Source organism: Ceratotherium simum, chromosome 6, assembly GCF_057802395.1.
Source record: "Ceratotherium simum simum isolate JZ-2026a chromosome 6, ASM5780239v1, whole genome shotgun sequence".
Lineage (NCBI taxonomy): Eukaryota > Metazoa > Chordata > Mammalia > Perissodactyla > Rhinocerotidae > Ceratotherium > Ceratotherium simum.
Window position 1 is genome coordinate 56,238,568 of NC_141905.1, and position 72,089 is coordinate 56,310,656.

At 37.1% G+C, this 72,089-nt stretch overlaps 1 protein-coding gene across 3 annotated transcripts; it reads right to left on the bottom strand.

The window, feature by feature from the left end:
- Positions 1-14,708: 14,708 nt before the first annotated feature.
- Positions 14,709-57,222, bottom strand: LOC101405669 (cytochrome P450 2C21-like). Of its 3 annotated transcripts, none has more exons than XM_087432311.1 (9): positions 57,040-57,222; positions 46,939-47,101; positions 45,593-45,742; positions 42,821-42,981; positions 41,141-41,317; positions 40,042-40,183; positions 37,578-37,765; positions 17,368-17,509; positions 14,709-15,209 (listed from the first exon to the last, which is right to left on the bottom strand). In XM_087432311.1, the coding sequence occupies exons 1-9, from the start codon at positions 57,205-57,207 to the stop codon at positions 15,028-15,030; spliced, it is 1,473 nt and encodes a 490-aa protein (XP_087288437.1). In that variant the 5' UTR covers positions 57,208-57,222; the 3' UTR covers positions 14,709-15,027. The 3 variants fall into 3 exon arrangements, with proteins under 3 accessions (XP_087288437.1, XP_087288435.1, XP_087288438.1); XM_087432309.1 differs by having other exon boundaries at positions 57,031-57,207; XM_087432312.1 differs by lacking the exons at positions 41,141-41,317; positions 57,040-57,222 and having other exon boundaries at positions 46,939-47,074.
- Positions 57,223-72,089: the final 14,867 nt, after the last annotated feature.

Here is a 72,089-nt window from a genome sequence, read left to right on the forward strand (position 1 = left end):
GTGCACTGTGGCTTACACCACAGCTGCCTCAAGAACAATTTTTGAAAAACAAAACAAAACCTCCAAATAGTAATCACTCTGAATTTATACCTCATTGACCCTGTTCACAAAATAACAGGCTTCACATTAAATAAATGTCACCTATTTGACTCTAAGGATAAAACGGCCAAAGATTCTCCATCTGTTACTCTCTCTGTCACTGTAGAGAAGTATCTTGCTCAGTGTAACTAAGGGAAGAGTCAATCTCAGAGAATTTAGGGGGCCTATCTTGAGAAACTATGGCTTCCCCTGCCTCCCAATTGCTTTCTAGACACAGCTGCTTCTCTTGCTTTTTGGCCTGTCATTGTCAGAAATAATGAAATGAGGTACTGTATGTATTTGGAGATTCTAGACAGAACAACAGGTGTGGATTCAGTGGAGGATGGGAGGCAGGAACTTCATCAAACAGACCCACAGCACAGAACCACCACAACATGTAGACAGGAGACAACATACAGCGAGCGGTCATGAGGATATAAATATCACTGGAATGATATACATTAGCAGATAAGAATGGCAATGCTTGTACAAAGGCATGTTCTGTAAAGATATCATCATATTTGTTCCACATTGCTTAGTGCAATTATTTCTAAGCCCATTTAGGAAGGGAAAAATTAAGATTTGTCAAGACCCTAGTTACAAAATGTTTTAGTTGTCATGTTTACAGGGAGACTTAGAATTAGAGAATTTTCACACCCATCATAACCCTTTTGGTTCTCTAAATTGTCTTTACCTAACGTAAAATCACTCCCATTTTAATGATGAGGAAGCTGGCCTTGGGGTTTCAGCACCTTGGCCAAGGACACACAGACTGCAGGTGGTAGAGCTCACCCCCCCCCCCACGGAGCCCTGCATGCTGCCTCCAAGCAAACCGTTGAGTTCAAGCAAGTTCCCCACATTTACTGAGTGTGCACTATGATTCAGTATTGCATAATACACTCTAAAAAGTGATGTTAAAAATAAATATTTATTTAGTTAATAATCACAGCGACTGTTGATTAAAACAGAGTTCAAAAAGCTTAGTTTTGTAACCTTTGGAACTCGCGTGAGTCTAGGTCTCAGTGAACCTTTTATCTAGAACAAAGAGAAGCTGTAATTTGCTGCTTGACTCACATAGCCTTAAACTCTACGAGATATTCACTAACATATTTTAGGTATAAAAAGCTCAGTTGCTCTCTTAAGAGTAATGTTTTTATTCCCGGAGAGACACATATCTCTGCCCTGGTCCTCCTTCCCCCTACTGAGGGGATACCCTGGTCCTTTCTTTAATAGAATGAAAGAATCATACATAATTAGGAGATAGAAGATATCTCTGAAACCAGTGAGTCTAATCTTTATTTTTAGGAATGGGCAATTTGTAACTCAGTGAAGTGAAGTGTCACCAAAGCAAGACCTTGTCTTAGAATCCAGGTTTCCCCACTCCAAGTTCAGTGACTTCTCACATTGAAGAGACTTCCCATTGCTGACCAAATGGATGGACAGGAGACCATCAGTGTGAAGCCCTCTACAGTCAGAGTAACGCAAACTTTGGCTTGGCTTGAGTTGTGGCTTAGAGCTGTTATATTTTTTTAATTAATAGACATTACTTTTTAGAGCAGTTTTAGATTCATAGAAAAATTAAGCAAAAAGTACAGAAAGTTCCCACATACTCCTTCCCACACTCACACATAGTTTCTCCCACCATCGACATCCCACACCAGAGTGGAACATTTGTTACGAGTGATAAAACCATCATCAATACATGATTATTAATGAAAGTCCACAGTTTATATTAGGGTTCACTTTTTGTGTTCTACATTCTATAGGTTTTGAAAAATGTACATGGACATGTATACACCCTTATAGTATTATACAGAATAATTTCAGTGCCTTATAAATCACATCCTGTGTGTTCCACGTATTTATTCCTCCCTCCTTCAAGTGCTTGGCAACTGCTGATCCTTTTACTATCTCCATAGTTTTTCCTCTTCCTAAACGTCGTATAGTTGGAAGCACACAATAAATAGTCTTCTCAGATTGCCTTCTTTCACTTAGTAATATGCATTAAAGGTGCCTCCATGTCATTTCATGACTACAAAGCTCATTTCTTTTGGCACAATACAATATTCCATTGTATAGTTGTACCATGGTTTACTTATTCACTCACCTACTGAAGGATATCTTGGTTCCTTCCAAGCTTTGTCCATTATGGATGAAGCTGCAACAAAAATTCATGTGCAAGTTTTTGTGTTTTCAACTCATTTGGTAAATACCAAGGAGTGTGATTGCTGGATCATATGGTAAAACTATCTTTAGTTTTGTAAGAAACTTCCAAAGTGTTTTTCACACTGACTTTACCATTTTCCATTCCCACCAGCAATTCATGACAATTCTTGTTGTTACACATCTTGTCAACATGTGGTGTTGTCAGGGTTTTGAATTTTAGCCATTCTAGAGTTGTGTATCAATATCTCATTGTTGACTAATTTTGAATTCACTGATGATATATGATGAATGTCTTTTCACCTGCGTATTTTCCATCAGCATATCTTCTTTGATAAAGTGTCTGTCAGATTTTTTGACCATTTTTCAATTAGGTTGTTCATTACCTTATTGTTGAGTTTAAATGTTCTTTTATATTTTGTATAACAGTCCATTGTTTTTGTAAATATTTCACCCTGTCTTCTCATTCTCTTCACAGTGTCTCTCACAGAGCAACAATTATTTACTTTTAATGAAGTCCAGTTTATCAATTTTATTTTCTTCATGTATTGTGCCTTTTGCATTTTATTTAAAAAGGTATCACCACACATCATCAAGATGCTAGGATACAAGATTTCCCATTCATATCCTTGCAGGGAAACAATAATTTGTCAGAAATCCATGCACAAAACTGCCTTTGTAGGGGCATTAGGATCCAGGAACGAGGTTGCACAACCCCATGGGAGTCTAAGACCGAAGAGGGCCATTTTGAGAAGGCAGGCCTTCAGGAGGCAGGCTTGCCAACCACGGTCCTGACAACAGCTCCATCCCCCTGTAGACTCAGCTGCAGCCCCATTAGCATTGATCCTGCAATCAGCACAGTCCACCAGGGAGCACAGAAGGATCCCTGCCACATATACTTTGGTATCAGGCCATCTAACAGGGGCCCCAGCTGCGGACCTTGAAGCAGGCTGTGATGCATCTCCAGCCCCTTTTAGTCACTGTCTGGAGCTATCCTACCTATCTAAGGTCTAGCAAGAGACACACCCATCTGTGACCCCAGACGTTGGCCCACCAAACTCAGTCCAATGGCAAAGCCAGAAGTGGCCCTGTAACTCGGTTCCAGTCACTCTCAGCTACAGTTTGGGGAATAGTCCTGCCAATGAAGGACCCACCCAATAACTCAGTGAGAGCCCTTCCAAGGAACCAACAGGAGCCACACCTGTCCAAAAACGTGGTAAAAGGCACAGCATCTGCAGACTCAACTGTGAACTCTGAAGCAGACTTTTGTCCCAACATCAGCCCTACAGATCAAGGTCTTGGAGGCATATCAAATGCCCAGGATGCACATCCCTCTAAGCACCTGGTAACAAGCTTGACAATCACAGACTTTAGTGCCGACCCAGCAGCAACCATGATATCTCGCTCCAACCCCACTCACCTGAGACCACAGAGGCAATCCCACCACCCTGGGACCAAACAGGAGAAGATCTTGACCTGTCAAAACCAGTGTGTGAAGACTAGAATAGATGTTTGTTACTTCAAATGCATAGACACAAACACAAGGCTACACAGTCCCTAAAGAATCAGTCACCTTTAACACCATCAAAAAAAACTAACAAATAACCAATAACAACAAATAGAGATCTATGAATTGTCTGAAAAGGATTCAAAATAATCATCTTAATTAATCTCAATGAAGTGCAAGAGAACACAGATAACTAAACAAAATCAGGAAAACAATACACAAACAAAATGAAAAGTTTAATAAAGAAATAGAATTCATAAAAAAGAACCAAACAAAAATCCTTGAACAGAAGAATACAATTACTGAACTGAAAATTTCAACTGAGAGATTCAAGGCACACTCTATCATGCATAAAAAATAATTAGGAAACTGGAATGAGACACTGGAAATTAGCCAGTTAGAGGAACAAAGAGAAAAAAGAATGATGCACCTAACATAGGAGCACCTAAATATATAAAGCAAATATTAATAAATCTAAAGGGAGAAATATATAGCAACACAATAATAGTAGGGGTCTTCAATACCCCATTTTCATCAAAGGATGATTATCCAGACGAAAAATCAATAAAGAAACTTTGGGCTTAAATGATATTTTAGACCAGATGGAATTAAAAGACATTTACAAAACATTCTACTAAAGGCAGCAGAATACATATTCTTTTCAAGCACACATGGAACATTCTCCAGACTAGATCATATATTAGACTACAAAGCAAGTCTTAATATATTTCAGAAGATTGAAATCAAATCAAGACAAATGGTATGAAACTAGCAATCAATTATAAGAAAACTGGAAAATTCAAAAGTATGTGGAGATGAAATAATATGCTACTGAACAGCCAATGGGTAAGAGAAGAAATTAAAAGAGAAATCCAAAAACATCTTGAGACAAATGAAAGTGGAAATACAACATAAATTTTTTGTTTTGTTTTAGTTTGCTAATAGTTTTATAACCACAACAAATTAGTAGAGAGAATGCCCTCTAAAAGACAACATGATAAAGGTTCAAAGATCAAGGTGTTTCCTTAGCCAAGACTGAAAATTTCAGTCTCTGGTATTCAAATTTTGGCTGCAGTCATTGTTTTTGGATATATCTTTGGATGTGAGGCACAAAACTTATGGGATGCACAAAAAGTATTTCTAATAGGGCGGCCCACAGTGTTAAATGCTAATTTAAGAAATAGGTATTTCAAATAAAGAAAATAAATTTAAACCGCAAGGAACTAGGAAAAGAAGAAGAAACTACACCCAAAGATAGTAAAGGAAGGAAATAACAAAGATCAGAGTGAAAACAAATAAAATAGAGAGTAAAAGACAATAGAAATAATAATGCAGCTAAGAGATGATTTTTTGAAAAGATAAACGAAATAGGCAAATCTTCAGATAGACTCCCCAGAAAAAGAAGAGAGGACTCAAATAAACAAATTCAAAAATGGAAGAGGAAATATTACAAATGATACCACAGAAATACAACAGATCATAAGAGACTACTATGACCAATTATACACCAACAAATTGCCCAATCTAGAATAAATGGATAAATTCCTAGAAATATAAAACCTACTAAGACTGAATCATGAAGAAATACAAAATCTGAACAGACTGATTACTAGTAAGGAAATTGAATCAGTAATCAAAAACCTCCCAACATACAGCATGGTAACCATAGTTAATAATACTATGTTGCATACTGGAAAGTTGCTAAGAGAGTAGACCTTAAGAGTTCTAGTCAGAAGAAAAAAAATATTGTAACTATGTATAGTGACAGTTGTTAACAAGACTTATTGTGGTGATCATTTTGCAATATATACAAATATCAAATCATTATTTTGTACACCTGAAACTAATATAATATGATATGCCAACTATATCTCAATAAAAAAATAAAAATTAAAAAATAAAATAAATGAGCTCACATAACAAGTTGGTATTGAATTTTTATAAGAATTTTATAAAAATTGGTACACACAACCATTGAGAAGACTCATTTTTCCTTTCATTCTTTCTGCTCTGAGATCACTGATTTCTGTGTACTGTTTGAGCTAGGTAGAACTTAAACTCATTTTTTACAGCGTATTTTCTCAGAATTCACCCAAAGATTAAAGCTAATCTCAACATATGTATACATCTGTAAAGCAAAAATAAACATAATCAATATTGAAACATTTTTATGTGGGATTATCCAAATGACTTAAACCTAGCATGTAACTAGTTTCTTGTTTTTTCTATAATGTGAACAGAGACTTTTTGATGATTCTTGGTTAACAAAAAATTCTCAGTTCCACAAGCTAGTCCATCCCACTATTTCTATTTTTTTAAATTGAGGTATAAAAAAATGAAGGGCATAAATTGTATAACTCAGTATGATATATGGATCCATTGTGCCCCTTCCCTGTCGCAGGTCCCAGAGAAAACCACTATCTCCGACTTCTATCACTATAGATTAGTTTAATCTCTTTAATTTCTTATAAATGGAATCATACAGATGCAATCTTTGTGTCGGCTTCTTTTATTCATCATTGCGACTGTGGGTTTCCTCCATATTCGCGTGGAGCAGCATTTGCTTTTTTCTCTTGGTGCATAATCAATTGTATGAACATCCCAAAATTAATATATCCATTCTACTGTCGATGGGCAATTGTGTTGTTTTCAATCTGTACTATGAGGAATAAAGCTGCCGTCAGAATCCTTGGACATATCTATTAGTAGATATGTGCATTCAACTATCTCGAGTATATAACTAAGAGTGGAATTACTGAGTCATACGACAGAAACGTATTTTTAGAATCTGTTGTCAAAAAATTATCCAAACTGGTTGTAATTTCTTTCTGTTTTTAAAATGAGGTAGTTTCCCAGGATGAGTGTCTCTAAAAGAAGGGGGAAAAAAAAACCTCCCAGCATACAAAAGTCTCCAGGTCCAAATGGCTTCACTGGTAAATTCTACCAAACATTTAATGAAGAATTAATACCAATCCTTCTCAAACATTTCCAAAAAATAGAAGAAGAGGGAACATTTCCAACTCATTTTGCAAGGTCAGCATTTTCCTGATACAAAAACCAGACAAGGACATTACAAGAAAAGAAAGTTCCAGGCCAATATCCCTGATGAACATAGATCTAAAAATCCTCAACAAAATATTATCCGACTGATTTAAATATATTAAAAGGATCATGTACCATGATCAAGCCAGATTTACTCCAGGGATGCAAGGATGGTTCAACACCTGCAAATCAATCAAAATATGTTCCTTTCAACAGATACAGAAAAAGCATTTGACAAAATTCAAATTTTCACTCATGATAAAAATTCTCAACAAAGTGAATACATAAAGAATGTACCTGAACATAATAAAGGCTGTACATGGCAAGCCCACCTCTAACATCATGCTCAACATTAAAACACTAAATCTTTTCCTCTAATGTCAGGAATAAGACAACGGTGCCACTCTCTCGCTTTTATTCAACAGAGTACTTCAAGTTCTAGTGAGAACAATTTGGCAAGAAAAAGAAATAAAAGGCATCCAAATAGGAAAGGAAGAAGTAAAATTGTCTCTATTTGCAGATGACATGACATGACATTATATAGAGAACATCCTAAAGATTCCACCAAAGAACTGTCAGAACAAATAAATGATTCAGGAAAGTTGCAGGATACAGAATGAGTACACAAAAATTAGTTGTGTTTCTACATGCTATTAATGAGTTATCAGTAAGAGAACAATCCAATTTGCAATTTGATCAAAAAGAATAAAATACCTATGAATAAATTTAACCAAGGTGGTAAAAGACCTGTACCCTGAAAACTATGGGACATTGAAGAAGACATAAATAAATGAAAAGATATTTCATGTTCATGGACTGGAAGAATTAATACTGTTAAAACGTCCATAGGACCCAAAGAAATGTACAGATTCAATGCAATCCCTATCAAAATTCCAATGGCATTTTTCACAGAAATAGAACAGACAGTCCTAAAATTTGTACGGAACCACAAATGAGCCCAAATAGCCAAAGTAATTGAGAAAGAAGAACAAAGCTGGCGGCATCACAGTTCTATATTTCAAACTCTATTACAAAGCCATTTAATCAAAACATTATGGTATTGGCATAAAAACAGACATAAATCAATGGAAGAGAACAGAGAGCCCAACAATAAACTTACACATATATAGTCAATAATTTATGATGAGGGAGCCAAGAATATACAAGGGTGAAAAAGTAGTCTCTTCAGTAAATGGTGTTGGGAAAACTGGACAGCCACATGCAAAAGAATGAAACTGGGCCACTACCTTAGACCACACAAAAATATCAACTCAAAATTGACTAACTACTTGAAGGTAAGAGCTAGAAGATAGGGGATATTGTCCTTGACATTGGTCTTGGCAATAATTTTTTGGATTTGACACCAAAATAAAAGGCAACAAAAGGCCATATAAACAAGTGGAACTACATCAAACTAGAAAGCCTCTAGCTTTCTAGAGACCAAAGGAAACCATTATCAAAACGAAACAGCAACCTACAGAATAGGAGAAAATATTTTCAAATCATATATGAGATTAAGGTTAATATCCCAAATATATAGAGAACTTGTACAACTAATAGGGGAAAAAATCCAATTAAAAAAATGGGCAGAGAATCTGAATAGACATTTTTCCAAAGAAGACATCCAAATGGCCAACAGGTACATGAAGAGGTGCTCAACATCACTAATCACCATGGAAATGCAAATCAAAACCACAGTTAGATATCATCTAACATCAGTTTGATGACTGTTATCAAAAAGTCAGAAAATAAGTGCTGGCAAGAGAGTAGAGGAAAGGAGACATACACGGTTTGTGGGAATGTAAATTGTTACAGTTATTATGGAATAGAGTATGGAGATTCCTCAAAAAATTAAAAATAGAGCTATCATATAATCCACAAATCCCACCTCTGAGTATATATCCAAAGAAAATGAAATCCGTGTCTCAAACAGATATCTGCATTCCTGTGTTCACCGCAGTATTATTCACAATAGCCAAGATATAGAAACAACCTAAGTCTGCTGATGAATGAATGGATAAAGAAAATATAATATAATATATAGTGGAATATTATTTAGCCATAAAAAAGGAAATCTTGCCATTTGCAATGATGTAGATAAAACTGTAGGGGTTATACTGAATGAAATAAACCAGACAGGGAAATAGAAATAGTATATGGTATCACTTCTATGTAGAATATTTTTTAAAAAGGCAAAATCACAGATACGGGGAATAGAATGGTGATTGCTGGGAGATGAGGGTGGGGGAAATGGGGAGATATTAGACAAAGTGGACAAATTTTGCATTATAACATGAATAAGTTCTAGAGATCTAGATGTACAGCATGGTAATATTGTTAATAATACTTTACTGTATACTTGAAATTTCCAGAGAGTAGACCTTAAGTGTCCTCAACACACCAAAAAAAAAAAGGTCACTCTGAGGTGATGGATGTGTTAATTAACTTGACTGTGGTAATCATTCACAATGTATATCAAACCATCAGATTGTACCTTAAACATATGCTAGTTTGATTTGTGAATTATACTTCAATAACCTGGAAATTAAAATGAAATTTCTATTTAATATTTTTTAATATTTTCTGATTTTATGCTGGCATTCTTTATCTTTCTGTTTATATTTCTATAAACATTTCCGTCATACTTGCTATATTGCCACTTTCAGATAATTCTAGTACTTAGATTTAACAGCTTTTTCTTTCTATGGTCTTCTCTTTATTCTCATAATTTTGTAAGTATCTTGTTTTCTGTAAGTGTGCTTATTTGATTTAGCTTTTGCTCTGTTGAAATATAAAATACATCCAGTAAAGTGCGTTAATTTTAAATAGACTTTTTGTCTATTTAAAATTAACGCACTTTACTGGATGTATTTTATATTTATACTACTCAGCCATAAGAAACGACGAAATCCAGCCATTTGTGACAACATGGATGGACATTGAGGGTATAATGCAAAGTGAAATAAGTCAGAGGGAGAAGGCCAAATACCGTATGATTTCCTTCATTAAGTAGTAGATAATAACAACAATAAACAAACACATAGGGACAGAGATTGGATTGGTGGTTACCAGAGGGGAAGGGGGGAGGGTGGAGGGTGAAAGGGATAATTCGGTACATGTGTGTGGTGATGGGTTGTAATTAGTATTTTGGTGGTGAACATGATGTAGTCCATTCAGAAATAGAAGTACAATGATGTACACCTGAAATTTTTGCAATGTTATAAACCAATGTTACTGCAATAAAAAAAAAAATAGACTTTTTGGTGAATTTTTAGATATCTATACACCTTCATAAGCACCATCCACATCAAGATCTAAAACATTTTCCAACACCCCAGGACGCTCTCCCTTGGCCTTTTCCAGTCTACTCACCAGAATAAACCATTATTCTGACTTCCGTCAATGAAGGTTAGTTTTGCCTATTCTACAAACGTACAAAAATAGAATCTTACACAATGAATTTTTTGATGTCTGCTCTTTCATTCAGCCTTATATCTATGATATTTACACATGTTTCCACAAGTAGCTCTGGTTTGTACTTTTTAATTGATAGTTGTATTCCATTGCATGAATATGACATGATATGTTTATCTAATGTTAATGGACAATGGGTTAGTTCCAGTTTGTGGCTACTATGAAGAAAGCTATTGTGAACACTCTTGTTCATGTCTTTTCTTAGATGTGTGCACACATTTTCTCCAGGGTATACAACTAAGAGTAAAGTCTCTGGACTCTAAGGATAGGCATGCGTCTAGATTTAGAACATATGAGCAAACATTTCAGAGTTTTGAAACAAGTTATTCACCCACCAGCAATATATGAGAGCTTCAATTGTAGCACATCATCATGAACACTTGGGATTTTCAGCCTTTGTTTTTTCCATTTTGGTTGGTATGTATTAGTAATTCATTTGTGGTTTTAATTTTTATTTCCAATATAACTAATAAAATTGAGTACCTTTTCTCATGACCACATGGATATCCTCTTCTGTGAAGTGACTGTTCAAACATTTTTCCCATTTAAAAAATATTTAGGGTGTCTTTTTTTTTTTAGTTTTTTATGTAATCTGATTATAAACCCTTTCACTGATATATTAACTGCAAGTATTTCTCCCACTCTGTAGCTTGCCTTTTGATTAGCTTAAACGGCACATTTTGATGAATAAGAGTTGAAATATTAATTTAAATAAAGACCTATTTATCGATCTCTTATAATTAGTGATTTTTGTGTCCTATTTTTAAAAGTTGTTTGCAGATCTCAAGGACATAAAAACTTCGTCTTATGTTTTACACTAGAGGCTTTATAGTTTTATTTTTCACACTTCTATCTATGATCCTTCTCAAATTACTGTTTGTAAACAACTTGTAGGGAACAAGTTGCATTTTCTTCCAACTGAATATCCATTTCATCTAGCATCAATTATTGAGATCATCCTTTTCCTATTAAATTAAGTGGCATTCTCACATGACCATATAGGTGTAAGTCTGTTTATAAACTCTATTCTATTCCATTCCAAGTTGCTATCCACCTGCCAATACCACACTGTCCTAATTATTAGAGCTTTAAAGTAAGTGTTGATATCTGATGTGTAAGTCCTCCATCCTTCTACTCCTTCTTCTTTTTCTTCTTCTATGTTGTCGTCAGTATAATGGCTTGTTTGCATTTCCTCACAAATTTTAGTATCTTTTGGTCAGTTCCCACTGAAATTCTGATAAGATTTTGATTGAGAATTCATTTACTCCACAGTACACTTTGAGGACTGACAACTTAAGAATATTAATTTTTTTCAATTTATGAATGTGGTATAACTCTCCATGTATTTGGGTATTCTTTAATTTCTCACAGCAATATTATGTAGTTTGCAGTGTTGAGGTGTTGTGCATTATACACTAGATTTATTTATAGGTATCTGAGGAGGGGTTTAGTCTATTTTATATGGTTAACAATATCATCATCTAATTATGTGTCATTAATATAAAGAAATAAAATTCATTTTTATATTAACCTTGTATCCAGTTCCTATGGCCACACTCCTTTACCACCAGCAGTATACTTTTATTCAGATACACGTTTACACCCTCAAGACCTAAATAGAACATTCCTAACAGTTTATGTTTATTTTTGTTGAGTGAACACTCTGAACTAGTTCTGTAAAGTTTCTATTCTTTGTCATGTGCATCCACTAAAGCCTCTGCTAACTAGCTTACTGCTCATCTAATGATTAGACAGATATTTCCTTAGTAGTTTAGAACTGAAAAATCTCCTAGTTTTTGCAAGAGGAGGTATCTGTGTGTTGGAGCATGACTTCAACACTCATTCAGGCGGTTTATTATTATTTATTATTCTGCCTTAGCCTTCTTCACTTCTTGCTTACACAGAGCCTTAAGGTTAGCCAGAGGTGAGAGCTTAGGGTCTTCTCAGGTCTTTCTGAGCATGTGTGGACTTCCATAATGTCTCAGTAATATGTCACAGTTTTTCAAAGCCTCTTATGAACATCTCATTCCCCGGCTTTTCCTTTTAAGCTTTTTGGTTAGTCTATTGATTTCCCCAACTGTTATCCACAGCTCCAGGCATTCACACTTTTCAGAAATGGCTTCTAATTGTTTTCAACAAATGCGTCTGGAGAAAAGGCTGTTCGTTCTTGGCAAGCTCATAGTCAGACCAAATAAAGAAAATCCTGCATGTCGGTTATTTCTAAGGAACCACAAGATAGGTCAACTAATGACAATTCTCTGGGAATAAGGCTTTGAAGGAGCTCCAACTCCGTCTGCCACCTTCAGTGGCTGTTAGCTGGCAGCTTTTGACATGATTATTTGTCTATAGCTTTGCAAGCTACCTCAGGGCTGGGGAGATCAAGGAAGGGAATAAGGCAAGTTAAAATACCACAAAGCTCATAGTTCTTACTGATATTTATCCATTTTTCCTGAAAACACTGCAGATTGATGCAAGGATTTGGCTAATTTCCAGAGTTCTGAAAAAGGTGATTTTTGTTGGTGCTCACGTTGTTTTATGTTGGAGAGAATTTTCTGAAGTCATTATTCCACACCATTTTTCTCACATCCTTCAGTCTAAAATTGAATAGAACTAATGAGAGTGTATAACTTTACTTTTTTCAAACTTACGGGCGAAAGGTTCAACATTTCACCATGATATAAACATTGTCTAGGATTTTGGAGATATCTTTTTCGGATGAGAAAATCCCATATTTTTATCAATTTGCTAGAATGTTTATCATAAACAAATGTTGAACTTTATCAATTTTTTGTACATTTATTGAGAAGATCACGTTTTGTTAGCTGAGTTTTTATTTTTACTGAGTGCTACACATTGTCCAGCAAATAATGCAATGATAATTTGAGGCTCTGGGTGACATTACCTTGCTCCAGCCAAAAGTATGCTCTCATCAAGCAGAAAATATTTAGGGGAGGATCAATGTAACGCACTCAGTGATTGAAATTATTTAAAGAGGACTCTAGTCTTATAAGGATTCTTCAAATTCAGGCTGATTCTTAATCCTTGGTTGCAGACCTTCATTGCCACCTTCAAGCTTCAACTGAAGTCCAAGTGTTTACTTGATCTTTCCTGCTTGGCTAGCTCTGAACTCCATTTTTTTCCTACTAGCCCTGGGAATGTGCCAAAAATTATTTTCAGGTTCTAAAGTCTAATTTAGGAAAATGACATTTTATAGTCAGGCTTTCTGCCTCTCAGATCTTGATTTCAAATCAGCAATCACGTCAAGGGTAAAATCACATAAAAAATCAGTCTTCCCAATATGGATGTCCCAAATCCTCTGTGGTCTTGTCCCCACAAATCCTCATAACTTTTATCACTTTCCCATGTTGACAAACAAATATGTATGTAAATATATGTGTGTATGTGTGTGTGTGATGAGTCAGACAGAGATACATAGATATAGGTGTTATTTCAGAAAATTTCTGGTCATTGCAACAAAATATTATTTGCAGATGATAGGATATCCTACATAAGTAAAAATTACTAAGTATACCAAAAAATTCAATCTGCAGCATATACAAAGGTTTGGTCAAATAGTGTTTCTATTACACTCATGATAGAAAAGTAAACATATATAATTTTTAGTGCATTATGCTTCAGTATCTATGAAAAATAAATGTGCAGATATATGTGTAGACACATCACATCCAGGAAAGTATCATAAAGAAATAGTACAGGAATAATAAAAGATATATGCACGTAGTAGCATGTAACAAAAGTTCAAAAGTAGCAAAAGTTAAAAAATAATCTAAATATCCTTGAATAGTGAGGTAATTTTAATATTATTAAATATTATAAAATTATTTAGCCATTCAACAGGTTATTATGAGATATATTTATTTATACTGCTTGTATCACTATATGTTACTATATAAATGTCACCATCAAATCATAGCTATATTATTTATAAATATATATGTGTATATAAACATATTTATATTACATATAAATATATACATATGTGTGTATGTATATATGCACAAACATACACATAAAAACACTCATGTATATTTCTGGATGTGTGTGTTCAAATATAACCATTCATACATATTATCTTCCCCTCTTCTTTGCCTTAATATATCTGTGTGCATACGACTTTAACCACTAGGGGAGAAGAGGAAGGATACTCTTGGACAGACCAACAAATTCAAGTTTTATCTCATGTTATTCCCACTGAGTGAAATGATTTTCCTCTGTTTTCTGCTACGTGTATACACATACATATACACACACCTATACAAATATATGCATCACATTTGAATAACCATAGGGAAAATGCGGAAAGTATACATGCCAAATTGTCAAGAGATCATTCCCCCGGAGAGCTAGATAGGAAAAAGAGATGAGTGAATTTCATATATTATTGTTTTTAAAAAAGTTCTAACTCATGGGATAATTTCCAATTTTTAATTTTTAATAAAAGAAATACAACATGTATCAGATGCCTTCAATTTTGCACACACTGCAGATGAGATGTAGTTTAGATTTAAAATTGTGTTATAAAAAGAAGCTCATTGGAGACAAAACGGTGAGCTTTATTTCATGCAGGGAAATTTGAACTGAGTCTTAAAGGATGGGGAAAATTAGAAGAGACAGGGCTCAGAATGTCATTTCTGCTGTTAAGGGAGAGGTGGATAATGGCTAACACCCAGGACAGAAAGCATCTGGCTTGTTCAGATGAGGCTGGAGAGTCTCGCTCTGAGATCTGACAGCCTGCTCTTTATTCAGACTGGAATGAAACAGAGCTCATAGAAGGGCGGTATAGAACCTAGCCCATTGACAACTGGGGTGGTGTCAATGTCCTTTGGATCAAGCAGAGGTTTTAAGGTAAAATGCTGTAAAATGGTGGTCAGGAGTAAAAACAGCTCCATGCGGGCCAGGCCTTCTCCAACACAAACTCTTTTTCCTAAAAATGACACATAAATTAAATATTCATTTAATTCTATTTCTGAGTTAGCACACGTGGAGGCTTAAATTAATGTGGAATGAATAAAGAAATATATTAATAAATGACTAATTAACCTATGGCTTCTTCCACCTACACCCAAACCTGGTTTCTTTCATTTCCTCAGCACATATTTCTGTGTGCATGCTATATGGAAAAATATTTTATGTACACTCACATTGAAATTGCTTTGCTGAGGCTAGCCAATGATGTCTTTCTACACACACACACACACACACACACACACACACACTCACCTATCCCAATTGGCATCAGATACACACTATACTTTTCCATCTACCTCCCAAGGCTCAACAATAGATTTATTTCTCTTTATCTGGATTCTAAAGGAGAATCTTAAACTCGTCACATCTCTGCTTTAAAACATTTCAAGAGCTTACCATTGGGAAGTATATAAAGACATATAACAAACGAGCCACAAGCACTGCTATCTCTTCAATACTCCCCTACACAGACTAGCAATTGGAAATGTTAACTGAGATTCCAGTCATTCCTCAACTGAAATAATCTTCCCCTCCGCTCTGCCTGCTGATATTCTCCACAAGCTTATAGAATGAGTTCAGATGTCATTTATTCTATGAAAAGTTCCTTCACCTGCTCAGGGTGTACAATTCACTCCCTTATCTGCTCTCCACAACACTCATTAATACTTCTAATACAGCACAGTTCACATGAAATTATATTTATTCATCTGTCTCACAGACTGGAGTACAAAATCTTAAGATAAGGCCTTAGATCTTGTAATGATTCCCACAGCGTCAGGACAAAAGCAGGCCTGTAATCCCTGCGAATTGAATAGAAATCTCAAGCAGGCTCATTCTACAATAGTGGACCCAAAACACAGGAAGAAAGACCAGGAGCAGTACAGCAGAGTCCTGTTTTGAGATCATCCTGGACACTGCACATACTCTTGGGGCCACAATACCCAGAGTTTCTCAATATGTATTTTCTTAGATATTCAATCAGGAGTAGATTTCCTATTTTTGTCCCTGTTTCAGTTACTCCAGTAGGAAAGGCCCTTCACCCTCTGCCCTTCCCCCTGCTTCTCCTTTGGACTGTGCTGAATATTCTCCATCCCTCCCTCCTTCAGATCCATTCTGTGTTTGTTTGTCTTCCATGCCTATGCTGTGTTTGGGAAGCTGATTCTAGGGACTGCATAAACCCAGAAGTTATTTCCATTTTGGGTTCTGAATAAATTCAGAGGATTACATATTGAAGAGGTCAGAGTATTTATTCCCTCAATCCTCCCTGCCAGATCACAGTTTAGGCACCAGCTGTATTCCTCTATCTACAGATGCATCTGTGGTTGAGGCATCCACTCTCTCTTTGCTAAAGGTCTATTTGGGTTCCAGTAATTCTAGTAATACCCTCTTTCCCTTGCCCCTTCTGACCTAGGGTGGTAACATCTTCCTGTTGTAGCTCATTCCTGAGTATGTCACCATAACTTGTTACTTCCCTTAATCCTGCCCACATCTGAAAACAGTCTCTTCATTAAAATCTCTTTAATTAAACTTTTTTTGAGTGTGCCACCTGTTTCTTACCGGACTCTGCCAAATTGAAGGAAGATATTCAAATGCTACTTCCTGCAAGAAAATTTGCATTACCTTCCAACTACTCTGCCCTCTGCCCCTGTCCCCAAAAGGCAAGAGTCAGGAGCTCCTCTCTGTGGGCACCCACAGTGGCCGGCCCCTCAAAGAGAATTTGTCACTCAGGAGTCTCACTGCCCCTTAATTTACCTTCCTGTCTCCTAGAGAGATGCTCTGTTTCTGATTCACATTTGCATCCCTGAATTTGAGCACGGATCTGCTGTATATAAGTCCTCAGAGAAGTTTATTGAGTGAACCGGCTTTTCAAGGCAGGTGAAAAAATAGTAGTGGAATTGGACTTTGCGGGGAGCTCTTAGGAATCTCAGTGGTGGGATACGGGGTAAATTTAGTCATTGCAGCCTCCAATCCAAGGAGAAATAACCGGGACTTTGGGAGTGGTGCCTCTGGCCTCATACAAATGACAATTCGTCCAGCCCAGAGTAGCCTCCATGCAAAGCTCTTCCTCATCTCACTTGACCCCTGATGTAGAGATAAAAATGAAGCTTGCTTGCCTGCTGAAAAAGCCATGAAGTAGTCACTCTTCTTAAAGTTGCCACTTTCATCCAGGAAGTGGCCAGGATCAAACTGCTCTGGGTTGGGAAACTCTTTGTCATCACGCAGGACAGAAGTCAGAGATGTTAATATGGCTGTACCCTGATACAAAGAGAAACAGAGAAACTGGGTTATAAAGAAGGTCATGCGGCTTGAAAACAAAAATTCCCCTCATCTAATCCTTTTGCTTTATAGATGAGGAGACTGAGGCACAAAAACGAGAGTTTATTTGTTCCATGTCACACAACAAATTAATGACCAAGCCTAACAGGTCTTATATAATGACACTCCAGGACAACGTTGTGGACTCCATCCTCTTCAGTTTGTAGCCAGACACCGATACTTCCTTTTCAGAAAATTGATGAAGCTCTATAGAGTGCACTGTTCTTGACAAATAAATTGCAGTATTGTCTAAAAGTGCTGATATCACTGAAAATCCAGCTCATTTATTTAGAACCAAGTATTCAGACTTCTTCAAAATTCTACCTTTTAATGGCTGTATTCTGGAAAACCCTTCACTTTGCTGTCAAGATGAGAAACTTTGTATGTAAGTATGCCCCTCCTTCTGCGATGTTCTGTCAAGGGAATTCTTGCATATTCTTGTGGAAATGAGAGAGCATTTCTGGTTTCTAGTAGGATTTCCCAAAACTTAGAGATATAATGTAACCATGACTTGGAATTTAGTTTTCAGAATCAATCAAGTCTTTCTCTCTATGACCATTGGTAAGTTGTTTAACATTTCCATGCCTAATTTTCATCACTAGCAAAATGTAAACAACATTTGGGTTAGTTTATAGTAAGCATAAAATGAGACAATATACTAAATACTTCTTACACAAATATTACCACATGCGAAAATGCTCAATAAAGGGAAATTTTGTTACTGTTATGATGATAATGATTTCATTTATAATACCTTGGGATCTTTTAATAAAGTCATACATTTATTACATAGCAGAGGCAAAATTCAAATCCACCTCTGTCTGGATGCTTTCCGGTATACTGTATGGCCTTTCCAAATACAGGTTGTAGTTCTTATTCCAGAAAAGTCATGGATAGAATGCATAGACTGTCATTTCCATATGCAGAAATGAAAGAGAAACTGAAATTTCAATATTTCCTGACCCTCTTCCCTATAACACAACTACTCTTGTGATCCATTTTCTGCCCTGGCTGGACTTAGAGAAATGCCCTGATCATGAAGTATAGGAAGATAGTATGCTCAGCCCTAGAACAGGCTTCCAGGTAAAGTTAATCTGTGACAAAACACTTCTCCTGGTTGATGGGACCATCTACTTCAGGCTATGATAGAGTAGCTGCTTTGGAGATGCCCTCACAACTAGAGCAAATATACATCCAGAAGAAATATGTAAAGTAACAGTCTTCCAGCATTGAACAAGGGGCAATCCAGGATTGTGATACTTTACTAAAGAAAATTAGGTAGGCCCTACAATCACTCTGAATTTCTACCTGACAACACATTCCTCCTAGAGTGCAGAGAGGTTAGTGCCAAGAAAAGTGGTGCTCTTTTTGAGCCGAAAAGACAGAGATCAAAATTTGGCACCTAGAATTCGTGAGAAAGGGTACAGGACTGGAGGAATCTACAAATGAGGGGACCTCAAAAGTATACAAGACTATTATCTTAAGTCCATGGCTTTGGGTTGGGTGGCACATATATGGGAGGAAACTCCGTGGAGCCTGTCAGAGCATGACTGCTGGAGATCTGAGAACTGAAGGTGGATACCAGATGTTGTGCAGTGATAGGGAAGTTGAAGTCCCAATCCAGCTAGAGGAGAGAATGTTCTTGACACCTCAGACTTTCTCCAGTGACTCCCAAAATTCTAAGTTGTTGGATTAAGGAACCCACCCTGAACTAAGGGCCATGCCCAAAGACTAAATTCAAAATTGAAATTAATCTACAATGACAAAGAATTATAGTAAGCTTCACAGACTGGAAAACACCTGTTGGTAATTTAGCTGCCTGTGAAAATAAAAGTCAATGTCCTTTAAAGGAAGACAGCATAATCCAGATTCCCCACAAAGCATCATTCAAAAATTTAAGCATGTAGTAAAAAAATTATTAAACAAGTGAAAAAGAAGGAAACGTGACCCATAATTAAAGAAAAAATAGTCAATAGAAGCAGATGCCATAATATCCTAGATGTTAGACTCACACAAGAATTTCATATTAGGAGTACATTCAAGTACTTAAAGGAACAGTTAGTAATAATAAAGGAATAGATAGGAAATATCAGCAGAGAAATTAAAACTATAAAAATAGAAATTCTAAAAATGAACATTTTACTGGATGGCATTAAGAGCATTAGAGACTGCGAAAGAAAAGGTTCGTGAACTTAGAGACATATCAACAGGGTAATGGTTGAGAAGCTCATATTGAAAGAATTTTCCAACAAATAATAACTATAAACTCTGAAATACACACACACACACACACACACACACACACATTCTGGAGCATGGCCAAAATCATGAAGGTACTGAAGTGCAGAAAATTCTTGAAAAAAGCAAACGGGACCAGGTGAGTTTTCCATTTTCATGATGTTATGTTGAGGACAGGTCCCAGGCAGCAAACTATTAGATGACTAACACTTGGCTATAAGCCAGCAGTCTCACTCATTCTTCAAACCAGTGGCAACACTCAGGTCCATCGCCTGCACAGAAGCTCAAAAGAAAGCAGATAAATCCTAGTAAAGAAAAGAGCCAGAGAAGGGGAACTCTAAATTCTCTCTATGAAATCTCCCAAATCCCTGGATAACCCTTAAATTAGGCATGTGTGGACTAAACTCCAAATAACTCACCTAGAGTTAAAAGAACTAAACTGAAAATTCAGAGTTTTGAGTTTGAGTCCAGCACAGTTAACTCCCTGATAAAACAAGCAAATGAACAAAACTCAACGTTTCTTTTTGCTTATTACCGAGTTAACATTATTTTATAACATCGTATAAATTTCAAGTGAACTGATTTATATTTATATTTATATTTCTGTGTAGACTATATCATGTTCGCCCCTCAAAGACTAATTACCATCCATCACCATACACATGTGCCCTTTATCCCTTTCACCCTGCTTCTCCCCCCTTCTCCTTGGTAACCACCAATCTAATTTCTACAACTATATGTTTGCTGTTGTTGCTGTTTTTATCTTCCACTTATAAGTGAAATCATACGGTATTTGAAATTCTTCATCTAATTTATTTTGCTTAGCATAATACCCTAAGGGTCAATCAACGTTGTTGCAAACAGCAAGATTTCATCTTTTTTATGGCTGAGTAGTATTCTATTCGGTATACATACCACATCTCCTTCAGCCACTCATCCATTGATGGACACTTAGTTTGTTTCCAAGTCTTGACTATTGTGAATAATGCCGCAATGAAAATAGGGGTGCAAATATCTTTTCAACGTTGTGTTTTCATGTTCTTTGGATAAATACCCAGAGTGGAATAGCTGGATCATATGGTAGCTTTATTCTTAATTTTTTGAGGATCTTCGTACTGTTTCACCTAGTGTCTACATCAGTTTACATTCCCACCAGTGTATAAGGTTTTCCTTTTCTCTACATCTGCTCCAACACTTGTTATTTTTTATCTTGTTCATTATAGCCATTCTGACGGGCATGAGGTGATATTTCATCATAGCTTTGCTGTGCATTTCCCTAATAATTAGTGAGGTGGAACATCTTTCTATGTGCCTGTTGGCCATCTGGATATCTTCTTTGGACAAATGTTCAGATCCTTTGACCATTTTTTACTTGGGTTGCTTGGTTTTTTCTTGTTGAGTTGTATGAGTTCCTTATATATTCTGGATATTAACCCCTTATCAGATATACAATTTGCAAATATCTTCTCCCAATTGTTAGATTGTCTTTTGATTTTGTTGATGGTTTCTTTGCTGTGCAGAAGCTTTTTAGTTTAATGTAGTCCCATTTATTTTTTCTTCTGTTTCCCTTACCCAGTGAGATATGGTATTCAAAAAGATCCTGCCAAGACTGAAGTGGAGGATCAGATTGACTATGTTTTCTTCTAAAATTTTTATGGTTTCAGGACTTCCATTCAACTCTTTAAGCCATTTTGAGTTAATTTTTGTGTCTGGTGTAAGATAATGGTCTCTTTTCATTATTTTGCATGTGGCTGCCCAGGTTTTCCAACACCATTTGTTGAAAACAATTTCCGTTCTCCTCCGTATATTCTTGGCTCCCTCGTTGCAATTAGCTGTCCATAGATGTGTGGGTTTATTTCTGGGCTCTCAATTCTATTCCACTGATTGATCTGTGTATGTTTTTGTTCCAGTACCATGCTGTTTTGATTACTATATCTTTGTAGTATATTTTGAAATCAGCGAATGTGATACCTCCAGCTTTGTTCTTTTTTACTCAGCGTTGCTTTGGCTATTTGGGGGCTTTTGTTATTCCATACAAATTTCAGGTATCTTTTTTTTTTTATTTCCAGGAAAAATGTCACTGGCACTTTGATAGGGGTTGCACTGAATCTGTAGATCACTTTATGAAGTATGGACATTTTAATGACATTAATTCTTATAGTCCATGAACACGGAAGATCTTTCCATGTTTTTGTGTCTTTGATTTCTTTCAACAATGTTTTATAGTTTTCAGTGTACAGGTTTTTCACATATTTGGTTGAATTTTTTCCTAGGCATTTTATTCTTTTTACTACAACTATAAATGGGATTGTATTCTTAATTTCTCTTTCTGCTATTTCGTTGTTAGTGTATAGAAATGCAACTGAGTTTTCTATGTTGGTTTCATACCCTGCAACTTTATTGTATTCATTTATTATTTCTAAGAGTTTTTTTGCAGATTCTTTAAGATGTTCTATATATAAAATCATATCGTCTGCAAATAGTGACAGTGTTATTGCTTGTTTTCCAGTTTGGATCCTTTTTATTTCTTTTTCCTGTCTAATTGTTCTGGCTAGGACTTCCAATGCTATGTTAAATAAGACTGGTGAAAATGGGCCTTCTTGTCTTCTTCCTGTTCTTAAAGGGATAGCTTTTATTTGCTCACTGTTGAGTACAAAGTTAGCTGTGGATTTGTTGTATATGGCCTTTATTATATTGAGGTACGTTCCTTCTGTGTCCATTTGATTCAGAGCGGCCCGGGGTTCGCTGGTTCGGAACCCGGGCGTGCACCTACACACTGCTTGGCAAGCAATGCTGTGGCGACATCCCATATAAAGTGGAGGAAGATGGGCACAGATGTTAGCCCAGGGCCAGTCTTCCTCAGAAAAAAAAAAAAAAGGAGAATTAGCAGATGTTAGCACAGGGCTGATCTCCCGCCAAAAAAAAAAAAAAGGTGCTTAGTATTATTTCAATCTTCTTAAATTTATTGAGACTTGTTTTGTGGCCTCAAATGTCCATCCAGGAGACTATTCCATGTGCATGTGAAAAGAATGTGTATTCTGCTGTTTGGGAATGGAATGTTCTGTATATATCTACTAAGTCTATCTGTTTTAATGTGTCATTTAAGGCCAATGTTTCTTTATTGATCTTCTGTTTGGACTATTTATCCATTGGTGTAAGTGGGGTGTTAAAGTCCCCTAAAATTACTGTGTAACTGTCAGTATCTCCTTTTATATCTGTTACTAATTGCTTCATATATTTTGGTGCTCCTATGTTGGGTGCATAGATATTTACAGGTGTTATATCTTCTTGTTGGATTGTTCCCTTGACCATTATGTAGTGCCCTTCTTTGTCTGTTGTTACAGTTTTTGTTTTAAAGTCTATTTTTTCTAATATAATTCTTGCTACCCTAGCTTTTTTGTCACTGCCTCAGGATGGATTATCTTTTCCATTCCTTCGTTTACAGTCTGTGAGTGTCTTTAGGTCTGAAGTGTGCCTCTTGTATGCAGCATATATATAGGTCTTGCTTTTTTATCCATTCAGCCACCTGGTGTCTTTTGATTGGAGTGTTTAGTTCATTGGCATTTAAAGTAGCTATTGAGGGCCGGCCCCGTGGCTTGGTGGTTAAGTGAGCGCGCTCCACTGCTGGCGACCCGAGTTCGGATCCCGGGCTCCCACCGGCGCGCTGCTTCTCTGGCCATGCTGAGGCCGCGTCCCACATACAGCAACTAGAAGGATGTGCAGCTATGACACACAACTATCTACTGGGGCTTTGGGGGGAAAAAATAAATAAAATAAAAAAAAATAAAATCTTTAAAGTAGCTATTGATAATAATATACTTATTACCATTTTGTCAGTTTTTTTATGGGTGTTTTAGTAGTTGTTCTCTGTTCCTTTCTTCATCTCTTGCTGACTTCTCTTGTGATTTGATGGCTTCTTTAACATTATATTTGTGTTCCTTTCCCCTTATTTTTGTGTATTTATTATAGGTTTCTGGTTGGTGATTACCATGTGGTTCATATAAAAAAACCTGTGTAAATAACAATCTATATTAAATTGGTGGTCTCTTAAGTTTGATCTCTCACTAAAAGCCCTACAATTTTACTCCCTTCCCCACATTTTATGTTTTTGATATCATATTTAACTTCTTTTTTGTGTGTGTATCCCTTAACCTCTTATGATAGAGATAGATATTTTTAGTACTTTTGTCTTTTCACCTTCATACTAGCTTTATATATGGTTGATCCACTACCTTTACTGTATATTTGCCTTTACCAGTGATATTTTTTTTCTTTGACAATTTTCTTATTCCTATGTGTGGTCTTTTATTTTCCACATAAATAAGTCCCTTTATCATTTCTTGTGAGGCCAGTTCAGTGGTGATAAATTCCTTTACATTTTTCTTGTCTGAAAAACTCTTTTTCTCTCCATACATTCTGAATGTTAACCTTGCTGGGTAGAGTAGTCCTGGCTTAGGCTTTTTTTTTTTTTTGCTTTCAGCTCTTTGAATATATAATACCACTCCCTTCTATCCTGTAAAACTTCTGCTGAAAACTCAGCTGATAGGCTTATGGGGTTCCCTTTGTATGTAATTGGTTGCCACTCTCTTGCAGTTTTTAGGATGCTCTCTTTATCTTTAATTCTTGACATTTTAATTATAATGTGTCTTGGTGTGGGCCTCTTTGGGTTCATCTTGTTTGGTGTTCTCTGTTCTTCCTGTAACTGGATATCTGTTTCCTTCCTTAGGTTAAGAAAGTTTTCAGTTATTATTTCTTCAAATAAGTTCTCTTCCCCTTGTCTCCGTTCCTCTTAGAAACCTGTAATATGGATGTTAGTATGTTGATGTTGTCCCAGAGGTCCCTTAGGCTGTCTTCATTCTTTTTAATTCATTTTTTATTTTTGTTCTGCTTGGGTTTGATTTCCTCTACTGTTTCATCTAGATCACTCATCCATTCTTCTGTGACATTTACTCTGCTGTTGATTCCCTCTGGTGAATTTTTCATTTCCATTATTGTATTCTTCAGTTCTGATTTTTTCTTTTTTATATTTTCCAATTCTTTGTGGAAGTTCTCACTGTGATTATCTATTCTTCTCCCAAAATCAGTGAGCACCCTTAAGACTATTAGTTTGTACTCTTTACCAGGTAGATTGTTTTTCTCTGTTTCATTGGGTTCTTTTTCTGAGGATCTGTCCTATTCCCATATTTGGAATATATTCCTTTGTGTCCTTATTTTGCCTAATTCTCTCTGCTGATATCTATGTATTAGGTATATTTGCTATGTCTCTTGATCTTGGAAATGCTGCCTTATATAAGAGATGCCTTATGAGGCCCAGCAATATGCTTTCCTCTTGTTCCCTGTTTCAAACGTTCCAGGAGTTTCCCTGGTGTTGGCTTCACATGCCCTTCTGTTGTGGTGGTGTTGTTTTTGCTGTGGGTGCATAGGTAGGCTAGGTTGGCCTCAGGCTGACCAGTTGTAAGGCTCAGACATACGCAGCTGCTGTGGTCACTTTATTGGGTGAGGCATGTCTGAACATGCCTGGCTGCAAGGTCAAATAGCACACAAATACTGCTGTTTTGCTATTTAGTGAGTCAGGCCCCAAGTGTGGTTGGTTTCTAGGCTCAGGTGCTCACAATTGCTGCAGGCCCCAGGATTGCTTTCTGTAGCATGCAGCCTTTATCACCTCTCTCAGGAGCATAGATGGTTGGGGGCAGCCCCCGGTACAGCGGCACATAATCTTTTCAGCCTTGGAAGGAGAGGCAGATCCCTTGTGTGCCTGTTTGAGCAAAACTCAGTGTTCTTGGAAGGAATATAAGTGAATCAAGAGTCCCTACAACATATAATTCCAAATGTCTAGGATAAAATCCAAAATTATTAGACACAGACACACACCAGGAAAATGTGTCCCATACTCAAGAGAAAATAAAGAACAACACTGACACCAAAATAACACTGATAATAGAATAAACAGATAAAAATTTTGAAATATCTGTTAATAACTATAATCAAGGAAATAACGAGAAATTATCTCAACATCAGTTAAAATGCTAATTAGTGTTATCATCAAAATATAAGTTATAAACAGAACCAAATGGAAAATGTAAAACGGAAATTTACAATTCATTAATTTAATTATTAGATGGGCTTTACAGCAGTTTGAATATGACAAAAGAAAGACTTGTTGAATTTGAAGATAGATCAATTGAAATTTTCCAGCTAAAGAATAGAAAAACATTGAAAACAATATACAGAATCTCAGGAACCTGTGCAAGAATACCATAAAGTGATTGTAGTGCCAGAAAGGGAGAATAGATTGGGCAAAAAATATTTGACGAAATAATGGAGAAAAATTCCTCAAATTTAGACAAAGACAAGCAGAATAAAAAAAACACATCCACACTTAAAAATATTGTAGTTAAAAGTATGTCAAAGATACAGAGAAAATTTGAAAGCCAGTTAATTAAAAAGGGCATATGACCTACAGGGGAATAATAATTCAAAGGACTGCTGACTACTCATCAGAAACAATGGAAACCAGAAACTACTAAAACAAAATGCTTAAAGAGCAAAAACGAAAAAGAAAATTTAAACCCTGTCAACTTAGTATTCTATATCCAGACTTCCACCTGTTTATATAAATAAAGTTTTATTGGAACACACCCATGCCAATTTGTTTATGTATTATCTATGATTACTTTCATGCGACAATGGCAGAGCAGAGCAGTCACAGAGGAGAGCATATGGCCCACAAATTCTAAATATTTATTATCTGAACACTTTAAGGAAAAGTTTGCCAACCCTGGTTTAAAGAAAAAATGATAATATTGATGGTACATCTATAATATACATAGATATTACATCTATGATAACCATAGCATAAAAGAAGAGGAGAGGGTTAAATAGCCATCTATGATTGCAATGTTCTTATATTTTTTATTGAGATATAATTGACATATAACATTACACTAGTTTCATGTGTACAACATGATTGAATACTTGTATACACTGTGAATGTTCTTGTATTTTCAAAAAAATTTTACAGCATCAATTTAAAGAAGCCTTAAAATTTGAAGGGTGCATATTGTAATCTCAGGACAAATCAGTAAAAAAAAAACAGTTAGATGCCAATAGAAATTTACAATTCTAAAAATTTCTGGTAATCCAGAATAAGGCAGGAAAGGAGAAACAGAGGAATATAAAACAGAGGGACAAACAGAAAACAATTTTTAAAAATGCAATTATTCCAGAACAAAATAGGAAAGGAGGAAGAGTGGAACATAAACTGAGTGAAAGAAGGAAATAAAAGATAGAATTGTTGAGATAAACCCACCATATCAATAATTACATTACATTTTAATGAACTAAACATTCCAATTTACAAAGCAGAATGCACTTAAGAGACATATACAGAACATTCCATCCAAAAGCAACAGAGTACACACTCTTCTCAAGCACACAGGGAAAATTCACTGGGATAGATCATATTTTAGGCCACTAAACAAATATTAATAAATTTAAGAAGACTGAAATCAGGGAGGAGAAGTCAAGATGGTGGCGTAAGCAGACTCTGAACTCGCCTCCTCCCGCAGACACAGCCATTTACAACTACTCGTGGAAAAATTACCCCTGAGACAAAACCGAAAACTGGATAAGAGGAACTCCTGCAACAAAGGACAATCCTAATTGAGGTGGAAGAGGCAGAAACTCCCTCCTGGAGAGAAAAAACGCCACCTTCACAAGCCGCCAGCTTCACGGCCACCCCGGAGGAACAGCCCAAAAGTACGCAGCCCACCCTGGAGGAGCGGGGCCCTGAGCCGGGGAATGCCCCTACTGTGGGCATTTTGTGGACCCAGCACAATCGAGACCAGTGGCATAATATCTGACTTTAGCTGCTACTAAAACATTGGGGAGTAACACCAGAAAACCTGGTTCACAAAGAAATTAAAACTGGCTCTTAAAGGGCGCGCGTGAACTCACCAGTTTCAGAAAGCATCCTAAAATCACCATAAAGATGGGTGCACAGTGCTTTGGTGAAAAGAGACTCACCTGATAGGACCTGAGTGCATCTCGGTGAGAGGTGAGACCTCTCCAGGGACTGGGACATTGGCGGCGGCCATTGTTGTGGCCTGGTGTGGGCGTGCTGACACAGACACCATTGGAGTTCTCTCTGGGGTCTGCTAGCACAGGTCTGCCCCACCCACTAGAGCACCAATTTAATCCAGCTCAGCCAGGGCAGGCAGCCCACCCTAGAGACTGGCCCCACCCAACAACAAGCCCTCAGGCAACTTGTGGGCCTGCATAGATTGGTGACTGGATTCTCTGCAGCCTGGCAACTGAGCCAACTTCAGTGGGGCAGGGTGTGCACAAGGAGCGGGTGGAGAGTGTGGGGCAGTGGTGGAGTGTGTGGGGCTCCCTCCATGGAGAGACTGGGTCCACCTCGGGAGGTCGGGGCGCACACACGGGGCATGACTATGTTGACCGTGTGTGTGGACCTGTGGGTGGCAGGGCTTGTCAGCTGCAGAAGACTTGTGTTTCTCAAAGACCCACATAGGGGGTTTGCCCCACCTTCCAAAGACTGAAACAATTGGGTGCTCCTGTGACTGAGGCCAGCCCCACACACCTGCAATCCTCAGAGAGCTGACAAGAGACATAAAGGCTGGAGGCTTATAGAAATTGTAAGCCCCTGAGCCTAATAACCTGCCACACTGGGGGCCTACTCACTTAAGGGAAATACTGCAACACAAATGTGGTATTAGAACTTGCAGCCAACTGTGCTGGGGCTCCCCACACCTGATAAAGAGACAGAAGGGCCCACAACAACTACAAGCAGCTGAGCATTACAACAGCTGACCAGGAGCATAACTCAGCCTACCTGGGCGCATACAGGGAGAGAAAAAAGGCCACAACAGAAGGACACACGTAGCCAACATAGGGGTCACCCCTGGAACATTGAGAACTCAGGGAAGCACACTGCAGGACTCCTAAGGCATCACTTGTATAAGGTCACCTATCCAAGAGCAGGAGACGTAGCTGACCTACCTAATATATAGACACAAGCACAGGGAGAGAGGCAAAATGAGGACAAAGGAATACATTCCAAGTAAGGGAACAGGACAAAACCCCAGAAAAGGAACTAAGTGAAACAGAAATGAGCAACCTACCTGACAGAGAGTTCAAACTAAGAGTGTTAAGGATGCTCACTGATGTGGGGAGAAGAATAGATGAGCTCAGTGAAAACGTCAACAAAGAAATGGAAGATATAAAAAAGAACCAATCAGAAATGAAGAATACGATACTGGAAATGAAAAATTCACTAGAGGGACTCAAAAGCAGAGTAGAGGATACAGAAGAACGGATCTGTGAGCTGGATGAAAGAGTAGAAGAAATTACCCAAGCTGAACAGGTAAAAGAGAAAAGAATTAAAAAGACTGAGGACAGTCTAAGGGACCTCTGGGACAACATCAAGTGCACTAACATCCATGTTATAGGTGTCCCAGAAGGAGAAGAGCGAGCCAAAGGGGCAGAGAATCTATTTCAAGAAATAATAGATGAAAACTTCCCTAAGCTAAGGAAGGAAACAGGCATCCAGGTACAGGAATCACAGAGAGCCCCAAACAAGATAAACCCAAAGAGGCCCACACCAAGACACATCATAATCAAAATGTCTAGAATTAAAGATAAAGAGGGAATCCTAAAAGCCGCCAGAGAAAGACAAGTTACATACAAAGGAAACCCCATAAGTCTATCAGCTGACTTCTCAGCAGAAACCTTACAGGCTAGAAGAGAGTGGCACGATATATTTAAAGTGCTAAAAGGAAAAAACTTACAGCCAAGAATACTCTACCCAGCAAGATTATCATTCAAAATGGAAGGAGAGATCAAAAATTTCCGAGACAAGCAAAAATTAAAGGAGTTTGTCACCAAGAAACAAGTGCTACAAGAAATGTTAAAGGGACTGATTTAAGGGGAAAAGAGAAGACCACAAATAGGAAAAATTATCTATTTCCGTGACAAGTGGGCAATGGATACAAACGCACAAAAAAGAGGTTAGATATGATATCAAAAACATAAAATGAGGGAGGAGGGGAGTTAAAGAGTAGAGCTTTCAGACAGAGGTGAAACTAAAGAGACTATCAGTTCTGTATAGAAGGAGAAAGGAACAGAGAAGGACTACTAAAACACTGAGAAAAGAAGTTAAAAAATGACAGTAAGTACATACGTATCAATAGCTACTTTAAACGTCAATGGACTAAATGCCCCAATTAAAAGGCATATAATTAACAAGACAGGAAACAACATGTGTTGGAAAGGATGTGGGGAGAAGGGAACTCTCATACACTGCTGGTGGGAGTGCAAACTGGTGCAGCCACTATGGAAAACAGTATGCAGAATCCTCAAAAAATCAAGGATAGAACTACCATATGATCCAGCTATTCCATTGCTGGGTATTTATCCAAAGAACTTGAAAATACCAATGCGTAAAGATACATGCACCTCTGTGTTCATTGCAGGGTTATTCACAATAGCCAAGACTTGGAAGCAACCTAAGTGCCCATCAAGGCACGAATGGATAAAGAAGATGTGGTATATATACACGATGGAATACTACTCAGTCATAAGAAACGATGAAATCCAACCATTTGTGACAACATGGATGGACATTCAGGGTATTATGCAAAGTGAAATAAGTCAGAGGGAGAAGGTCAAATACCGTATGATTTCCTTCATTAAGTAGTAGATAATAACAACAATAAACAAGCACGTAGAGACAGAGATTGGATTGGTGATTACCAGAAGGGAAGGTGGGAGGGAGGAGGGCGAAAGGGATAATTCGGCACATGTGTGTGCTGATGGGTTGTAATTAGTATTTTGGTGGTGAAATGATGTAATCTATGCAGAAATAGAAGTATAATGATGTACACCTGAAATTTATACAATGTTATAAACCAATGTTACTGCAATAAACAAAAAATTTAAAAATAAATACCATTACTTTCAAAACCGAAAAAAAAAAACAAACAAAAAAGACTGAAATCATATCAAGCATCTTCTCTGACCACAATGATATGAATATAAAAATCAATTTCAAGAAAATAACTGGAAAATTCACAAATATGTGGAAATTAAATAACACGCCACTGAACAACCAATGGGTCACAGAAGAAATCACAAAAGCAAGTAAAGAATACCTTGAGCAAATTGAAAATGGAAATACAACAGAACAAAACTTACAAGATGCAGGGAAAGCAATCTAAGAAGGAAGCTCATAGCAATAAATGCCTACATCAAGAAACAAGAAAGTTCTAATAAACAACCTAACTTTACACCTCAAGGACCTAGGAAAAGAAGAACAAATGAAGCCCAAAATTGGTTTGTCATAAGTTCATCAAGTCAATGCCAACTCCTAGCAACCCTGTATACAGAAGAGCAGAATCCTGCCCAATCTTTTTGCGCCATCCTCTCACCTTCTGGCACTATATCACATACTGCTCAACTGGTATTCACAGAGATTTCATGGTCAATTTTTTTGGTAGTTGGTGTCCAGGTCCTTCTTCCTAGTCTTACTCTGGAAGCTCCACTGAAACCAGTCCACTATACGTGACCCTGCTGTTGTTTGAAATACTGGTGGCATAGCTTTCAGTATCACAGCAACATGCAGCCACCACAGTATGAAAACTGAAAGACAGGCGGTATAGTTCCCTGACCAGGAAACAAACACAGGCCATGGTGGTGAGAATGCCAAATCTTAACCACCAGATTACCAGGGCTGGCTCCAAAGTTGGTAGAAGGTTGAAAATAACAAAGATAAGAACAGAAATCATTGAAATTGAGACTGACAGACAATAGAAAAGATCAATGAAACTAAAAATGGATTTTTTATGAAAGATAAACAAAATTGACAAACTTTTAAATACAGTCACCAAGAATAAAAGAGAGGATGCAAACAAATAAAATCAAAGACAAAAGAGGAGACATTATAGCTGATAGCACAGAAATGATAAGGATCATGAGAGACTACCATGAACAACCGCACACCAAAAAATTGGACACCTTAAAGAAATGGATAAATCCTTAGAAACATACAACTACCAAGACTGAATCATGAAGAAATACAGTCTGAACAAACTGACTACTAAGAAGGAAATTGAATCAGTAATTAAAAATCTCCCAAAAAATAAAAGTCCAGGACTGGATGGAATGTCTGGTGAATTCTACCAAACATTCAAAAAGGATTTAATACCTATCCTCCTCAGACTATTCCCAAATGTTAAAGAGGATGGGATGATTCCTAACTCATTCTATGAGGCCAACATTACCCTGATACCAAAACCAGACAAGGACAACACAAAAAAGGAAAATTACAGGCCAAATCACTGATGAACACAGACGCAAAAATCCACAAAAAAAAAAAATGAGTAAATTGACTGCAACAATACATTTAAAGAATCAGACACCACGATCAAGTGGTATTTATTCTGGGGATGCAGGGATGGTTCAACATCTGCAAATCAATCAATGTGATACACCACACTAACAAAATGAAGACTAAAAATCATATGATCATCTCAAGAGATGATAAAATACAAAAAACATTTGACAAAAATCAACACTTATTCATGATAAAAACTCTCAAAAATGTGGGTCTAGAGGAAACATACCTCAGCATAATAAAGGCCATATATGACAAGCTCATAGCTAATATACTCAATGATGAAATGTTGAAAACTTTTCCTCTAAGATAAGAAACAAGAAAAGGATGCTCACTTTTGCCACTTTTATTCAATATAGAAGTAGAAGTCTTAGCCAAAACAATATAGCAAGAAAAAGAAATAAAGGTATTCAAATCAGTAAAGAAGAAATAAAACAATCACTAGTTGCAGATAACATATTATAGATAGAAAACCCTAAAGACCCCACCAAAACTGTTAGAACTAATACATGAATTCAGCAAAATTCCACGATACAAAAATCCGCATTCAAATATCTGTCACGTTTCTACACACTAATCAGGAACTATCAGAAATAGAAATTAGAAAATAATCACATTTACGATGGCATCAAAAAGAATAAGTTACCTAGGAATAAATTTAATCAATGAGGTGAAAGAACTGCACACTGAAAAATATAACACATTGATGAAGAAATTGAATAAATGGAAAAATAATCTGTGCTCACAGATAGGAAGAAATAATATTGTTAAAGTATCTATATCAACGCCAATGCATCCCTATCAAGATGCCAATGGCATTTTTCACAGAAATAGAAGAAAATATCCTAAAATTTGTGTGGAACCATAAAATATTCTGAAAAGCCAAAGCAATATTAAGAAAGAAGAACAAAACTAGAAACATCATGCTTCCTGATTTCAAACTATATTACAAAGCTACAGTCATTAAAACAGTGTAGTAAATGACATAGAAACAGACACATAGATCAATGAAACATAATAGAGAGCCCGGAAATAAACCCAAGCATATATGTCAATTAGTTTACAACAAAGGAGCCAAGGATACACAACAGCGAAAGGATAGCCTCTTCAATAACTGGCATTTGGAAAACGGGACAGACACACAGAAAAGAATGAAACTGGACCACGATCTTACACCACACACATAATCAGTTCAAAATGGATTAAAGACTTGAACATTAGATCTAGACAATGGGGATAAGCTCTTTGACGTCACTCTTGGCAATGATTTTTTTTTTGGAATTTACACCAAACAGGAGGCAATGAAACTGAAAGAAAGTAGAACTACATCAAACTGAAAAACTTCTGTACACCAAAGGAAACCATCAACAGAATGAAAAGGCAACCTACTGAATGCAAGAAAATATTTGCAAATCATATTTCTGATAAGGAGTTAATATCCAAAATATATAAAGAACTCACACAACTCAATAGAAGAAAAAAAATGATTAAAAAACAAACAGAGGCTCTGAATAGACATTTTTCCAAAAAGGACAAACAAATGGGCAACAGGTACATGAAAAGGTGCTCAACATCACTAAGCATCAGGGAAATGCAAATCAAAACCACAATGAGGTATCACCCCACACCTATTAGAATGGCTCTTACCAAAAGATGAGATAACAAGTATTGGCATGGATAAGGATAAAAGAAAAATCCTTGTGTACTTTTGGTGGGAATGTAAATTGGTGCAGCCACTATGGAAAATAGTATGGAGGTTCCTTGAAAAGTTTAAAATAGAACTACTATATGATCCAGCAATTCCACTTCTGGGCATATATAGGAAGGAAACAAAGTCAGTGTCTCAAAGAGATATCTTCACTCCCGTGTTCACTGCAGGATTATTTACAATAGCAAAGACATGGAAGTAATCTAAGTGTCTGTTGGCAGATGAATGGATAAAGAAAATATGGCATATATATATACAGTGAAATATTCTTCAGCCATAAAAAAGAAATAAATCCTGCTATTTGCAACATCATGAATGAAACTTCAGGGCATTACGATAAGTGAAATAAGTCAGACAGAGAAAGACAAATATTGTATAATATTACTTATGTGTGGAATTTTAAAACTGCTGAACTCATAGAAGCAAAGAGAAGAATGGTCCTTACCAGGTCTGGGGTTGGGGGAAATGAGGACATATTGGCCAAAGGTACAAACTTCCTGTTAAAAGATGAATGAGTTCTGGGGATCTGATATATAGCATAGTGACTATAATTAACAACAGTGTATTATATACCTCAAAGTTGCTAAGAGAGTAAATATTAAATGTTCTACCACAAAAAAAGGTAATTATGTGAGATAAGGCATGTATTAACTAATCTTATGCTAATCATTTCATAATATATATGTGTATGAAATCATCACAGTGTACACTTTAAACTTACAAAATGTTATATGAGAATTTTATCTCAATAAAGCTGGAAAAATAAAAGAAAAAAATAGAGAGAGGAATAAAATATTTCTCAAGGTATTTTTAAAGCCAGCATAATTATAACACCAAAACCTGAAAAAACATTACAAAAAAAGAAAATTACAAATGAGTGAGCTAATATTAAGGTATTCTTAGACAGACAGAAGTTAAAACACTTTTATCCAACAAACCTAGAATTCAACAAATGCTACCTGTTCTAGAAATAAAGGGAAATGACATCAGATAGACAACAAATTCAAGAAAGAATAAAGAACATCAGAATGCACTAGTAGGTCAAAATAGTTTTTAAAAGTTTTAAAAATTATTTCTATTTCTACACATATATATGTTTAAGTATCCTTAAAACTATTGGCTTTTCAGAGTAAAAATAGTAACATACAGAACTAAAACATATGACAACAAGAGCACAAATGGTGCAAGCGTGTAAGTGGAAATATATTCCTGTAAATCTCAAATTTTCCGTGTAGTAATAAGATACTTTTAGCAGATACAGTGACAAGTTAAAAATACATATTGTAATCTCAAAGTCAACCACCAAAAAAAAAAAAAAAAGAATAGCAACACAAAATGAAGCAGAAGTAAAATGTCAAGAGGCATAAATATAAAGTCATCAGAGGAGATAAAATGAAACGGTACCAAACAATTGATCAAGTCAGTCAGGAAAGGATAAATATAAAAAGAAATCACAAATAAGAATCAAATGCCAGGATGATAGACAATACAAATATATAGAAATTTAAGGTAAATGTAGATGAAAGAAACTTCCCAATTAAAACAGTCTCATAATTAAAGACTATCAGACTTGATAAAAAGGAAAGAAGCAACTATATGTCGTTAAAAATTACAAGTTGAAATTAAAAGATAGAAAATGATTTACCATGCATGCTTTAACCATAAGCAAGTTGGTATGTCTTCATTAATGGCAGACAAATTAGACTTCAGGAAAAAAAGTATTACTAGAGATTAAAAGGGGTACTTCATAATGATAAAGGGATCAATTAATCAAAGTGACATTACAGGGCAAAATGTATGCATCCAGTAACAAATTTGCCAAACATGAGGCAGAATTTCACAGTGAGACCTATAGACAAATCTATTAGGCACTTTAAGTGCTTAGTACGCAATTTTTAAGTTTTTGCATTGAAATGTGCTAATTAAAGTTCTAACATCCACACTCTTCAGTGAAGCCACATTGCTCGTAGACACTTTTGTATGATGGGATCCATGGGAGGAAAAAGTTGCCCTGAAACCTGAATTGAGCTGGTAACATTCAGGCAGAAGCACAGGTAGGGTCACTGGAAGTGGAGGACTGTAACCTGGATTATAGATAATTGAAAGCACTTTGAAAACTGTAAAATACCAAAAAAAAAAAAAAAAGACAGATGACCTATAATTCTCCAGTCCATCCAGAGATAAACCTGGATTAGGGAGGTTCTTATTCAAGAACACTGACTTTCAAGATCCAGGTACTGTAGAAAACAGACTGATAACTCACAATCTCAACCCAAACTTCAACCTTGGGAGTGGAGGAATCATTCTGAAGAAAAGCATACAAACTGAAAAGACTAGAGGGCAACAATAGAACCCTGAGGAACATCAACATTTAGATGGAAGGAGGGAGAGAGAGCAGAGAATATGGGGAACAAATACGCAGAGCAATAGGAGGAAAACTAGGAGATTGTCACGTCACTGAAGTGGGAAGTGAGTATATCCATGTGGAAGACATTCTTAAGGTTACTTAATGCTGCCATGAGGCCAAGTAAAATTAATCTTGGAAACATTCATTGGATTTCATAATATGGAGGTCATTGATGGCTTTGATGAAAATGTATCACTAGAATGATACATTTCAATGGGTTTATGAATAAGAGATTGACTAGGAAATGTTTACATGACTATAATCACCTTCTACCAGAATTTTAAACCTGAGGGTATGGATAAGACAGGATTGAACAGAGAGGTCAAGAGATTTGGAGAGGTATTTTTTTTTTTTAGATGTAATAGAATTGAGCATGTCTGAATGCTAGTGGAAAGAGGCCAGTAGGGAGGGAGAAAATAAAGATAAAGAAAAAGGAAGAAATGCTTATTTGAGGAGAATCCCAGAAAAATTGAGAGGAAAGAGATCCATGCCACAGGCAGAAAGATTTACTTTAGATAAAAAGAGAGCCCTTCTCCAAAACAAAGGCACGAAAGAGAAATCAAAGTGTGGAGACGTAGCAAATTTGTAAATCTAGTGGAAGGGAACTGAACCCTTCCATTGTTTCTAATTTTCTCTGTCAGATGGAAGGCCAGGTCACCTAAGAAAAAAAGCATAGTGAAGAATTGGAAGGGGAGAATTCAGGGTTGAAAGAGTCATTGTCAAGCATGGTGGAGCAAGCTGAGTTAGGTTATAAATCAGGATTTTTGGGTAGGATTGAGGATACATCTGGGATTGGTGATAATACCAACCTGCTGGGCTGTATGGTCCTTTCCAGAAAGGATCAGTAGCTCAAGGGCAGATAGGAAGGAAGGAAATGGGTGGTTTGGACTTTCAACAAGTAAGTGAAATGGATAGTTGGGGAAGCGGGGGTTATATGATACTAGTTAACTGGTAAGAGTAATAAAACATACACTGGAAGACAGGGAAGTGGATAGCAGATTGGGCTAACGGACAGGCAGAGTGTGGCGCTATCAATGTCCGGAGACTCCTGTGGGACTGTAAGAAATATTATATTTATAAAATTGTACCAACAAACGAGAAGGAATGGAGCATGTGGTCCGAAGAGGAGATGCCTGAGTTATGATTGTGCAAGACCTGTAGAAGGTTACGCAATCTGTAATTCTACAACAGTGATAGCTGATAATCTAAGATTCCTAAGAAGGAGTATAGATGAAATATCACTCACCTTGGGAATAAGGTATTCTCTGAACTTAATGTCCTGAGTCACTGCATGGGGCAGACTGTTGGGGATGAGGTCAATGTATCTCTGGATCTCGTGAACCACAGCATCCGTATAGGGCATATGGCTCCTGTCCTGCATGCATGGGCTTCGGTGTTTGCCAACCACACGGTCAATCTCTTCCCGGACTTTTGCTGGCAAGGTAGGAATCAGAATTCACGTGAAATAGAAAAGATTTTTAATTTGATCTTCTTAATCATGGTTACATTTAGGTGGGAGATGGGGAAAAGGGAAAACTATGTATGGCTACCTCCATAAGAAAAAAAGAAACAGAATTGCAGTTTCCTGGGCAAATTGGAATCTCATTAGAGACCTAAATATATGCACATATAAAACACAATTGTACGATGAAATTCATTCTCAACTCTGATTTTCTATTTTGTACACTTTTGTTTGACAGAATGAAGGATCTGAGATCTTGAAGGCTCACTACAGACAACGTAGTTGAACCACTTTGTATATGCCGGTTTTTGTTTTAAGTATGTAAGTTCCAAGAAAGCAAGGACTACACAGTGCAGTAAATGCTTCGTAAATATAGCAATTGAATAAGATGTTTAGAACACTCAGTACATAGTAACAAGACATAGTTAACATTTATTTAGAATGCAAAATATGACAGGCATGATGCACTATTTGTTACATTACTTTCCATATCCTCAAAGTAGTTCTACATGTTGGGTATTATTTTGTGCATCTTAAAAAGAAGGAAATAGGTTTGGAAAAGTAAGTATATTTCTTAAAGAAATCCAGGTATTATGTGGTCTTTCTCATTCTCGAACCCACAATCTTAGATATTGAATAAGATTACTGCAAGTAATTTGTGTTAGCAAATTATATTGTTCTTTTATCTGCAAAGTATATCCTATTAATAATGTATAGTTTAAGTACGACTATTCATTAGTTAAAACAAACATTAGTTAAAACAAACACTATTAACTTTTTGCTATGAGAGAAAACTCTATGAATGTTAGGAAGTATTATTATCTCACTTAAATAGATGAGGGACCAAGATAAGTTACAGGTAGTCATGAGTCTGAGGTCACACTGCTACTTACTGGTAGGGTCAGACTCTGAAGCCTGTTGCTAGAATCTATAAACCACTTTTTCCAGTACCGTGTTGCTACTATGGTCAAATGGTATTTATCTACTACCTGAAGAATGTGTCTCTCTAATGGAGCACGTGAAAATTCTGTGGTTTGATAGCTATAAAGAAGAAAATTTTAGGGATTTCAGAGAAGTTTTAAACTCCACCTTCTCAGGTGAGAGGATGGAGTTTTATTTAGAAGAGACTGGTTATATAAAGTGGTTAGGAGCTACTTATAAAATCAGAATGCTCAGTAGAACAACATGGTAAGAGATGAAGATGAGAAGAAAGAAAAGGAAAATATAAATGGATATGGTGAAAGAAAAAATCCAAATGGAAAATGAAGCATGGGGAAATATGACACAAGTAGGGCATTTGCAATGTATACAAGATTTAAAGGTTTGGAGAAATATGTCATATGCTGTTTATAATCATAATCAACATAGGTCTCATAAGTGTTAGTGAAATTATTCGGCTGAAAGAGTCTTACATGAAAGAAATACAGCACCATCACATCTTACAAAATATGTGAGAAAAAGAATTTTGATGCTATGATTCTAAGCTGTACCATTTGGAAAGCATCTCCTATTTAGAATGGTTGGAGAAGGATCTTCAACGAGGTAGAGAACTCTGGTGCTGATGTCATGGAGATAAGCTTTGTGAGGTTTAATTGTACTAAAAGTGTCTTAATGTACCAGATACAGCAGTGAAGGAAATATACTCTTAGATGAGTACTCAAAAAGAAAAAGAGGAGGAAAAATGGAAATGTTGCATTTGCAAGAGAAATTATGTTTGTGAGTAAACATTTGTTTGCCCAAATTGGTATATTAAAAATAATTTTTTGTTTGTGTATAACTTCTTTTATTTGGAGAGTGGGTCCCTTATATAGAGAAAGATTGCCATTTTCTTGAGTCAATCCTTACATTGCAAATGCATTTCAGTAGGAATATCTTTTCACAGAAATACATTTATCTGCACATGGAAAGCATATCAAATGATATCTTTTTAAAGAAAGAAGGTTAATTCTTTCCAGATCCTAAGACAACTCTGCTTACTGCATCTGGCCCAACCCAAATCGAGAAGACTCCAACTTAAAAGGGAGAACAGTGACCACTGCCCTTCAAATCTCTGCTGCTGTTTAAATATTTCATTCTCTTTTTGTACTACAATTTAATTTGAATTTAATTAATCCAATGATAGGAAGATGTACTAATGATGGAAAATTTTCTTGTACATTGCCTAGGCAAGTAAAGAGCGGGATCGTCACCAGTGTTGCCTGACAACTTCTAACTGGAATTTCATCCTGCCCATCATCTGTGATCATACCTGTGACCTCAGGATGCTTCAGCAGGAGCAGGAGTCCATATCTCAGGGTGGTGCTCATTGTGTCTATCCCCGCGCTAAACACGTCCCATATGGTAGTGATCAAGTTGTCCATGGTAAATTCAGACTGTTTATTGTGTTTTTCCTAGCAACAACGTGTTAGAATCACGTGATAAATAAAAAAGCCTCAGAGATAACATAAAAAAACTCAATATAACATCATCATTTGCTCAATTTGCTTATTTGGCAAATTAAACCCATACATGAGAGAGTGCTGTAGCTGAAGGTAAAGTTAAATGAGTTGTTAGGATCCTTTCAATCAGTTACAAACTTCCAACAAGTTCTTTGATTCCTCACTTTCTCACCCACCAGAGCCAATCAGTTTTGCTATAATTTCTTTCAAACATTATTTTTATCAAGTCATCAATGCTGCTCATTGTCAATTCTAGCATCCACTGTCTGTTTTACCATGTTTAAATTTCTCATTCAAGCCTCCAGAACCACCCATCCCCAAACCGCATCACTATTCCCAACCTCATTAGTCATTACACTCAGGACATTTCCTCAATTACAATCAAGGCAATCTCTTTGAAAATTCTACGCACTTGATCACTGCACTTATCATTCCCTGGACCTATTTGGCATCTCTGTTGATCTAAGGCAGAGTCCCTCAAAATCTACCTCAACTGTGAAAATTTCCTAGTGTCTTTCCAAGGGTCTTTCTAGATGTCTATCCATTCCTGCGTTCCCTCATTTGTTACATCTCCCATTCACTGTACTTATTTTATGAAGGATAATATGTTGTCTATCATTAATTTTGAATGTGTGTGTTTGTCTGTATGTGTACTTCAATCTGCCTCCAAATAAAGAACCATCTTTAAGATGGTAAATATAAAACCTTCTAAGTTACTGTCAGTGAGAATCTAGAAATATATCAAGACACCCAATAAGGTTTTCACAAGCAATAGGCTGCACAAGCAATTAATACATCTTTAGGAAGGGGTATTTGTTTTAATATCCTAATTTCACTGGGAAGAACAAAAATAATCTAGGAATCACATCACCCACCAAGATGAAGTAGCAAATCAGTGTCACATGATACCTTTTCCATTTTAATCAGGAAGTAGTCAATAAAGTCTCGAGGGTTATTGAGGTCCAGGGATTCTTGATGTTCTCTTATTTTCTCCAAAATAAACTTTTCTTGGTTAGCAACATTTTTAAATAATGTATTATGACTTCCTGGGAGATAATGTATTAAAAAAGGGAAAGCGTTGTAGAGCTGAAGAGGAAATAATTATTTATTAATTCATTTGGCAAACTTTTACAGGCCCATATTACATATCAGATCCTTTGCTATACGCTGAGTAGATAAGATGAATAAGACAAGCTTCCTTCACTAGAACATACTTGGAATTTGAAGGCGAAGGAAGTGATAAAATGGCCAGAGTTGCAGTATGCACAGGTTACAAGGCAATTTCAAAGCCATTTAACTTCATTTCCTAACCATAGCTCTCTGAAGAAATTAAGCAGCATATCACCTCTTTCCAAATGAGGAGATGGAGTTTCAGACGTGTTAGTCAACCAGTCTAAAATATTAAACTATGATAGAGCTAGTGTTCATCCCAGTTTAACCTACACATATTTCTACAGTCACCTAAAAAGCTTGCAAGGCTCCATCCGTTTTTTGTAATGAAGAAACGGCATCAGCAAGATTAAGGACATCCCCAATGTCCTTTTACATTTTACACCTTCGGGAAAGTACACATTGCCCTTATTCATCTGGCCATTTCCGATCCTAGAGTTTACTGACTCTGCTTTAGACACTACCTTTATGACTTAATACCGTTTGTAGACACTGAAGCAATTTATTCAGGTAGCTTCTATGAAACTAGACAGAGAGGAGACATTTAGATTCTGGGTCTAGCTCATTCCTTGTCTTGGCTAGGCTACTTTGGAAAATATGTTAATATCGCTTGGTGACATTTTCCTGTTTGAAAAAATGAGAAGCAGGCTATTTGTTTTCTAGGGTCCTTCCCAGGTAGAACACATCATAACTTTATAATCCATATAGAATTTTAGTTATTAATGATTGCGCAATGTACCTTACTAACATTCTCTGACAGGGTACTATAGTAAGAAATACATTTTACATCACCATCCTCCTCATGTCTAGACATAAAAATCAGAAAAAGTTTCTAGGGAATATACCTTGCTCAATTGATGCATTATGACAGTATTTTTCTTACTATTACTATATTTCATGTTTTAAATTTCACTTTAACACATTAAATTGGTTTGATAACTCACTAATTGATTACAAATGATAGTTTGATAAGCATTACTTTAGCCATTTTGAAATAGGGCAAAGGGATGGGGTAGGCATGAACAATAGATTAGCTAGAAAATTGCTTTTCATTTAAAGAGAAAATTGAGGGGCCGGCCCCGTGGCTTAGTGGTTATGTGCGCGTGCTCCACTACTGGCGGCCTGGGTTCGGATTCCGAGCGCGCACCGACGCAGCGCTTGTCCAGCCATGCTGAGGCGGCAGCCCACATACAGCAACTAGCAGGATGTGCAACTACGACATACAACTATCTACTGGGGCTTTGAGGAGAAAAAGGGGAAAAAAGGAGGAGGATTGGCAATAGATGTTAGCTCAGGGCCAGTCTTCCTCAGCAAAAAAGAGGAGGATTGGCATGGATGTTAGCTCAGGGCTGATCTTCCTCACAAAAAATTATAATAATATTAATAATAATAATAAAGTAAAGAGAAACTTGATGTTACCTGTATCCAGGAAGTGCTTGAAATTCTGAGGTTTTCATGAATATAATTTATCATGGTTAGCAATTTCTCATCGCTGTACTCAAAACGACTCTGGAAAATAATGGAGCACATCACATTGCAAGGAGCACAGGCCAGAAGGAAAGTCGGATCACAGGGAGATGCTAAAAACAACAGAAGTTAAAAGTTAAAGCAAAATTTTCATATAAATCTATAGTTGACTGTTTAAAATAATTGAAAAATGTAGACTTCTAAGATTTTTTAGTATAAGAACTATCTGGACATGCCATCACTACTATCAACTCAACATACCTAAAATAAAATTTATTCTGTTTCTTCAAACAAAACTATCTAGTCCAGTCCAATTTATTTATTAATTTCCCCCAAGTATTCTCCTATTTACATCATCTTCCAAATAAGAGCCACAAAGTAATTCGCAATAAGGAGGTCATTTAAAAATAACTTTAAATTGTAATTGAGCTCTCATTGTGGATACTTTCTCATGATGCCCACAGGACACTGAGCAACATAATAAAAAAACCAGGAGACTTGAAATCATATTTTACAAAACAGTTGAAAAAAGTCCGATGTGCTCTCCTTGAAGAAGAGAACAATAATGAGAGAAATCGGAGTTACACTCAGATAATTGAAAAAACATGTTATAATGTTGGAAACAGGCTTCCTAAATGTAATAAGGAATATGACTCCATTTTTTGGTGTTTGGCTGCTGACTGCTTTTAAACCTCCCCTTTTCTTCTGCTCATATCTGCACAAGCTGATAAAAAAGCTCAAGTGCTCCCTCCTTTGGCACAAGCAGGAAGTTTGAACCACTCAGCCCTGGCCTGTACATGGGAACACTCACCTCCACCCCACCCCCTAACCACCATGAAAACCTCAAGCCAGTATCCTTTCCCTGCTCTCTCAAGTTGTCTTTGGATCTGCTTAGGAGCAACCCTATGCTTCACAGAAAGCCTCGTTATGTGAGTAATAAACTTTTTCATATCTGATTGGGGTGTGTGTGGCACCATCCAGCCTCTGTGAGAGGACCACTACAACACAATAATTGCAAAAGGAATAAACTTAGCAGGGATCAAAAAGTAAATATTACAAAGAAAAAAGGTTCTTCTCAACATGTGGAAGAAACTTCCAACAGTTAGAGTTATCCAGTAATGGAATGGGTTACCCCAAGAATGTGAGGTCCCCATAGCTAGGCGGAATCAAGCCAAGTCTGGGTGATCATAGGTCAGGAGCTGAGAAAAGGTCATATTCACTATGGGAAAAGAAGAATCAGTTCATAATAAGTTCTGCTTGAAATACAAATTAAGTGCATAAAATCATTTCCCAGATTATATGTATCAATCCAATATTTTTTACTTACTAACTCTTTTCCCAAATTTTATTCTAAGAAACTACTGAGAGATATGTAGTTATTAATACGAATTGTATTTTTTATGTTAAAGCAACAAAGAACTGAAAACAGTCGATCTCACCGAAAATGAAAGACTGGTCAAATAAACTATGGTACATGCAAAACAATGGAATACTGTACTATTTCATTAGTAATGTACTTGACAAACATTTAAAAACTAAACATGTGGAAATATTTATTTAATATATTAAATTTGAACATAAGGTTATGAAACAAAATACCCAGTATAAGCCTTGTGTTCTTATCTCTTCTTTGCCAGTTCGCCCACCCAATCCTAGATAATATGCATCAAAAGTACACACGATGTTCATTGATACTCTACTGCCATTTCCAGAAATTTATTCTAAGGGAGAAACCAAAATCATGCAAATATTGGTAATAATGGCATTTTTTAATATTAATATCATAAAAAAGCAAATCAACCTATCTAGACAATAATATAACATTAGTTAAAAAATACAATTAACCATATAGAGTATAGTATTATTAAGTCAATTATGTTCTTAAAAATTTTTAAATATTGAGGTTAAAAAACCATACATATCTTATGCTCCAGATCTCATACCTTCTCTGCCAAGTCTTCTGCCCACCCCTTTCTTCTCCACCCACCTCCCAGTCCTGCCTGTGCATATACACACTGAGAACATTTGTGCTACTGTAGCTCCCTGCCTCACACACATTCTCATCCAAGTGAGCTGTAATACATCCGTATGCCCTTGGTGTGAATTCTTCCACTGAAGCACCAATGCTTTTTCTCCCAAGTTTTGTTGAGATATAATTGAAACGCACTGCTGCATAAGTTTAAGGGGCACAGCACAATGACTCAGCGTATATTGTGAAATGCTTGCGATGTTTCTCAAAAAGTCACTAGAGAAATTACTTAGTTTTTCAAACTACTGTGGCCAAACCTACTAGCTGGTGACCAAAATCCATGTTCACATCTTCCTCCTGTGCACACAGATAAGCACAGTTCCCATCTCCTCTTACAGTTAGGTGTGGCCCTGTGACTGAGTTACAGCTCATGGAAGGTGAAAGAAGTTTTGTGAGCCACTGCCATGCCTGGCCTATTAAAAGCACTATTTGCTCTTTTCCTTGTTCTTTGCTCCTCCGCTACCATGCAAAGAAACAAATCCTGGGAGACACTGGATGCCATATGTTACACATCAAAGCCCTTATCAACCTGGTGCCTGAAAAAGGGGTTTTTCCCACTTCACCTCTTACTACTGTTACGTGAGCAAAAAGTAAACTTCTGTTGTACTTGAGCCATCATATCTCTCTGTAGTTTACTTGTAATAGCATTTAGTCTACCCAAATTATTACTGTTAATTACATGAAGAAATACACACCATTGGTTTTTTTTAATGCTTCCACCAGACACAAGGCTTCCTCTTGAATTCTGTCTTCAACAGTCTTCTTCCCCACCCCCATATTCCGTAAAACCATGAGGGTGAAACGCCGGGTTTTCTTCCATATTTCTCCACTGCTGAAAACTATTCCTGTCAGGAGAAAAAAATATAGAAGAATAACTTCCATCACCAAGAATTCTACCTGAGAATCTTTATCTCAGGAAATAATCACACTTAAGCAGGGATGTAAACATAGTGGTGCCAGCCTCAAGAGTTCCTACTGAGCCCTTCTTTACCTGCATCCTCTCTTAACCAATAGGTTAAATTTTCAGGTCAGACTTTTGTGCATTATAAGTGAAGTGCAGTAGAACGAACAAACGGAGTCAACTATCAAGAGAAAGAGAGATAGCACTTGTGCATTGGAAGGAAGTGGCATGAAAATCTATTCTTCAGAGAAGGGGCAAAGCTACAGCCCTTCTCATTTTAATATCCTCCTCTATGTTTTGAATCTCTTCCATAAAATATGGTCTTAACACCAAGGAAGTTCAATATCAGGCGTCCAGAGCCAAGACAAGATCAAGGTAAAAAAAGCACTCATAAGAGAATTGTCTGAAAAGATCTTAAAGAACAATGTAGAGGAGGAAATGACCCCACTCAGACTTCATCTCTTTTTGCAGGAACCCAGTGACCCACCAGAGGACGGGACAGTTGAAGGTCAGCTCCAAAAACAAATGGAAGATAGTTCAAGTGCTTAATTTAAAAAGATTTATCTAATATCCATTCCAATAGATACTTACCATGTATTTCTCCATGATCCTCTTTACAGAGCGTATTTGTATTTTATGCTCTATATTCTACAGGATTCAAATATTTCTTATGCTTTTTTAGAAGAATAGAAGATTGAAGGCAAGGTTGGAAATATTCCAAACCTGTGGAGGTTCCATGCATACCATGTATGCAAGCTTCCTAAAATAGTCTTTTGGCAACCATGGCTCAGGACAGAAAGCAAAATGTTTGGTGAATAAGATAAGTTGGTCATTTGCCTTTCTTTTTTTTTCTTTCTGTCTCATTTTCATTATCTTAACTGGCTACAATTTAAAATGAACATGGCTTAATCACAAATAGAACATTAGTGGGTAAATGGTTTGCTTTCATTGCATTTAACGTTTCATAGGGATGTTGTGCCACCATCATATTTTTAAATATGGAAATGATCCTATAGAGAAAACTTTGGCAATTAGGATGTTTTCATAAATTTCCATAAATACTTATAATTTCTCAATTCTTTACCTTATTTGAAGTCCCCGCAACTTACACACACACATATTCCTCAAAGGGAAGCATACCTAATCCCTGGGTCATTTTGTCAAACATTGGGAAACTGCCTCTGCCAGAAAACTCCTCACGCTGGTCAATCAGGGCTTCCTTCACCGCTTCATATCCATGCAACACCACAGTGGGCTTCATGCCAAAATACACGGTGAACACAGGACCATAATCTTCTGCTAGCTGGAAAAGGAACAGGAGATGCAAGAATAATGAGCATTTCAAACATAAAAAATGTAAATAAGTGAAGGAAATATCTATAATCTTACCAAAGAGACGTTTTAATATTCACTCACCCATTATAGAAGATTTCCACTCCTAGACCCAGTAATTTAATAAGAAATCACCTTTCTTAAATGGTAATTATCATTATATTATTAGTAATGTTGCTATTGTTATTATCATCATCACTAGCTCTCCTTTCTTCAGCTCCTACTATGTGACATGCAATATCATGGATTTTATCATATTATTTTAATAACTTTTATTCTGCCAAACCTATAATCGCACCAAATTTTCCTTCCTTCCTGTAGTTACAATAAATGAAATGTTTCTCCTCCTGTTTAAGGGAAATTCCTCCATCTTACCCTGTATATAGACTAGTACTCATCCCTCACTACCCACTTTCCACATCTTTTTAGCACCAGAGACCTCCAAGTTTTAATAATACATAAGGACATGTCAATGTGGTCACATACATTTCCCAGTGTCCCTGTGTGGTCATGTCACTTAGCTTCCATGAACTGATGTTAGCAGAAGTGATGTGTGCTAATCCTAGACTTGCATAAATGGTAATTGCATTGCCCCCATTTCTCCCCCTACCCATGGGTTGAAATGACAGCATGAAGATGGCCTCACTGTGACTAAGCAAATGAGAACAGAAACTAGGGGCACAGGCTGGTAAACTGCAACACTCAGAAAAACTGGTTCTCTGAATGACCTGTTGGAAGAGAGGCAGCCCACCAGCACCTACCTCTATATCATTATGTGAGATAGAAACCACCTCTTTTCTTTAAGCCATTGTGCTAATGGGATCTTTCTACTACGGCAGCTTTTTTGCCTTCAAAATTATATAGGACTTATACTGTTTTCACCTGTCCAATGTTTGAGTCCTTCTGTTACCTTACAATTCATTCTCCGTAAAGCAATCAGTGACCTTTTCACAAGGCACATGTTAATGTGACAGTCCTTTAGGCATGTTAATGGCATCACATTGATCTTATACTAAAGACAAACATTCCTAAATCATTTTAAGATCTGCATGCTCTGGCTCTTGTTTCCCTCTCCAATCTCCAGTTTTTACTTACTCTTTGGGCTTCAACCAAATTGGTCCTCTTTCAGAGACTCCAACAAGTAATTCTCCTCTAGATAAAAAAACCCTGAAACCTACTTTTACCTGCATTTTGTTTGGTTCATGCTTAATCATTCTTTAGATCTCAGCTCCATCTTTACTTTCTCAGAGAAAATTTTGCTGACTGCTCTTCTCAATCCTATTCCTGCAAGCTACATAACTTCTTTCTACCATGTCACTGTCACATGGTTTGTAATCATATACTTATTTCCACGACTGTTTCATAAATACACGCCTTCACTTTATAGGGTAAGTTCCATAATTACAGGGTCTTTTTTCTCATCCACCATTGAAACTCTGCAGCATTTAACATAGCGCCTAATGCAAATGAGACAGAATAGGGATGGGACTCTGCCCCTCACCCTTTGCCACCAGATCCCGCACCTCCCAGCTCAGCTATTTTGGGAGTCGAGATAAGCTACCTTCCAACCACAAAACTTCCCCGATGCAATCAACCCCGACTCTGCAGGTGCGCAAAGCCTGGAGAGGACCGCTAAATGATCTTCTTGGGGTGGCGGTGGTGAGCAACTCTGCCATGCTAGACCTATCGGGCAGGCGCAAGGACCGCAATGAGGGGGCAACTGCACCCGCAGTTGACACAATCAGGAAGAGGGAAGCAGAATGCCTCTGGAGGTAGAGAATCATGACACCAGTCCACTCCCTTCACCCCATAAAAGACTCAGGACGGCTCACTTCAGGGAACCAGATAGAGAACCACTTCTCCTCTGCTGTCTCCCTTGTGCTCATGCATAATCCCCCAGTAAAATCTTGTCTGAGACTTTGGTTTGGCATCTAGTCAATTTCCTTTACATAGAAAGCCTAAGATCCTAGGGTCAGTATCATTCTTATCTACCACGAAGGGACCCCACCAGGACGTTTCCCCAGAAGGGACCCTGAGGGGCTGACATGACTGCTGGACACGATTCCTTCACAGCTGATGAGTGGCCACCTGAACCTTTGTTTCAGCATCATTGCAATGAGTGAGTCTTCCTCTGGCCTGCCGGGGGTCGCCCCTTGCATACTCTCAGACAATGTTTTCTTCTTTCCTTTATTCTGTCTCTCCTTCTTTTCTCTTTGTCCTGGTATCATTGGTAAGAGCCACCTGAATAGACATCTGTGAATGATGAACTGAAACGGTGGGCTCCCCAAGCCTGATCAACATGGTGGGTCATGAGCTGGATGCACCTCCCCACTAGCCCTTTGTAGGCTTGGAGGCCTTTCAGGTGGTGGGCGGGTTGCACCTCTCCACCAACTTCGGTATTCTGGAATAGGAAGCCTTCCTTGGTATTCTGGCTAACCAGTGTCTTGTCAGTTTGTTTGATACTCCTCAGGATTTTTCCACCCTATGCTCCCACGCTGGGGAAGAATTGTCTAATCTCTTCTGTCATATTTCTGACCACTCCTGTAGACCAGAAGGATCCCATTGCTGCCTGTGTGAAAAATGGTTAAATCATACGTGGGTTTGGGCCCTCTACAGCCTGAAATGCCAGTCTTCTCACTCTTTATTTGTCTTGTAAACACCTTGTCTCTTGTTTCTCAGTCGAGAGGGAATTCGGTCTTGATATAAGTAGGACCTGGTCTTGGTGTAAGGTAGAGGAAATCAAAAGGACTATTGAGGTTCAGTCCCAGTGGTCCTCGAATCTGCCTCCCTCTCTGCCCTTGTCTGTCTTTCCTTCCTCTGTTGTTTCTATTCACGTGCCATTTGGGATCTAGAATGGTCTTATACCCATATAGACCATCCATCCTGAGGTTTACATCCAGCCTCAGGATCTCTGATTATAGGACATAAGATTTATCAATGACCTAAACATGGGAAATGCCATCTATGATGTCCCAAAGAACTCCCCCTTGGGATGTATCATTTCTAATTGAGACCAAGTCAAATTATATAGTGTTAAAAAGAAAAAGCTGATATTCTATTGTAACGTTGCCTAGCCCCAATATGAGCTAGGGGACCAAGAACTTTGGCCTGAAAACTTCGGTTCCCTCAGCTACAATACCATCTTTCAGTACGACCTGTTTTGTAAATGGGAAGGGAAATGGAGGAGATCCCCTATGTGTAGGCCATTATGAAACTATGCCAAGATCCAAAGCTGAGAGAGTCTTGCTGGGTGGCCTCGATTTCTAGACGTCCCCACCCTCGCCCCACAAGGAATCCAAACCAGGCTTGCTAAATGATCCCCTTTTTCAGCTAACTTACCCCAGTGCAGCCCAATCCCTGTGTCTTCCTCTGCCCCTGGGCCCCCACATTTTCCCTGCCAAGGCCCCAAGGGAATGGTGCCCCCAGTGCCGTCTCAGATGGGATTATGATCAGGTACCAAGCTGTCAACCTCCTTTGCCTCACTGACAGCCCAGGGTTGTTTTCATCTCTGGGAGGTAGCAGATCGGAATGGGGGAATTACCAGGGTACATGTTCCTTTTCCCGTGGGGAATCTGGGCTGTGCAAAGAAAAGTTTGGTATACCTTGAGAAGATCCAGATAAATTCTGGAACAAATTTGTTAGACTGAGTCTGACATTATCACTAACCTGACAGGACATTACTGTCATCTTGGCCCACTGTTGCACCTCTGAGGAAAAGGACCACATACAAATGAAGGCTAGAGAATATGCTGACAGTTTAATGGCCACAAACCCCATGCCACTATGTCTTTCAGGCAGAGAGGATGCAGTCCCTGGGCAAGATCCTCACTGGGCTTATGAGGAACTGTTGACGGGGCTAGTATGGGACACTATGTTACCTGCTTGGCAGAAGGGATGAAAAAGTGTATAATAAAGCCTGGAAATTATAATCAGGTGAGGGAAGTTACTCAGAAAAGAGACAAGAACCCAGTGGTTTTCCTAAGTTGAATAATGGAGGCTTTTAGAAAATATACCAACTCTGACCCAGAGTTGGCAGAGGAAAGAGCTTTGCTTGCCATGCACTTCATTATCTGGTCCGTCTCGGACATTAGAAGGAAGTTACAAAAATTGGAGGCAGGACCCCAGACCCCACTGTCAACCTTGGTGGAGGAGGCCTTCAAGGTCTATAACAATAGGGACAGAGCAGAGGAGGCTAATAAAGATAGGATATTGGTTAAGAAAACACAGCTTTTGGTTGCCGTGATTCATCAACCACCTAAGGGTGACCCCAGGAGGCCCAGAAGACCAGACAATTGAAGGGAGAGATGCAGCCTCAGGTGGAACCAATGTGCACACTGCAGGAGGGAAGGATGCTGGAAAGAGGAATGTCCCAATCGTCCTCAAGCAGGACGACCAAGGGGCTGTCTTGGTCAACCTCCCCTCTGTGCCAGCCTCTCAAATGAGAGGCAAGCACTCAATGATTGATGAGGCGGGAGAGTCCACCTGGCTCCAACATCAACTTGCTCCATCACCATCACCCCAGGGGAGCCTGGGATCACGTAGGAAGACTGAGTTCTTTGTGGACAGTGGAGCCACCTACTCTGTCCTGACCAAGCCTATCTGCTGCATCTCCAATTGTGACTGCATGGTAACGGGGATAGACAGATGGCCAAGGGCAAACAGTTAACTTTCCCCCTTACTTGCAAGGCCAGGTCCACTGCCATCACCTACTCATTCCTCTATGGCCCCGAATGCTCCATCCTTTTGCTAGGTAGAGACTTATTAACCAAATTAGGAGCCACTGTTTCTCTAGAGAAGGACAGAATTCAGGTTCTACCCATTTCCCTTATCTCAAAGAGCTTGCAAACTCTCCAGGGACTATCTAGCCCATCACTAATTCCTAGGACTGAAGGAAAAAAAAATGAAAAAGAAAAGATAAGTGGCCATGAGTGCACCCTCGCCAAAAATCCAGCAACTTGAGTGTCTTCTCCACAATTATTAGCAAAAAGGCTTAAAACAAAATTTGGATTCATAACCAGGAAGCCTTGAATTACTCTACTTGATTCATGGCAGTAATTTTAAAACAATAGCTGTGGAGTCTCTGTGTATGTGTGCCTATATGTATGTTATACATGTGTGATATTTTATCTCCAGAAGGTATAATTTCTAAAGAGCTCTATTCAATTGGCTTAATGTAAGCAGTTATATTAATTATTTTTAAATATAATAGAAACTCACCCAAATGTCTTTCAAGTTAACATGATATAAATTAATCTTTGGTAACTAAAATTTTATTTAAGATTGTTGGTTTGATTAAAATGGACATGTCCTCAGTCATCAGCATTGGATATCATGCAGACATGCAGTCTTTATTCTACATTTATTGGTCAAATAAGCTGATGTTATATCTATTACAAATCTGGATAGCAAAAACAATAACTTAAGATTATAGCCAAATTTGTCAAGTGTCTCATGAAGTTTTAGGCAATCTAAATAATTATTGGGAATGAGTAAACTAAATAGATGTGAAAAAGATGAAAGTGTCGGGTGACTTTTTATGTGTTAAGGCGTTTGTATTTATTATCACTTCCAAAATCTCTCTGGTAACTTGAAACTTTGAAGTTTCGCTAGGTGAAATTAAATGATCAAATATCCATTGAATATCTGGGTCATTTTTCAAATAAGATAAAATACTGAAATATTATCGATAAACATGATTAAGTTTATCTACTTTTGGTTTCTTATTACAAAGAAACTAAAAGATGTTTGGGTCTATCTGTAAACATGTCTTGTATTTTATTAAAAGATTGTACTGTGAAGTAACATATGTCTAGAAATTATGAGAAGTATTTAGAATGCTAATGTAAAAGAAAATTCTTAGTTGCTTACTTCTTAGTTTTCACTACAAATAAAGATCTATAAGAGTCAAGAATTCTAATTAATATATGTGATTAAAGCTACTAAAATTTAATAAGGAAAACATCTTTGTATTCAAGGAAAGTAAGATGTATGTTTTCAATGAACACAGTATAAATTATGGAAATATTTTTGGTTTTTTCTGGGTTTTTTTTTGGGGGGGGTGAGGAAGATTGGCCCTGAGCCAACATCTGTGACCATCCTCCTCTACTTTGTTTGTGGGACACCACCACAGCATGGCTCGTGAGTGGAGTAGGTCTGCACTCAGAATCGTAACCCATGAACCCAGGCCACTAAAGCAGAAGGGGCAGAACCTCAACCATTTTGCTATGGAGCCCAGCCCAAGAATGGAAATATTTCTGTTTGTTTTGTTAAGAAAGATAAATTTGTCCTAAAGCACTAAAAGGGAAAAAAAGAAGGTATGGGACAAATTCTAAATGTAAAAAGAAAGTTATTGAAGGTTTGTGGATGAGGAGAACTAAAAAGAGTTTTATGCATGGTCAAGTTGGTTAAGATTGAAGTAAATCTAATTAAGTAAATGAGTTTTAATGTCAAAAGTAAGCTTGTACAAACTTAGAATTTGGTTTTCTCTCTTTTAAAAGGATAATTTTCTTGAACTTTTAGTCTGCTCTTTATAAAGAGATTATGAAATCTTTTTTTCTTTGAGTAACCTACCAGAAGGGTAGGGATTTTATGTTTTATCAAAATAAATTTCCTGTATTGCTTTTATCAGGTCTTTAATCACAGATGCTAAGGTTTTTCTTACAGCTATTTAATTTTATGCATTGGCCTGAAAATCTTTAATTGTTACTGTGGTTGAATAGATAACTAAGTACTATTTCATAGAGACCTACGATATTATGTGGGTAAATGTTATTTATTTCTTTTTTTAAATATTATATAACATTCCTAAATTTCTGATCTCTCCTGGTTGTCAGCCGTATTTCTAGTTATTATCTTGAAGTGTTGCATGTCACAGAAATAGCCAAGGTTCTTTGACAATTGCCCTTTGGAGTCTTTTGTCATTTGCAGATAGTTACTGTATTACTCTCACGCTTTTGCAAATATTTTTCATCTTCAGAGAGATTCATGGAAAGGACTCTGACACTTACTCCTGAATACAGATTTCTAATAAACTTTAAGATCATAAAACTGAACTGGGTAAGAAATGACAAAACTCTAACAAAGAAACTGATGACTTCATGTGACTGCTAACAGAAGATTAAAATCAAGAATCGATTACACAGGACTGAATGAACTGATGAGGATGATTATAATTTTTATGAGTTATTTGAGATATTGCTGATTTCTTGATGTTTTATTTTTTCCAGATTTAAGGAAACCTTTTTCTCTTTTCCTTAAACTAGCTATGACTTATGCCAATTTGATAAAATTATACCTTCATAAGCAGAATTGAAACATTTATCTTTTTTTTCCCTAACTGACCCCTCCAGAATTTGGAAACTCTTAGTGAGTGAGTATTGCTTTCATGGCAATATGGTTATCTGCATGAGTTCAATAAGAATCTGTTCTCCTTATAACAGGACACAATTGGAAACATTGGTCATATTACCAAAGCTTTGACTGGAATATCATACTTGAGAGAAACATGCAGACTCAGATATGACAAGACAGCTTTTGAGGAATAACGGTTGAATTTATGGAATAAAACCACCTAGAAATATTGGTCTGGTACTTTGCTTACAGGGTCCCAGCAACATTGCCATATGAGTAACTTCAATGAACAACTTCCTTGTACCTACCAGGTCACCTAATGGAAGGTACAAGGAACCTCAGGATATTTGGAAGTACCTCAAGAAAAGAGAGGAAACGACCCAAATCTATAGGTATTGCAGGCAGAGTCTGATGACAAGACCTTGACTTGGTTTTCCTGGCCTCAACAGGCCTTTGAAGTTCAATCTGAGATTCCTTATAAAAAGTTCCAGCAAAGCAGATTTGAAAGAGCCGACATAATCCATTGCTATTGTTGCTGTACTTATGTGTGAATAATTGGGCCAAATTTATTGAAACTAAACTTATTTTGCCAACCAATGAGTCTTCATCGGCTATCTTTGGTAAAAATGAGGGTTTTTTTAGAGAGAAAAATTATGTTTCAATAGATACTACAGTACACATTTGTGGATATTAGGTTCTAGTTCTGATAATTGTCTTTGAGATTTTGTTTTATATCTGTTAACTGGGCTGGATCCTGAATTCTTCTAGTGTCCTGAAATATCTGGCTACAAATCTCCAAACTAACATTTTAAATTTTTTCCAACATTTTCATTTGGAATCATTGAGAACTGAACCTGCCCTTTTTCCTGATGTCTTGCAAACGGAAGCTGGAGAATGTGATGTAAACTTAAGAGAGATTCATGTCTGTTGCTGTGTAAGCCACTCATAAAGATACCTGGACAACTGATGACATCATCAGAGACACTTCAAATAGCAAAAGATGCTTCAACTCTGACATCTAGACATCCTTTGACTGGCTGCTCCCTGGGCTCAGAAACTGGTCTATAATTTGCTCCAAACATTAACCTTATTTTTGTTGTTAAATACCTGGTTACTTCCTTATACAATATAGGCCTAACTTTAGAGGCACACCTGCCTCACTGTCTTACTAAGAGACTGGTTCAATGAGATGGAACAACCGATACCGCTACTCAGCAGGAAGTAGCTCCGGAAGAGGAGATCACCAGTCCCTATCCCTTTAAGAATAAGGAGAGTAAAATCTCTCAAGGGGAATGAGACAGAATAGGGATGGGACCTGTCCCTCACCCTTCACCACCAGATAGAGCACCTCTCAACGCAGCTATTTTTGGAGTCAAGATAAGCTACCGTCCAACTGCAAAACTACCACCAAGCAGTCAACCCCGACTCCCGCATGCATGCAAAGCCTTGAGATTACCACTAGACACCTTCCTAGGGAGCCAGTAGTGAGCAACTCCACCATGTTACACCTACAGGGCAGGCGCAGGGACTGCAACCCTGATGGGGCATGTGCAGCAGAAACCATCAGGGAGACGGAAGCAGAACAACTCAGGAGGCAGAAAATCATGATACAAGTATGCTCCCCTCACCCCATAAAAGACTCAGGATGGCTCTTTTCCGGGATCCAGACAGAGAACATCTTCTCCTCTGCTGTCTCTCTTGTGCTCGACCATAAGCCCCAGTAAAATCTTGTCTGAGACTTTGGTTCATCCTGTTGTCAATTTCTATTACACAGAGATCCTAAGAACCTAGGATTGGTATCTCAAAGTAAGCATTCAATAAATTGTTGAATATGTGATATACTCAAATAACCTGTGCAAAATTATTATTATTCACATTTTTAAGAAATGAGAAGTAAAGTTCAGAGAGATTTGAAAACTTGCCAAAGTTTTCAAGTGAGTTAACAAGTGGATGAGCTGGGATGATGATACAAGCTCTTTGAATATAGAGCCAAAAAAACAGGAAGAAGGAGCTTCCAGGGCAGTGCTCTGGTAACTAGCTGTCTCAGGGAAGACAGATTTCAGATAATTCCTTCAAGATTTAGAGAGATATTGCTATAAAAATAGCTAGGAGTAGAGCAGTTCTTCACTCATTCATGGTGAAATTGTGATAGAAACTGTGAAATTTCCTGAATCTTTAGTCATTGCCTTGACTTCAAATCAATGTATGTTTTTAGAAAAATTTTAGCCTTGTGACTCTGTAAATCAGTAGATCTTTTTCTTAATGGAAAGCCGTTTCATTGGCTTTAGAGTTCACCAAAGAATAAATACTATAAAAGGAACCCAGGTCACAGTATGGACAGAGAATTCCTTCTTCAGCAATTTTAACACCCATTTAATGGATCTCACTTTCTATGGCAGCCTTCTAGCTGGATACTATTTAAAATTGTGTCTGGGTGTCCAGTGGACATTTCCCTTAAAACCACTTTACAACATGGTGTCTGGGACTATATCATATTTCCATATAGAGCTGTCTTATTTACTTACTGCAAAAAATTAGAAGAAAATTAACCATACTTACCTTGATTAGAGATTTGCTGATGTTATTAGTATTTATCTGAAAAATGTTTCCAACGATTGGGAGAGGAGTGGGGCCAGGTGGCAGCTTCCCTTTGGTGTAGCTTCGATTCCACAGAAAAAGGAGAATCAAACAAGACAGACAAATCGACAGGACTGTGAAGACATCCATTGTGTAAATGCAATGGAAATCTTAGAATCCAAAGGTTTTATAAATACCATGTGCAAGCTGATCACCAAATCTGCACTAAGTCTTTGAACTTTTGAATAAATATTGTTTTATCTTTTGTGCACTTTGGCCTACAGGTGCACTAAACAAAAACAGTCATCTTGATATTGATAAAGGTCTAAGTTTTCAGAGAAAATTCCAACTAAAAAAATAGCTCTCAAGGCCAGCCCGGTGGCGCAAGCGTTTGGGTGCACGCGCTCCACTGCGATGGCCCTGGGTCCGCCAGTTCAGATCCCGGGCACGCACCGATGCACTGCTTGACAGGCCATGCTGTGGTGGTGTCCCATATAAAGTAGAGGAAGATGGGCACAGATGTTAGCCCAGGGCCAGTCTTCCTCAGCAAAAAAAAAAAAAAAAAAACCTCACTTCTGCAGAGTTGGCCACATTTTAATAGTGAGATTGAAAACTATCAGATTTTCAAAAGGCTGGAATTCATGCTCTCGATAAAGGATGAAGGAGAATATCTTTCGTGTCAGAATTCATCATCATATGAGCAGAAGAAGCACTCTCGTAATGTCTTTTCCAAGAAGATCCAGGGAAAGCCAGATTCAGAGACAGAAAGGAGGAGGCAGGGTAAACAGAAGGGTATAGGCAGCTGGTCTTGACTTAGAGAAGAGTAGACATATTCCAACTCTCTTGGCAGAGCCCTTTTATATATCTCACAAGTTCTGACAGCATTTACTCTCAAAGTGGGTGCAGGGTTAACAGAAAGTAGACAGAAGATAACAATCTACCAAGTCAAGGAAAGAAATCAATCAAACACAATAGTGGATAGTCCCTTGGTTGCAGGCACCCATCCCTTGCCTTGCACATCCATTTCCAATGAGGGTCCTAGAACCAGAGCTTACTTGCCTGTTCTTAGTTGGGAGAGGAAAGATGCTCCAGCATTCAATACTATAAATATTTGAAAGTGTTAGAAACACACGGGTATGAACAAAACTCTAAAGATATTTGAAGAAATTCAACAGCATAACAAACATTAAAATTAAAAATCATAAAAATAACCCCTGAAGAAGTTAACTTAGAGAAAACAGAAAAACGTTAAAATAGGTATAATATCATCAAATAAATTTCACCACATAAGAACATGTTATTAGAAAAAAGAAAAAGTTCTTGGAAATTAAGAATATGATTGCAAAAATATTTTCTAGAATAAACACATATGCTTAGTAAAGACATATATTTACCTACAGTTTGATTTACTTAGCTGGAAGATATTGGGAAAACAAGAGATTCCCCAAGAATAGAACACAAAATAATAACAATGAAAACCATAAACAAAGTTAAGTTTTATGCACAATAGTTCTAAAAGTTCTAGTTCTATAAGTTCTAGTGACTTATAATAGGAGTTTCTAGGAGAGAGAACAAATAAATGTAAAAAGAAGCAAAGGATGTTGAAGAAAATTTACCTAAACTGATGAAAACTCCAAAAGATCCACCGAGTTCTAAGTAGGATTAATGTAAAACAAAAAAAAAAACCTTCCACAATCTTGTGAAACCTGAGAACATCAAGAAACACAACAACAAAACCCTGAGAAGTTTTAGATGGGAAAAGGAATTTATAAAGAATGAGACATGGTTTAAAATAAAGCTTCCTGTATACAATGCTTACAAATGATAGACTATAGTGGAGTACAGTCTTCAAACATACAACAGGAAATAATTTTCAAAGTTACTATTCTCTGCAAGGTAAATAGAATTCAAATATAATGTTAAAATACAGACATTTTTGTACCTGTAAACATTGACACATTTTATAATCTTGAAGCCATTTCAGAAATAATTACTTGAAAAGAAGTCCAACAAAATAAAAATATATCCAAGGAAAGGGAGAATGGGTGATACAAAAAGAATACTGTGCAAAAGACCAGTGTAATTTTTTGAGTCTAAATTATGATTCATAATGTGGGAGTAAAGCTTAAAGAAATTATTAAGTTATTGTTATAAAGTAAACAATTTCATTAAGTTATTTTATAAGCAAATTACTGTTTATTTTATAAGAAAAAATTATAAAATTCTAGATGTTTTCAACAAAATATGCAAAATATAGAATAAAGGGATTTGTCAGCATTCTGAGAGCTGTGTGTCTTCCTCTCGTAGTAAGGCAATTGGTACTAATTCTCATCTTTGATTGTATAGATACATACAAACAATTAAAATATAAAATTTGTTAACTAAAAGTTTAAAGTACAGCACCTACCTGAACAGACATTTCTCCAAAGAAGATATACAGATGGCCAACAGACACATGAAAAGATGTTCAAAATCACTAACTATCAGGGAAATGCAAATCAAAACTACAATGAGATATCACCTCACGCCCGTCAGAATGGCTTTAATTAACAAGACAGGAAACAACATGTGTTGGAGAGGATGTGGAGAGAAGGGAACTCTCATACACTGCTGGTGGGAGTGCAAACTGGTGCAGCCACTATGGAAAACAGTATGGAGATTCCTCAAAAAATCAAGGATAGAACTACCATATGATCCAGCTATTCCACTGTTGGGTATTTATCCAAAGAACTTGAAAACACCAATTTGCAAAGGTACATGCACCCATGTGTTCATTGCAGCCTTATTCACAATAGCCAAGACTTGGAAGCAACCTAAGTGCCCATCAAGGGACGAATGGATAAAGAAGCTGTGGTATATATACACAATGGAATACTACTTAGCCATAAGAAACGACGAAATCCAGCCATTTGTGACAACATGGATGGACATTGAGGGTATAATGCAAAGTGAAATAAGTCAGAGGGAGAAGGCCAAATACCATATGATTTCCTTCATTAAGTAGTAGATAATAACAACAATAAACAAACACATAGGGACAGAGATTGGATTGGTGGTTACCAGAGGGGAAGTGGGGAGGGAGGAGGGTGAAAGGGATAATTCGGTACATGTGTGTGGTGATGGGTTGTAATTAGTATTTTGGTGGTGAACATGATGTAGTCCATGCAGAAATAGAAGTACAATGATGTACACCTGAAATTTTTGCAATGTTATAAACCAATGTTACTGTAATAAACAAAAAATTAAAAAAAATAAAATAAAATAAAATAAAAAAATAATAAAGTGCAGCACCTAAAACAAAATAGCTTTCTCTTTAGTAGAGGTAAAGCAAAATGAAATGAATAAATCTTGATCAATCCAGCTAACGGCGGTATAAAAGCATGAGGCCTAGTAAGCACGAGATGAAAATCATCAGGTGAGGGACCATGACTTCTCATTTCCTGCAAAGACTGGATGGGTATTTAAAAGAAGCACCTCCTGAATATACTGCCCAATGACCCATATGAACCAAATAAACATGAAAGCTAAAAGCAAATTCTGTGTATCAAAAGTTAAGCGTAAAATAACAATGATGAAAACTACTACATTAAGTGGTATGGACAATAGTTCTAGAGGGTTCTTCATTCCTACTGAGTACATCAATAACATTTATTTTGGATAAACATTCAAAATTTTTTGAATATTTAAATATCCTAATTTCATAAAATAGCTACATCTACATCCAGCAAGCATATAACCAACACCACAAGATTGAATGAAGAAATATTTTAGAAGCTCTTCTGTACCAGATATTTTCCACCCTGTTAGCTCACTTAATCTTCAAAAACTGCTTTGTAATAGAAATGTTTAGGCTGAGTTACCTTGAAAGACTCAGATATCTCCCTGCCCAGTTGATAAAGGGTAGGACTGGAATTTGAACCTGGGACACCTGACACATCACACATGCCAATTATAATTTCAGAAAAGAAGGAATGAGTGCCCATATGACAGCAGCCTGGAGGGAAACAAGTCCCCATCTTGGCAGCCATGCATATATAGAGCCCAGTACAGGACCTCCAATGTTGCTTAGTCTTCTACGTTGCTGATGATGAACTGTGCTCAGTCCTACAGCAGGAAGAGTCAATCTAGAGGAAGTCAGAAGCAGGTCCTGAGAGACAAGAGCCTCCCTCCATAGCTTCTGTAGCTGCAGAGAAGCAAGGCTAATAAGCAGTCACTAGATATGAGAGCTTAGGGTGGAGAATGGGGAACAAAGTACTTCAAAAATACCTCAGTCTGGAAAGACCACCATGCGCAGATTCCACACACAAGACATAATAGATTTGATCAGCACCAAATGTAATAAAATCAAAAGGCCACATTATAAGACATAAGAGAACCTAATTTAAAAAGTCTTCTGTGAAACCACTATTAGATTTTTTAATCAAGTGCCTTGAATTTTAAACTGCTTTTTTAAAAGAAAATAAATTACTATCCTTAATTCAAAAAGAATAATTGTGTTTATTTGTAGCACTCTGTCAAGTTTATGAAGCACTTTTGTGAATATCTTATTATTTGAATTTTATAATCAACCAATGAAACAGGTATTTTTTGCCTATTTTACACATGAGGAAAACGAAAATCAGAATAAAAAGGATTCACCCAAATTTCCACTTTAAAGAGAGAGTAAACACTCCAACTCTGATTTTCTAACTTGTGAACTCTGCACTGAAAAGTATTTTAATTCAATGACATTAAACAACCTGTGCTGAGAATTATTATGTATCTTGTAGTCTCAGTTTGGCATTAAACAACTAGTGTAAAATTAAAGAGTTACTGAGTCAATAATTTCACCATGGGCTAATAAAAGTGAGAGTTCAGAAAACTTTGTCCCTTTGTAATCTTTAGAACTCCAGGAAGCCAGGATTCAAAGATTCAAAGAAAAGGAGGGACTAGCTGTTCAATCTTATGTCTGATGTATACTGTCTGATGACATTTCTGATCCTGGGAGAACAGCAGATTTTAAAACAATATGTATTTTCTCTCTCTTGCTCTCTCTCTCTCTCTCACTGTCTCTCTCTCTCTCTCTCTCTCTCTCTCTCTCTCTCTCTCTCTCTCTTCCTTTCTTCACAGCAATCTCTTTGCCTGAGAAAATTGTGTGTTAGCTCTGTCTATGTGACTTTTCTGGGGATTCAACACCTGGCCATTTTACTCTTCATGAAAGAAAGAAAACATAAAAATAATTGAGCTGAAACAGATCTTAGAAATCATCTAATGAGATTTCTTACTTCCTTGTTTCAAGAGCACTGTAATAATAGCTCAGAGAGGCAAAGACCTTTGCCCATAGTCACACAGTGTGTTGACATCAGAGCTACTAGTTGAAGGGTCTTTGTTTCCTCAAATGTAAGATTTTTTAAGTAATCTGAATCTAAAAAAACTTTAAACATAATATTCAACGTAGGAAACCCTTGCTTTTGATTTAAACTCTCTCTTATACACAAACATGAGAGAGCTGAAATGTTGTGAGAGTTGGTGATAACCTGTCTTACCCCAGATGGTAGAAACATCAAAGTTTAGGGAGCAGCATTCTTTTACCTGAAACCCTTAATCAGAGCTCAAAAAGAAACTGAGCTATTAATCCAAGACATATTTTCTTGCATTTTGCTCTTGGTGACCATCAAAATCCTTAACAAAGAATATATGGGAATATTTGAGTACGGAATATACTTTCTGGTTACCCTCGCTGGGATTCTAGTTTGTGGGTAGGTAGAAGAGAGGCATAAGTACACGTTAAAAATCATCCTATCCCCCAAGTGGGCATTGTTCGGTGCCAAGAGGGACTTCCCAGCTAGAAAGAGTTCCCTCACCAGGAAAGGAAGAAGTGAGCAGCTAGCTTCTCCAGCTTTTTGGGTCACCACACAAAGATCCAGCTTCTGTTTCTCTCCACGCAGACTGGCAAAGCTGAGATGATAGGGATGGCTGGGATCAAAGAAGAAAAGCAGAGTCTATTAATAGCAACCACACAGCAGGAGTGATTATAATTCACAGTGACCTTCTCAGCAGACAAACTCAGCAGATTTCTCCATTGACAAAACGAACAGCCAGCACAGCTGTCTTGGACACCCTGCAGCTTACACCAGATTTTGCCACACAGGTTTTCATATTTGCTGATGCCAAGTGCTGGAGTCCCTCCCCACTCCCTGCTGCTCCCAAGCCCGAGTCTGAGAATGACAACAGAACCCAGCTCAGGCCTCTGCTGTTGTGTGAGTGCAAGACACCAACCTGAAACCCCCCACAGCTGACACCCACACTAGGTGCACACTTGGACCTAGCCTCTCCAGCTGAGCACCTGCATGTCCCCAGCCCAACCGCCATCACTGGCCTCCATTGCAGTGCACACACTGGGGTCAGAGTGTGCAGCCACATACAGTATGCTGGCAGTCAAGGCCTCCACAGCTGTTTGTGGGTCTCGATCAGGCCCTGTCTTCTGTCACTGGCCTGCATCATCACATAATCCTGTAGCTAGCCCTTTCAGCTGTGCACCCATGTGCCTCCAGCCTAACCCCTATCACAGACCTTCACTGCCTTACACATAGCTGGGGAGAGAGTGTGCAGCCATGGGAAGGCATGTCAACAGCCAGGGCCCCAGCAACTGCCAGTGAGGCCTTAGTTGGCTTAAATGTTGCTGCGTACCTTGGCCCCTACACACTGCATGTGTGTCTGCACTTGGTCTTGCCCACACATAGCATCTGCAGCTGGCTCCTGCAGCTGAGTTTGTGCACATCACTGCCTCTGGCCACCACTGATGCCTGCTTAGCCCTCTAGCCTCTGGTGCAGGCACTGAAGACCTCTGTCATTGCTCACGAGGGTCCACACAGCTGTGAAAGCTGTGGACCCCCACTGCCTGAGCTGAACAGACATCATGGCTCCTCAGACTTAGTGCTGCCATGTGCTCCACTTCACGCCTTTCTCCACTTGACTTGGGGTCACAGCATACTCCAGCATGCCACCACCCTCAGGTGAAAGTCTTCTCCTACCAAAATCAGTCCATATAGACTGGAAGTGGGGACTGATTTTTCAGATGTGCAAACACCAATGCGAGGCTCCAGGGATCATGAAGAATAAGGGGGAAATGAGTCCACTGAAGGACTACAATAAATCTCCAGTAACTGGCCCCAAAGAAATGGAGATCCAAGAATTGCCCAATAAAAGAATTATAAATAATTGTTCTAAAGATGCTCAGAGAGCTACAGGAGAGCACAGATAAAAAACTTTATGATGTGAAGAAACAATAAAAGCATAAAATAAGAAGTGCAACAAAAAGACAGAAAACATGAAAAAGTACCAAAGAGAAATTTGGGGGCTGAAGAAAACATGGAATGAATCGGAGAATTCAATAGAGAGTTTCAATAGCTGCACCTAAAATTATATAATGTATAAACCAATGTTAGCTCAATAAAAATATAGTAAAATATTAAAAAAATGATTTTCTTAAAATACACATATAAGCAGCATAATATTCTTGAATCATTTACATAAATTTGAGAAGTTTTAGATCTTTTGATTTTTACTGATAGCTGAGTTCTTTTCAAAACACACTTACATTACCTCAGATATATTTACACTAAATTGAAAGTGAGCAAATTAATGACAAAAACATATTTTTAATCTGTCTTCAGAAAGGAGAACATGTCAGGTGTTTGTATTCAGTGCTGATGTTTCCTTAATGGATTCATATTGTTTTATAAAATATACAGTTTCAAAAAATATTTTTAAAAATAGAAAACATGAAAAATAACCAAACTAAACTTTTGGAGCTGAAGAATTCAACTGAACTGAAGAATTCAATAGAGAATTTCAATATCAGATTGGAACAAGCAGAGGAAAGAATCAGAAAGCAAGAAGACAGGTCAATTGAAATTATCAGTTCAGAGGAGTAAAAAGAAACGACAATAAAAAAAATGAAGAAAGCTCATGGGATCTGTAGCACACTTTCAAGGGGAATAATGTATGCATTATTGGGGTCTCAGAAGGAGAAGAGAGGGGAAAAAGGGGAAAAGGGTTATTTAAAGAAATAATGACTGACAACTTCTCAAACCTGGGAAGAGATTTGGACATCCAGGTTCATGAAGCTAATAGATCTCCCCAAAATTTCAATCCAAAATGATATTCTCCAAAACACAAATAATGAAACTGCTTAAAATCAAAGAAAAAGAGAGAATTTTGAAAACAGCAAGAGAAAATATATTTCTTTCATAAAAGGAACCCCCATAAGGCTATCAGCAAATTTCTCAAAGAGACCTTGCAGACCAGGAGAGAATGGGATGATATACTCAAATTGCTGAAGAAAGAATCTTCCAACAAAGAATACTTTACCAGCAAAGTTATCCTTCAGCAATGAAAGCGAGATAAAGACTTTCCCAATAAACAAAAACTGAGGGAATTCATCAACGCTAAATCTGCTTTACAAAAACTGCTGAAAAGAGTCCTTCAAGTGGAAACCAAAGGATACTAACAAGAAACATGAGAACACATGAATTTATACAACATACTGGTAAAGGTAAGCATATAATCAGAATCAGAGAACTCTGATACAGTAATACGGTGATTTGTTTACTACTTAACTCCAGTAAGCTTAGATGTAAACCATACTTTAGACCAAACGGTCCTATACCAGACATATACAGAACTTGTCATTCAACATCAGCAGAATACACATTCTTCCTAAGTGCACAAAGAACATTCTCTAGGATAGATTGTATGATAGGTCACGTATCAAGTCTAATAAAAATCATACAAATTATCTTTTCCATGCACAGTGGTATGAACTAGAAATCAATAAGAGGAGGAGCTTAATAAACTCACAAATATATGAAAATGAAATTACAAATGCCTGAACAAAGATGACAGAAGAAAATCAAAAGAGAACTCAAAAAAAAAATACCATAAAATGAAAAAAATTGAAGCACAACATATCAAAACCTGTGGGATGCTGCAAAAGCACTGCTAAGAGACAAATTTATAGTGATAAACACCTACATTTAGGAAATTAAAACATATTGAATAAACAAATACCTTTACATCTCCACAAACTAGAAAAAGAACAAACAAATCCCAAAGTATAAACATTTGAGGAGAAATAAAGTAAGCAGTTACAGAAAAACAATAGAAAAAATCAATAAAACAGCTTTGGTTTTTTTAAAAGATCAACAAAATTAACAAACTCTTAGAGTGATTAACTAAGAAAAAAAAGAGAAGACTCAAAGAAATAATATGAGAAAAGAAAGAGGAGACATTATAACTGAGGTCACAGAAATAGATAGGATTATAAGAGACTACTATTAAACATTACATGCCCACAAATTTGATAACCCATAAGAAATGAATAAATTCCTAGGAATATACTGCCTACCAAGAATGAATTATGAAGAAATAAGAAATCTAAGCAGATTAATAACAAATAAAAAGATTGAATCAGTAATTAAAAACTTCCCAACAAACAAAAGCCCAGGATCAGATGGCTTACTGGTCAATTCTACCAAATACTTAAAAAGAGTTAACACCAATCCTTCTCAAACTTTTCCAAAACCAATCCTTCCCCAACTTTTCCAAAAAAAAGAATATGAGGGAAAATTTCCAAATTTATTTTATGAAGTCAGCATTACCTTGATACCAGAGCTAGAAAAGAAAAGAAAATTACAGGCTAATGTTGTTAATGAACGTAGATGCAAAAGCCCTCAACAAATTACTAGCCGACTGAATTCAGCATCATATTAAAAGATCTATACCATGATCAAGTGGGATTTAACTCAGGGATGTGAAGATGGTTCAATATGCACAAATCAATTAATGTGACACACTACATTAACAGACTGAAGGACAAAAACCACATGATCTTCTCAATACATGCAGAAAAAGCATCTGACAAAAATCAACACCACTTCATGGTAAAAACTCTAAACAAACTAGGTATAGAAAGAATTTACCTCACAATAAAGATCAAATGTGAAAATTCCACAGCAAAATTAGACTCAATGGGGAAAAACTGAAAGCTTTTCTTCTAAGATCAGAAGCAAGGCAAGGATGTCCACTGTCACCATTTCTATTCAACATAATTCTAGAAGTCCTAGCCAGAGCAATTAGAAAAGAAAAAGAAATAAAAGATATCCAAATCAGAAAGGAAGAAGCAAAATTATTTCTGCTTACAAATGTCATGAATTTATATGTAGAAAACACTAATACTCTAAACAAACCAACAAACAAAAAACTGTTAGAACTAAAACAAATTCAGCAAAGCAGCAGGATAAAAATTCAACACGCAAAAATCAGTTGTATTTCAACATACTAACAATGAACTATTCAAAAAGGAAATTAAGAAAACAATCGCATTTACAGTAGCATCAAAATAAATAAAATACTTGGGAATAAACTTAACGAAGGAAATGAAAGACTTGTATACTGAAAACTAAAAAACCGTGATGAAACAAATTAAAGGAGACACAAGTAAATGAAAAGACATACCATGCTCAAGTATTGTACGACTTATTATTAAAACGACCATGCTCTCCAGAGAAACCTACAGATTCAATGCAATCTCTATCAAAAAGTCAACGGCATTTTTTGCAGAAATACAAAAAAGCATCCTAAAATTCATATGGAACCACAAAAGACTGGATAGTCAAAATGATCCTGAGAAAGAACAAATATGGAGGCATCACACTTCCTGATTTCAAAATATATTACCAAGCTACAACAATCAAAATAGTATGGTACTGCCATAAAACAGAAATATATACCAATGGAACAGAATAAAGAGCCCAAAAATAAACCCATGAATAAACAGTCAAGTTATCTTGAACAAAAGTGCCAAGAATACACAATGGGGAAACGATAGTCTCTACAATGAATGGTGTTGAGAAGACAGGATCGCTACATACAAAAGAATGAAATTGGACCCTTATCATAGACTATATACAAAAATTAACTCGTAAAGGATTACAAAATTAACCATAAGACCTGAAACCATGAAAATCCTAGAAGAAAACATAAGGGAAATCTTCATGACATTAGTCTTGACAATGATTTCTGGAATATGGCACCAAAACCACAGGCAAGAAATAAAAATTAGACGAGTGGAACTACATCAAACTAAAAAACTTATATACAGCAAAGGAAACAATCAACAGAGTGAAAATGCAACCCACAGAGTGGGAGGAAATATTTGCAAACCATATATTTGATAAGAGGTTAATATCCAAAATGTATAAGAAACTCCTACAACTAAAGAGCCAAGAAAAACAACAAAAAAACCCACAGATAACTTTATTACAAAATAAGCTAAGGACTTGAACATTTTCCCAAAGAACACGTACAAATAGCCAGTGGGTGTATGAAAAGATATTCAATGTCACTAATTACCATGCATATGCAAATCAAAACCACAATGAGATATCCCCTCAACTTGTTAGGATGGCTGTTATCAAAATGTCAAAAGATAAAAAATATTGTCCAGGATGTGGACAAAAGGGAACACTTGTACACTGTTGGTATAAATATAAATTGGTAAGCCACTACTTAAAACAGTATGGAGGTTCCTCAAAAAAGTAAAACTAGAACTACCACATGATCTAGCAAGAATTGAAATCAGGATTCAAAGAGATATCTGCACTCCCATGTTTATTGCAGCATTCTTTACAATAGCTAAGATAGGGAAACAACCTAAATCTGCACCGACAGATGAAGGGAAAAAGAAAATGTGATGTGTGTGTGTGTGTGTATATATATATATATATATATATACACAATGGAATATTATTTGGCCTTAAAGAAGAAGGAAATCCTGCCATGGGGACAACATGGAAAAACCTGGAGGAAACTATGCTAAGTGAAATAAGCCAGTCACAGAAGGACAAATACTGTGTGACTTAATTTAAATGAAGTATCTAAAATAGTCCAACTCATAGAAACAGGGTAGAATGGTCTTTGCCAGGGGCTTGGGGGAGGAGAAAATAGGGAGTTGCTGTTCAATGAGTGATGAGTTTCAGTCATGCAAGATGAAAAATTCTAGAGATCTGCTGTACAACTTTGCATCTATAGTTAACAATACCGTATTTTGCACTAAAAATTTAAGAGGATAGATCTCAAGCGTTCTTACTACAATATAAATAAAAAAATAAAGGTTAGCTACAATCAAATCACCATTCACAGAAACAATAACTATAGTTATTATGAATAACTACATTTTGTTATATGTTTATGTGTGTGTATATATATATAAAATCTTTGTTTTCTTCCATTTCTTAACCTATCATATAACATACGTTAATAATAGTTAACTTTACAACACAATATTTAAGTTACAGGATATTCCAACAACGTTTTTCACAGAAATAGAACACAGAATCCTAAAATTTATATGGAACAACAAAAGACCCCAAATAGCTAAAGGAATCCTGAGAAAAAAGAACAAAGCTGGAGGTATCACACACCCTGATTTCAAAATATACTACAAAGCTATAGTAACCAAAACAGCATGGTACTGGCACAAAAACAGACACACAGATCAATGGAATAGAATCAAAAGCCAAGAAATAAACCCACACATCTATGGACAGCTAATCTTTGACAAAGGAGCCAAGAACATACAATGGAGAAAAGAAAGTCTCTTCAACAAATGGTGTTGGGAAAACTGGATAGCCATATGCAACAAAATGAAAGTAGACCCTTACCTTACACCATACACAAAAATTAACTCAAAATGGATTAGAGACTTGAAGGTAAGACCTGAAACTATGAAACTTCTAGAAGAAAACATAGGCAGTATGCTCTTCGACATCGTTCTTAGCAACATCTTTTCAAGCACCATGTCTGACCGGGCAAGAGAAACAATAGAGAAAATAAACAAATGGCACTACATCAAACTAAAAAGCTTCTGCACAGCAAAGGAAACCATCAACAAAACGAAAAGACAACCTAACAATTGGGAGAAGATATTTGCAAACCATATATCTGATAAGGGCTTAATCTCCAAAATATATAAAGAACTCACGCATCTCAACAACAAAAACTACCAACCCAATTAAAAAATGGGCAAAAGACCTGAACAGATGTTTCTCCAAAGAAGATATACAGATGGCCAACAGACACATGAAAAGATGTTCAAAATCATTAACTATCAGGGAAATGCAAATCAAAACTACAATGAGATATCACCTCACGCCCGTCAGAATGGCTATAATTAACAAGACAGGAAACAACATGTGTTGGAGAGGATGTGGAGAGAAGGGAACTCTCATCCACTGCTGGTGGGAGTGCAAACTGGTGCAGCCACTATGGAAAACAGTATGGAGATTCCTCAAAAAATCAAGGTGAGGATAGAAGTACCATATGATCCAGCTGTTCCACTGCTGGGTATTTATCCAAAGAACTTGAAAACACCAATGCGTCAAGATACATGCACCCCTGTGTTCATTGCAGCATTATTCACAATAGCCAGGACTTGGAAGCAACCTAAGTGCCCATCAAGGGACGAATGGATAAAGAAGATGTGGTATATATACACAATGGAATACTACTCAGCCATAAGAAACGATGAAATCCAGCCATTTGTGACAACATGGATGGACATTGAGGGTATTATGCAAAGTGAAATAAGTCACAGGGAGAAGATCAAATACTGTAAGATTTCCTTCATTAAGTAGTAGATAATAACAATAAACAAACATATAGAGACAGAGATTGGATTGGTGGTTACCAGAGGGGAAGGGGGGAGGGAGGAGGGCGAAAGGGATAATTCGGCACATGTGTGTGGTGATGGGTTGTAATTAGTATTTGGGTGGTAAACATGACGTAATCCATTCAGAAATAGAAGTATAATGATGTACACCTGAAATTGATACAATGTTATAAACCAATGTTACTGCAATTAACAAAAAATTTAAAAAAAAAATTTACAGGATATCAAGAAGAAGAGTAAACATCATCTAAGAACTTTGCATCTTCTCCTGGTGAGGGGTTAGTTCTTTCCCTTTTGTATGCAGGATAGTTGCATCATGTTAGGCAGATATATGATTGTTATTTCTTTATCTGGAGATGAAGTATGGTTTAAGGAGATCTGTATTGGTGTCAGGTTTACAAGGATGGACTGTGATGGATAGTATTATGTGTAGACTTGGCTAGGCTGTAGTACTCAGTTATTTAATCAAATACTAATCTGGGTGTTGCTGTGAAGGTATTTTGAAGATGTGGTTAACATCTATAATCAGTTGACTTTAGATTGACACTTTGATTCTTTCTAGACACATAAGACCCAAATGAAGTAAGTACTGTAACAATTCATTACCATTAACAGATGAAAACATGGAGTTCCAGAGACTAACTGACATGCACAATATCACATGGGTAGTAAGCCCCAGAGCTGGATTTGAAGCAACAGTCTGATCTCTTCACCACCACACTATGCTGCCTCTAAATAAGGTAGGCCTATGTGAACTGATGTGGAACAGTCTCCAAGATATCCTGGTGACTCACAAATCAGGGTGCAGATCAGAAGGCATAACTTGCTGACATTTATGATCAAAGATATCCAATTTAGTTTAATAATTATTTTCCCTAAATTTTAGGCAGGCATGCCTCCGCTGTTTGTTGGCATCCAGTATTGCTCTTATACACTCTGAAAGGATTCTGTCTCTAAACTCTGCATAGATGATTGGATGTCTCTCTCTTTGGGAGCTTTTAAGATTTCTTTAATCTCAGTAATCAAAAGTTTCATGATCCTTGTACATTGAGATAATTTCTTTTTCCTTCACTGTGCTATGAGGTTGGTGGACCCTTTCTACCTAAATGTCAGTATACGGAAGTCTTTTCTCTGGGGATGTTTCTTTGCTGTACAAAGGAATCCTAAAATCTTCTATTACCTGAGTGCTGGGCTACTGAGAGCAGAATGGAGGAAGGGACTAGGTTCCCAGAATTCAATATGTAGGCCATCACCCAGTGCCTATATTTTCATCCTTGAACCTCGTTCTGCCCTCACTATGCCAACTGTCCCAGGTCCAGGG

What these genes read in the sequence shown, in the direction of transcription:
- LOC101405669 (XM_087432309.1), bottom strand. Translation starts at nt 57,207, where the DNA reads ATGGATGTCTTCACAGTCCTGTCGATTTGTCTGTCTTGTTTGATTCTC. An exon ending in CTCTAATCAAGGTAAGTATG is followed by an intron (nt 47,102 to 57,030) that starts GTTAATTTTCTT and finishes TTCCTTTTCCAG; the next exon opens with CTAGCAGAAGATTATGGTCC. An exon ending in GAGAATACCTTATTCCCAAG is followed by an intron (nt 17,510 to 37,577) that starts GTGAGTGATATT and finishes TCTTTGTATCAG; the next exon opens with GGTACAGCCATATTAACATC.